The 68,158-nt window shown below is 51.7% G+C and overlaps 5 protein-coding genes across 9 annotated transcripts in view; 3 read left to right on the forward strand and 2 right to left on the reverse strand.

Annotated features, from left to right (window-relative positions):
• The first annotated feature begins 566 nt into the window (after positions 1-566).
• Positions 567-14,991, forward strand: Fbxo46 (F-box protein 46). 2 transcript variants are annotated; one of them, XM_076838476.2, is made up of 2 exons: positions 567-631; positions 12,072-14,991. In XM_076838476.2, the coding sequence occupies exon 2, from the start codon at positions 12,149-12,151 to the stop codon at positions 13,958-13,960; it is 1,812 nt and encodes a 603-aa protein (XP_076694591.1). In that variant the 5' UTR covers positions 567-631; positions 12,072-12,148; the 3' UTR covers positions 13,961-14,991. The 2 variants fall into 2 exon arrangements, with proteins under 2 accessions (XP_076694591.1, XP_076694592.1); XM_076838477.2 differs by lacking the exon at positions 567-631 and adding an exon at positions 9,806-9,824.
• Positions 14,992-15,679: 688 nt separating this feature from the next.
• Positions 15,680-26,091, reverse strand: Qpctl (glutaminyl-peptide cyclotransferase like). 4 transcript variants are annotated; one of them, XR_013089205.2, is made up of 8 exons: positions 25,831-26,091; positions 25,208-25,351; positions 24,019-24,300; positions 22,189-22,341; positions 21,986-22,085; positions 21,385-21,501; positions 18,808-19,646; positions 15,680-16,925 (listed from the first exon to the last, which is right to left on the reverse strand). XR_013089205.2 is itself a non-coding variant. In XM_076838890.2 (8 exons), exons 1-7 carry the CDS (start codon positions 26,038-26,040, stop codon positions 19,501-19,503), a joined length of 1,152 nt encoding a protein of 383 aa, XP_076695005.1. In that variant the 5' UTR covers positions 26,041-26,091; the 3' UTR covers positions 15,680-16,925; positions 19,493-19,500. The 4 variants fall into 4 exon arrangements, 3 of the variants coding, with proteins under 3 accessions (XP_076695005.1, XP_076695006.1, XP_076695004.1); XM_076838890.2 differs by having other exon boundaries at positions 19,493-19,646; XM_076838891.2 differs by lacking the exon at positions 18,808-19,646.
• Positions 26,092-26,747: 656 nt separating this feature from the next.
• Snrpd2 (small nuclear ribonucleoprotein D2 polypeptide) lies at positions 26,748-30,193 on the forward strand. Its single transcript, XM_076838478.1, has 3 exons — positions 26,748-26,852; positions 28,056-28,235; positions 29,915-30,193. Coding segments are annotated over exons 1-3 (357 nt in total). The 5' UTR covers positions 26,748-26,850; the 3' UTR covers positions 30,090-30,193.
• A 2,559-nt stretch (positions 30,194-32,752) lies between these two features.
• On the reverse strand, positions 32,753-42,519 carry Gipr (gastric inhibitory polypeptide receptor). The gene is made up of 14 exons (XM_076838767.2): positions 42,456-42,519; positions 41,337-41,451; positions 40,865-40,964; positions 40,329-40,436; positions 39,618-39,721; positions 38,707-38,810; positions 38,169-38,313; positions 37,185-37,344; positions 36,919-36,979; positions 36,563-36,632; positions 36,356-36,444; positions 36,144-36,282; positions 33,579-33,620; positions 32,753-33,502 (listed from the first exon to the last, which is right to left on the reverse strand). Exons 2-14 carry the CDS (start codon positions 41,406-41,408, stop codon positions 33,293-33,295), a joined length of 1,404 nt encoding a protein of 467 aa, XP_076694882.2. The 5' UTR covers positions 41,409-41,451; positions 42,456-42,519; the 3' UTR covers positions 32,753-33,292.
• Positions 42,520-49,522: 7,003 nt separating this feature from the next.
• The window catches only part of Eml2 (EMAP like 2), a 25,299-nt gene continuing 6,663 nt past the window's right edge, over positions 49,523-68,158 (forward strand). Inside the window, 16 exon segments of the mRNA XM_076837892.2 lie at positions 49,523-49,568; positions 49,571-49,693; positions 52,158-52,376; positions 52,471-52,594; positions 52,778-52,882; positions 54,956-54,984; positions 55,151-55,280; positions 58,137-58,286; positions 58,823-58,892; positions 58,978-59,088; positions 60,097-60,192; positions 61,056-61,190; positions 61,895-61,994; positions 64,449-64,603; positions 64,706-64,831; positions 66,590-66,721. Coding sequence (XP_076694007.2) covers positions 49,523-49,568; positions 49,571-49,693; positions 52,158-52,376; positions 52,471-52,594; positions 52,778-52,882; positions 54,956-54,984; positions 55,151-55,280; positions 58,137-58,286; positions 58,823-58,892; positions 58,978-59,088; positions 60,097-60,192; positions 61,056-61,190; positions 61,895-61,994; positions 64,449-64,603; positions 64,706-64,831; positions 66,590-66,721 — 1,851 coding nt within the window.

Below are 68,158 nucleotides of genomic sequence, written 5' to 3' on the forward strand. Positions count from 1 at the left end.
AGTTAACATGAAATATTTACTCAACCCTTATTTACAATGTTCTGTCTACCCGAACAGGTGCATAAACATTGCTGCCCTCATGGAATTTCTACTCTGTGATGAGAACTGCTCCTTGTGCGAGAGCTTTCCTCCATCCTAAGGATTTGTTTTCCCATTTGTAAATTAGGGGTGGTGATAAGAGCATGAAGAGCGGGAATGGAGGGAAAAGTGAGAAAGCATAAAAAGCACTGTTAATTACTCTGTTAATCAGCATAAGTATATCAATAAGCTTCCTCAACACTCCATCCCTCACCAATGCCCCTTTTCAATTGCCTCTATTCCCTTTCCAAAGACCAAAATGGTGGAGGCTGGACTTCATCTCCCAGCGGGCCTCGCGGGGGGGGCATTCTGCGCACGCGCCATCAAATGCCCCTTTGCCTCCTGGGAGTTAGAGTCGTTCTTTTACTCTGCCCGCCTAGTTTGTTTCTTACCCCACCTCCAAGCTGCCGTGCTACCTTCTGGGAGGTGTAGTTCGTGACCGCTCGGACTCCAATTCCCAGCGGGCTTCGGGGCAAGAACCCGGAAGGGGAGGCTGGAGAGGAGCGAGTGGGGGAAACCCGCGTAGCTGAGGGAGCTGCAGCGCCGGGAGATGGTGAGAGCCCCAGGCGGGGACCGGGTGCGCTTAAGAGTCTGAGCGAGGGTTCAGGACCATGGGCTACAAGGAACAGGCTGAGGTTAAAGAACGGGCTGGGCGCGGGGAGATCGCTTGGGGGAGGGGATTTGGGAGGAATTGGAGTCCTAGGGAGTAGAAGAATGGGGGCTAGGGAGGGGTCTTGGAGATGGGGAGGGAGTCGAGTTTGGGGATTGACTATAAAGGGGCTCCGAGCTGGGGAAAGGGGCTCCGAGTTGTAGACGGGGCTGAGTGTACAGGCAGAGACCCCGAGGGGGGCAATTTCGAAGGGAGTTAGCTTGCGGAACGTGGAAAAGCATTGGGGGTCAGAGGTGGATGGATTGAGGGAGTCCAGATGCTCCAAAGGATAGGCCAACCGAGGATGCGATGTTGTGTTCTCTGGATCAGATTAGGGGTAGGAAGGCAAGTTGAGAAGGTGGGAGGCAAAAATCAATGAGAGTTGAGGTTAGGCTCCAAGTGTAGCGGGTGGGGTGGGGAGCTTGAGATTAGGGTCCCGAACGCAGAGATCCTTTGCCTAATCCATCCGGAGACTCCCGATAAGCTGGACAGTCGTAGAACTCTAGGATAACATGGTCAGAAGAGACTGTAGAGAAAACGTTTTGCACCCACTCACATCCTCAGTGGGATTTAGAAGAGTGTAGTGGTTTATGTGTATGGACAGTCCAGTATTCAGATCCCTTTTTCTGCTCCTCCTTTGTGACCTGGGCAAGTCTCCTCTCTGTAAGCCTTCCATGCCCTTATCTGTATTATAAGAACAACAAGCATGCCTCTGAGAGAGGGCTAAAGGGAGGCTCCTTAAAATCGTTACTGTTGGTGGGAGAATAAGTCCCAGTCCCAGAGCTGTTGGTGGGAAGTTCCCCATGCTAGGAATGTGACTGGGTTACAGCTGCTAATGGATTCCCTCCTTTTCAGTCCAGTCCCGGAGTTTTCTCAAAACCTGGCACTGATGGGGGGCACACCCGAGCTCAGAAACATGCAAGGGTTCCCCACAGTCTATAACACTTAACTGTTTTATGAAACGCCTGGCCCTGGTTTTAGTTGTTTGCTTATATTATTTTTTTTAATATTTATTTTTTGATTAGACACAATACCTTTATTTTGTTTATTTATTTATATTTATGTGGTGTTGAGGATGGAGCCCAGGGCCTCACGCATGCTAGGCAAGCGCTCTACCGCTGAGCCACAACCCCAGCCCTATATTAACTTATTTAATTCTGTTGACACTTTGAAGGTGTAGTTGCTCCATTTTACAGAAAGGAAGCAGAGGCACAGACAAGTTAAGCAACTTTCCCAAGGTCAGCCAGAATTTAAAAATAGACTCAGGATTCCAACCCAGGTAGCCTGTCACAGAATCTGTTCTTTGACCATTATAATCTAGTCGCCTCTCCCCCTTTGAGGTACAATGTGGTGCCTGGAGACAGAGACCCAAACAACCTTGGGTTAAAGATTTAGTTCTGCTATATGTTTGCTGTGTGAACTTGGGCAAGTCTTTTTTGTCTTTCTTCTTCTATTAAATGGGGTCAGTAATGCTAGGAAGGTTATAGGGTACAGGTTGGTAATGCCTAAAAAGTGTTGTCTTTGGAATGGAAACAGACTTGACAGACAGACAGACCTGACAGAGAAGGCAGCAGGGAAGGACCAGTGAGGGAGGCATCAGCCCGGCTTCTCCCTTTATTTCTCTCTCATGTTGCTCCTATTTCCTGATCTTTCTACTTTCTAACCCCATTCCTAGGCTTCTAAGTCCAAGCATGATTCCCAGAGAGGGTGCTCAGAAACTCAATCTGTCCCCATTCCCATTCCTGTCCCCAGCCAAATATAAATAATTCATTTGCCAATTTGCCAATGCCTACTCTGGCCCAATTCCAGGTGTTTCAGTGAATAAGAAATATTTCTAACAACTGAGATGTTTCTGGTCCTCCCCCACCACCCCCCAACCTTTTGGTCATTGGGACCTCACTGGGCAGTTTGGTAACTTTGTAATTCATCTTTAAACAGTTTGGCTTATTTGCTATGAGCCTTCTGGATTTACAAGTTCAGTGACTGATGGTTAAAAGCCCTCATCTCAGAGAGGCCCAGGTTCATATCCCTACTTCCGTTACTGTGTGTCCTTGGCTAAACTGCATCCCTTCTCTGGGCCTCAGTTTTCTCATATGTAAAATGGGACCACATTCAACCCATGAGTTCTCATAAGGAGTTAATATACATAAAATATCTGGTGTGTATTAAGTTCTCAGTAAGTGTGAGGTCCTTCTGTATTTTTATCCTTTGAAGAAAAAAATTTTAATCATAAGCTCTGGAACCGGAGTGCTTGGGTTTGGATCCTGGCCCCATCCTCACCACCTATGTGATCTTAATCCCTTTGAACCTCAGTTTCCTCTTCTGGAAAATGGGAATTTATTCCTTAAGTAGTCCACAAGTGTTACTAGAGCACCTGCTACATGCCAGGGCCTGGCCTGGGTGCCCTCTGCCCTCGGGAGCTCCTAGTTGTCATCTTGCCAGAGCAATTTTGCAGTGCTAGTGGCCTCGTGTTGTTTGGGGTCTGGGTGTCTCTGTTCCTGGTTAATTTTCAGCCCCGTTCACCAGCCCTGCCTGCTTGTTACAGCTTTCATGGATTTTGAACATTCTGTCTCCAACAGCCATTGAATTATCTGAAAATCTATAGGTTTGAGAGAAAGTTGCCCAGCTCTCACTTGTCCCTGCTCCTGTGTGTCACGTCTCAGTGAACTGGCACTTCTTTCCCTTGCCTTCATTGGTTTATCTTAGGAAATGCATCAGCTTTCCAGGTTATTTTGCCTTTTCTCAAAGTCTTAAATTTGTTGTCGGTGTGTGCTTGTCTGAAGCCTACGCATGCAAATGATATTTTTACTTGTTTTCTTTTTTTTGTGTATTGGAGATTGAACCCAGGGGCAGTCTACCACCAAGCTATAACCCTAGCCTTTTTATTTATTTATTTATTTTGAGATAGGATCTCACTAAATTGCCTGAGCTGGCCTTGAACTTGCGATCTTCCTGCCTCAGCCTGTCAAGTAGCTGGGATTACAGGCATGTACCACCATGCCCGGCTGTTTTTACCTTTGTGTGTGTGTGTGTGTGTGTGTGTGTGTATACACATACCTACGTGTATACTAGGAATTCAGCCTGGGGCAGTTTACCACTGAGCTGTATCCTCAGCCGTTTTTATTTTTTATTTTGAGACAGGGTCTGGCTAAGTTTCTTAGGTCCTCACTAAGATGCTGAGGCTGGCTTTGAATTTTTGATGCTTCTGTCTCAGCCTCCTAAACTGCTGGGATTACAGGTGTGGGCCTCTGCACCTGCTATTTAAAAAATTTTTTTTTTTTGGGTTTTAAACCAGGGATTGAACCCAGGGGCACTTGACTACTGAACCACATCCCCAGCCCTTTTTATATTCTAATTTTGAGAATTTTGAGAAGTTGTTCAGGACCTCACTAAGTTGCTGAGGTTGGCTTTGAACTCATGATCCTCCTGTTGCAGCTCTGAGCTGCTGGGATTAGAGGTGTGCAGCACCATGCCTAGCTCTATATTTACCATTTTTAATGGCATGTTTCTAGCTACTGTGGTAAAGCTGTCTTATTCCTAAAAGGGTTTGCTGGTGGCATCTACTTGAGATGCCATCACTGACCCCTCTACTTAGAATCAACATCCCCCTTCAGCCCCCTCACCTACCATATTTGTTTTCCATAGCTCTTACCACCTTGAAACTTACTGCATATTTCTTTTTCCTCTCTCCAATTAGTATGCCATCCCGGTGAGGACAGGGATTTCTGTCTCCTGTTCCCTGTATATCCTCAATGCCTGGAACTGTGCCTGGCACTAAATAGGTGCTTGAAAATACCTGTTCAGTGTGGCCCAGAACCCAACAGTTACACAGAGATGGCCCTTCTTTCCCAGTAGCTCTGGAGGCTGAGGCAGGAGGATCACAAGTTCGAAGCCAGCCTCAGCAACTTAGCAAGGCCCTAAGCAACTCAGTGAGATCCTGCCTCTAAATAAAATATTAAAAAAGACTGGGGATGTGAATCAGTGGTTAAGTGCTACTGGGTTTAATCCGCAGTACTAAAAAGAAGAAGAAGAAAAGAAATGGCCCTTCTTTTTTTTTTTTTTTTTTGTAAATGACTCAGGATCAGGTCATCTCACAATGTGAAACAAAGAGGGAAGGAGTCCTTGGTACCACTCAGTGATCTTTGAGCCTCTCTTTGTGTGTATTATCCCAGCACCTAAACCTTCAGCCTCGGTTTGATGCCAGGTTGGCCTCAGGTGCTCTGACAGGTTGATTTCAATACATTGTCAGCCAGCCCAGGGGTGGGTGTTGTCACTACCTCTGCTTTACTGTGTTGGCAGTGCTGGGATGGAACCCAGAGCCGTGTGCTTGCTAGGTAAGTGCTGACTACTGAGCTGCACCCCGCACCCATTATCTCCATTTTATGGAGAAAAAGAAGAAACAGAGGCCCCCCGAGGTCACACCCCCTGAAGTGAGAAGGCTGGGATTCAGCAGGCCTTGCCTGGGTTCTCTCTGCTCCCAGGATCTAGATTCCTAGGGTTTGGACAATTCCTAACTGCAGGGAGCTAATAGTCAGAAAAGGGCAACTTCTGAGGGAAAGAGGCCAGCAGACCCTGAGGCCAACAAGTCAGGGGGAAGGTATGGATGGACTGTGGACTAAGGGGCAGTGGAGATGGGAGATGAAAGTAACAGACCCCGGGGCATAGCCCATGGCCATTTGCCACCAATTCCTGTGACTGGTCAAGTGTGTTCCCTGAGAACTTGCTCCATGCCCTACCCTGTGTGTGTGTGTGTGTGGGGGGGGGTTGCCCCGGGGCTAGGGGCCAGGGCTACCTGATGCTCCCTGGGTGTGTCAGAATCTATCTGCTGATAGATTTGATCATTTGATCATTTCTTTCCTTCTTTCTTTGGTTTATTCTCTTGTGTCTTTTTCCTCCAGTGTCTTCCATTGGATAGAAGTTAACATTCAGCTTTTCTCCATTCTTTGTGCATTTATGGAGACAGCTGTCCCCAGACCTGTAGCACAGCTGGCCTCCCCTTATTCACCTGGACGTTCTTTTTGCTTCTCTTCTGGACCAGATCTTCTTTTCTCGATGTGGTATCTCCTTTTTTATTTGTTTACTCCTTCATTTTGATGAAGCAAATGCTCCGGCTGCTTCTTGAGAGAGGGTACATGGGATGTGTATTTTTTTCTGAGAACTCCTGTGTCTTCATTGAAGGGTTTGAAGGGAGTGATGTGGTCCTGTTGTGTTTGGAAAGATCCCTGGGACTGCCATGAAAAGGATGAAGCAGAACAGCTAAACCAGCTGAGTGAGCCAAGCTGGGAGGCTGGAATTGTGCATGTGCAGGGAACACGGAGGTCCCAGCCTTCCTGAAGCTCACAGGCTGGAGGGAAGAGGGGCCCTCACTCACTCAGCTCATTGCTGTTCAGCAGTGACAGGTGACAGGTGTTGCAAGAGGAAGCCTGAGGCCAGGGAGATCACATGTAGCATGAGAAGGTATGAGGACAGCACTCTGGGGGCAGGGTAGGGGGCAGGGAGGGGGTGGGGTGGGGAGGCATTCTGCCTCGGTGCTAGGGCAGGATTTCCACAGAGGGTGCTGGCTGGAGCACCCAAGAATTGTGCCCAGGAGAAGACATGCAGAAGCTGGGCAGCATGACTGTGAGGAATTTATATGTTCACCATTCATTCATTCATTCATTGATGCAAACATTGTATATCACGCACCTATCATGAGCCAAGGCATTGCTTTGCAAACTTTAATGTACACATGAAGGCTCTGGAGGGCTTGCTGAAGTACACATTCAAAGTCCACAGCTCTGGGGCAGGGCCTGAGAGTCTACGTTTTTAACAAACTGCCAGGGGATGATGCGTAGCCACTGCTGCAGGAATCACCCTTAGGAGCAGCCAAGTACTCAGCATGGATCCAAAAGCTGGGGAAGCAGCAGACAGAAAAGCCAGCCCTCGGGGAACTTTCATTTTGGCAAGGGGAGATGGACACTAGGCTTTGTAAACGAAGTTTATAGCATATCAAATAATAACACGTGCTAGGAAGGGGAAGGAATCAGGGAAGGAGCCTGAGGGAGTGTGCCTTGGGTGCAGGGTTGTGGATTTGAATCAAAGAAGGTCTCAGAGTGAATTCTGAGCAAATCCCAAAGGAGGTAAGGGGTGAGCCCTGTAGATAATCTGGAGAGAGCATATTAGGCAGGGGGAAGAGTGAGTGGAAAGGCCTTGAGGATTGAACAAGATAATCCACACAGAGGGCTCAGTAAGTTCAGTGAATGAAACCTCCCTCCTCATCTTTATTTATCAGGATGGGCTTTGTGTTGTAGTAGAGAACTTGAGCTCTGGAGTCGGCCCAACTCCCCCCATTGATTCAAAGTTCTTCTACAAAACTGTTAACAAGGGCTTTTCCTTAGCCACTGTGCCTCAGTTACTTAGTCTTTGACATGACACTAAAAATAGTAAAGTGCTGAGAGCAAAGCCTGGCACATGGTGTCTGCTCAGGTATTAACTGCTTTTGTGATTAATACATTTATGTTGATTATGATTGCTCTTTTGGATGTCTCCCCCCTTGCCCATGAGCTGTTTCTGGTGAGCTCACTGTCACCTATGTGTCCAAGGCATCCAAGCCAGGGCCAGCACATGAGAGGTCCTCAGTGCATATCAGACAGGTTTTTGCAAATGCTTTTCATGTACACGAGGGATGTAAAAATGTACATGTTCTCATTGTTGGGGGCATTCCATCAGTTTGTAAATTGTGTGGTTCAGTTCCTTATTCTTTTTTTCTTTCTCTCAAGTGATCTCTTCTGTGAATAGGTTTCCCATTACAATTGTGGATTTGCCAAAGTCTTATTTCTGTGACTGTCATGTGCAGGGATGGTTGTTTTCTGCTTATATATCTGAGGCCCTCATCTTAGGGGCCAAGAAGTTTTGTGTGTACAATGGGTCAGTTTGTTTTATCACCATATTTGTCCCTAATACTATCTTTTGTTTCTGCCATTTTCTTCCTCTCCTTTTTTCCTTCCTTCCTTCCTTCTCTTGGTTCTGTTTTGCTAGATCAGTCTTTTTCCATCTTTTTATTTTTCATCTTTCTGAGTCATGAGGTCTTATGAGTGGGTCTTCATGGAGTAGTCTCTGATGCTGACCTAGTATAGAGCTTTGTGCTGGGCTCAGTGTGTTGGGAGTTAGAAAATCTGGTTCCAGACCCTACCTCCCCCTCTGCACAATCCAGTGAGGAAGATACAGCCATCCTCAGACAGAAGGCTCACAGTGCAGGGCTGGGAGGAGGGAACCAAGTCCTCCCTGGGGCAAATGAGTAGTTTCCAGGAAGGGAAGAGTCTCTCTGTATAAAATTACACTTGAGCCAAGATCTGAACCTAAGGGATTGAGCCATGTGTGACCTACGGGAGTGCATGTGGTCAGCAGGAATAACAAATACAGACAGGGAAGGGAAGAGCTTTGCAGCTTTGAAAAATAAGTAGCAAGGAGGCTGGTGTGGGTTCCAGCCTGAGTCAGTATGGGGGACAACACCCTGAAGGAAAGGATGCTGAACTGAGATCCCACAGACTATAAGGGAAGCAGTAGGGCACAGTGACTCTGCAGTCAGATCCCTGGCTTCGTATCTCTGCTCCAACTCACAGTAGTTCTCTGTGACCTTGGGCTGGTCAGGCATGCTGCCTTGCCTCATTTTCTTCATCCATATAGTGAAGAGAATAGCAACACCTACTGAGGATCACACCTGGCCTGCGTATTCTTGAGAACTTGCTTAGAGGTTCTAGCAGGGAGCACAGTTGCTCCATACCCATAGTCCTCCTTTATAGGGGAACGTCATCTTCTTGACCAGTGTGATAGGTCCACAACAGAGCAGGGACAGTGTGGAAGGAAGGGGACACCTACCTAGGCAGAGAGATTAGCTAAATCAACCCTGGCAATCAGTAGGGTGACAGATGTCACAGCCAGATCTCCCTCACATCCAGAGCCTGGGCATTCTAACTACTCTGTATGTCAGGTCAGACGTCCCAGAGTCCACTCCGGGAGAGTCGGGGATGCGTGGAGTGCCAGAGTGGAGGAGTGGGCAGGGATGAGGCTGGACAAGTGGGGTACCTGGGCTTTTCCCCACGTGCCAGAAGGGAGCCAATGGCATATTCTAAGCCTGGTGGGGCAGGAGCACGTTTATAGGTTTGTGCCTTAACAAGACCCATCTGGTTGTGCTTCCTGCTGTCCTTTGGGTATAGGTGGAACAGGCAAGGCTGGGGGTTGGAGGACAGGGGCCTCCTGAGAGCTGTTTTTGAGTTTCTCTTGAATGGCTTGGATTAGGATCTGGACCAGAACTCATGACAAGCTGTGTGTGCAATTTTAAGTTAACATATAATCGATGCTTAAAAAACATTTTCGTGTTTTTTCCTATTGTTTTCCTGCAGTGAGTGTGAGTCAGGTTTGGAGCACCTGGTTGGAAAGAATGAATGGACAGGTAGGACCATTATGTCCACCCGGCCTGAGCATTGAATGCCAGGCCTGAAGGCTTCAGCTCAGTGTTGTAGGGACTGTCACAGGGCTCTTCCTGATTGTTTTTAAAGGTAAAGTGATTCCCTGCCCATTTTCCCAGGCGGGAAATCGCGACCTCCACTGCTTGCAACAAAAGCCTAGCATTCTATGATTTCTCTGCACTTCCTTTCGCCCCAGAGTTTTCAATTCCTGAGGCCACCTGGCCCTTTAAACCTCTGTTGTCAATCAAGGCTCCGGTTCTGAGGGAACGGCAAGTAATAAGCTTCCCTTTGCGTGCTGGAGTGTGGCTTCCATCCGGGTCTAGTTCCTCCGTTTAGCAGGACGTTGGGAATTCTCTAACACTCCCTTACATGTGGCTGTTTCCATCCCTCCACCCCCTCGCGTCACCTCTCGCCTACTCCTCCCTATTTCCAAGTCGGGCCCTTTCGCCAAGGCCTTCCTTATATGGGCACGACCCCGAACGGCGACCACTCATTGGCTGAGGGCGTCACGCGCGCGTCTGTCAACAAAGGGGCGGAGGGAAATTAGCTGCGCTCGAGGGCGGGAGAGAAGGCGCGAGGGGGCGGGTCCTTTTAGCTCTCCCGCGCATGCGTGTGGGCGCCACTCCTGCTACCTGCGGGAGGCGCTGCGGGTGAGGGCCCCTTGGGGGCGTGTCTAGATTTGGAGGGTCACCTGAGGGGTGCGGGAGCTTTCCTTGAGGGGGAGGCTGCGATATCAGAGGGTTCCCTTTGTGTTTAGGTGATATTTTCGGGTGGGGAAGTTGCGAGGGTGTTAGAACTATTCCGGGGTTTCCTTGAGCGTAAGGCGCTTTGGGGTTTGGGTTCTTTTGTCATGTGGGAGGTTCGGCTGTGTTCTAGGAGTTTCCTGTGTGTTGGGGTATTTGGTGGGCATAGGATTTGGGGAGCTCCTGGAGAGACTTAGAAGCAAGGAGCCCAAGAGTACCCATTCCGATTCCGGAGCCAGAATGCCTGGACTTGTCTATCCTCACGGCTACCTGTCTGACCCTGGGCAAGGGATTTACTTTCTGTGACTCACCTGGAAACAGGAACTGCTAACACTGCCTGCTTCCTAGGGGCCCCGCGCATCAGCAGTTTTAAAACAGTGCCCAGTGAGCGTGCTGTAGCACGTGTCTGCTATAGTAACATTTGTGAGGATTTTTTTGGCTTTGAGAGATATTTATTTGGTTTGGGATTTGCCTTAAATGTTAGGGAAGTTTTGGGTTTTAGTGAATTCTTTTGCCCGGGAGGGGGGTCCTGTGGAATTAAGGGACTTGTAGGAGGGATGTTTGGGTTGAGTATAGGATGTTAGGAAATTGAAACATCTGTGAGGTTACGAGGTGGCTGTGTACCTTGGAATCCATGAAAAGTTCTTTGAGACCGGGCCCTTCTGTGCTGGAGGTGTATTTTTACATTTGGGGGTTTAAAATGAATTTGAAAGAATCTGGATATTTGGCAAGAGGAGTATAGAGTTTCTGGAGATAAGGATAGGAACTGATTAGGGGATTATGAGGGGAGGTAAAAATGATTAGGATTGATTTTTTTTGTTGTTGTTGTTGTTGTTGTTTTTGGTTTTTTTTTTTTTTTTTTTTTTTGTTATTGATGCTTGTGTTTGGAAGTCATACAGAACTATAGAGTGAATGAGGAATCTGGAATTGCCTGGTTTTAGAGGGACAGTCTATACTGCCAGAGTTGGCAGACCTTTTCCACAAAGGGCCAGATAATGAATATTTCAGGCTTTACAGTCTTTGCTGCAGCCCTGCAGCTCTGCTATTGTAGCATGAAAGAAGCCATAATATGCATTTTAATAAAACTTCATTCACAGAGACAGGCAAAGAGCCCTTTGTCCATAGTTTGGAGACCTCTCTGGTCTGGAGGCATATGGAAGGTTTGAAGTTTGGAGGGTTACTTCCATTTTAGGATGTGATGCCAGGGACTTTGAGAGTGAGGCGTCTGCTGCTTACTGGTAAGAAGAAAGTGCAGTGGAGATTAGTCATATCGGATTCATTACCAAAATCACCTTCACATTGGGTCATGTACATAAAGTTGTTGCAAAATAAAGTAGTCTTTATTGAGAGCACTGAGCTGAGGGGTCCAGAAACCAAGTTTGAGAGGATGGTTTTGCTCCAGACCTACTGTCCCATTAGCTGTGTGACCTTTCCCCACTCTGCGCCTCAGTTTATTTGTGTGCGATTTCAAGAGGGGGCTAGATGTAGGTGCTTTTATCCTAGGAGCCTGTGACTGTACTTCAGGGAAGCACCTGCAGAGCCTTTGCAAGGGTGTGCTCTCTTCTAGGTGAGGATACCCAGCTTTAAGAGATTCTCAAAGAGCCCCATGAACCCCCAAAAGTGAGTTTCTTAAAGGCCTGTCTGGCTCTGACCTCAGATTTTCTTCCCCACCCAATCCACCTTGTTCTTCCCTCTGTGGAATCAAGCAGCTATAGTTGTGGGCAGGGCTGGGAATTCCTATTTTTTCCATAACTGGCTCCTGGGAGAGCAAAGAGAACAAGGTGGATCTTTTCTGTTGACTGGCACTTTCACTCAAGTTTAAAGGTCATGTCAACCGGAGGCCTCTGGACTATGAGCAAAGATAGTCTGGCGGAGGTGTAGGATTTATGGGAGTGGAGCAAGCTGCCAGTTAGGGCCACATTCTGTGTGTTCAAAGAGATGTCATCCCCTCTTCATTCCTGTTTGCTCACCTGATATATGGGGTGGGAATTTGGGTTTTGTTTTGTTTTCCCCAGTGGTGCTGGGGATGGAACTTAAGGCCTCTAGCACCTGATGGTCTAATTTGATCGGTTTGTTCTGGAGAGGTTGAGATCTGGTGCTCCTGGGAGGGAAGACTGTTCCCCCAGTTCCTAACCTGCTCTTCCCTGTCTCCAGGTGGCATGTGGAGCCCCCCACCACCATCCTGGTCCTGAGATCCGGTGACTCTTGCCTGTTTGTCATCATCCCCCAAAATGGACCGTGGCGGCCTCCTGCCCTTCCAGCTCTGGTGTCCCCGGCCCTTTGGTACCTACTCCCAGAACCAGCCGCGCCCGCCTTCCACATCCCTCAAGTCATCAGCCTGCTCCGAGCCAGGCAGTGGGGCTGAGCCTGACCATGGGCCTGCGCACTCGGAGAATACCCCGCCCGCCTTGGCCACAGAGGCCCCTGCTGCTCAGCCTGCTCCGCTCCTCTCAGCAGCAGGTGCTGGTGATGAGGGCCGAGTCCTGCTGGACACATGGTATGTTATCAAGCCTGGGAATACAAAGGAGAAGGTGGCCTTCTTCGTGGCCCACCAGTGTGGTGGAGGCAGCCGGGCCAGCTCCATGAAGGTCAAGGGGCACTGGGGCAGTGACAGCTCCAAGGCCAAGCGGAGGCGGCGCTGTCTGGAATCCACCAAAGCTCCTCCGGACCCAGGGGGCCGGGAGGGACCCCCTGCTGCCGAGGGGGGCCCCACTTCAGCAGGGGAGGATGTGGACTTGCTCTCTGTAGCAGAGATGGTGGCCCTGGTAGAACAGAGGGCCGCCCTGGCCCTGCAGAGCTATCCCCGCCCCACCACCCCAGCGCCTGTGGTCTTTGTGTCGGCTGAGCAAGGTGGACCACCTAAGGGGCTGGGGTCTGAACGGAGGTCTGGCAGTGGTGACTGCAGTCGTGTGGCTGAAGCAGTAGCCCATTTTGAGGCTCAGCGGGACAACCCTCCGACCAAGGGCCTCCGCAAGGAGGAGCGGCCAGGGCCAGGTCCTGGTGAGGTACGCATTGCCTTCCGCATTTCCAATGGCAGGGAGCCCCGCACACCAGACGGCAGCCTACCCAATGGAGGCGGGGGCCGGTCTGGTTGTGCCTTCCCTGGCAGCCCAGGTCCTGGGGCTCGAACCAAGGACAAGATCACCTGTGACTTATACCAGCTCATCAGCCCTTCCAGGGATGCCCTGCCCAGCAATGTGGAGTTCCTGCTGGCTAGGGCAGATGAAGCCAGCGAGGCTGAGACCCCAACCCCTGCCAGGCCTGAGGACACTCCCCCAGCCCCACCCCCACCCCCCGCCCGGGACTGTGGAGCATCAGGCTTTCACGTGGATGTGGTGGTGACAGGTGTGGTGGATGAGTGCATCTTCTTTGGTAAGGATGGCACCAAGAATGTAAAAGAAGAGACAGTGTGCCTGACTGTCAGTCCCGAGGAGCCACCCCCACCCGGCCAGCTCTTCTTCCTCCAGTCTCGGGGGCCAGATGGGCCCCCTGAGCCACCCCCAGCTGATGCGCCAACCACGCTGCCAGGCCCAGATGATGCAGAGGGGACAGCAGACACCTCCCTATGCCGCCTTTACCGTCACGTGTCACACGACTTCCTGGAGATCCGCTTCAAGATCCAGAGGCTGCTGGAGCCACGACAGTACATGCTGCTGCTGCCCGAGCACGTGCTGGTCAAGATCTTTAGCTTCCTGCCCACAAGGGCCCTGGCAGCCCTCAAGTGCACCTGCCACCACTTCAAGGGCATCATCGAGGCATTCGGCGTCCGGGCCACAGACTCACGCTGGAGCCGAGACCCGCTGTACCGCGATGACCCTTGCAAGCAGTGCCGCAAGAGATACGAGAAGGGTGATGTGTCACTCTGCCGATGGCACCCCAAGCCCTACCACCACGACCTGCCTTACGGACGTTCCTACTGGATGTGTTGTCGCCGAGCTGATCGTGAGACACCAGGCTGTCGCCTGGGCCTGCACGATAACAACTGGGTGCTGCCCTGCAATGGGCTGGGTGGGGGCCGCACTGGCAGGGAGGAGGGGAGGTGAAGCCGGGGGAGGGGGAGGGAGCTTATCATGCCTACCCCTCCCCCATCCCCTGGGAGCCAGGGACCAGGACTGGGCCACCAGCCCACACCCCAGTCCAGGCAGTGTTGATCACCCACCAGAACTGAGACCAGGGTCAGGGTGACCCACGAGAATACTCTGGTTGACCCCTGTTGGTTTTGTACTCCTCAGACCCAGGTCCGTGGACCCTCAAGAAGGGTGTTTTTTTTATCAGCATCTCAGTTTCTTCTCCATTCAGCCCCAACACCCTCCCTGCCACACTCTACACCCCAGGGACCTACCAGCAGGGAGCTGACGGCAGCTAATTTTGGTACCACCTAAGGCTTCCCCATGCTGGCCCGCTTCTGCACCTTCTCTCAGTTCTTCATCTCTGGAGCTGTTTTCTCCAAGAGGCTACAGCATCCAAGGTTATACCTTTCTTAACTTACCAACTAGGGCTCACCTCCTTTTTTGGAATTGGGGGCCGTCAGATCACAAGGTAGATCTGGCACTTTATCATAGCAGCCTGCCATTTCTATGTTTTCCTTATGAAAGAAATAAAAATCAATGTTTTCTCCTTAATCTCAAGCTACCAGACTGTTCCCTTCCCCTACAGGGGAAGAGAAAAAAAAAAAAAAAACCTTGAATTATAGAAACTTTCCTTCTTCCCATTATTTAAGCTATTGCCTTCACTCCTCCCCCAGTAAAGCTGTGAAGCCCTTTGCCTCGCTCTTGACAGCGTGGGGGGCCAGAGGGCAAAGGACTGTGGGTTTGAATTTCTAGATGGTTTTTCCTTCAACTGTGGGTACTTGTTAAGGCATTGGGGTCTCTTCATCCCCAGCCACGTTTCTTTAGAATCTTTTGGTCATTTGGGACCTTGATTTTCAGGCAGTTTGGTCTGGGGTGTTTTTTTTATTTGTTCTTTTTGGGGGTTTTTGTTTTTTCATAATTGTGGTTCTGGAAGCTTCTAGTGTGTGGCATCTGACCAATTTTGAATTGGTCCTTTCTATAAAATCAATATTTATAAGGCTGGGCCCAGACTGGTCTGTGTGTTATTAAGGGAGGGGAATTGGGAAGAGAAGAGCGTCTCAGGCCTGTGCACAGGAGGATGGAAAAAAATAGAGATGAGTCCCTTAGCCAAGTCCTGAGCCTGAGATTATTTTCAGCTCATCTCATCTGTGTCAGTGTGAATTTGAAAATCTCAAAATAGTAGTTGCTTGAACAAAACCATTTTTCTTTCTTTAAAAATCCAGTGTTGAGCAAAAATGGTGGTCCTCGAGTCATCAGGAAGCCAGGCCCCTTAGCTCAGTATCCCATCATTCCTTGTCTTTGCACTTAGCCTTGTGGCCTAAGGGGACTGCTAGCAGAACTCCTGCCTGACTGTGTTGCAGTGGGGGTACCCCTTCCTCTCATGAGTCCTGCACTGCACCTCTGCATCTCAGTGCTCAGCATGTGGCCACATGGAAGGGCTGCGAAGGAGACTGGGAGTGCAGTCTTGTAGCTGGGTTCAGTATGCCCAACCAAAAACCTGTTTAAGATCCCAGTAATTAAAGTTTTAAAATTGTCAGTTATTTTAAAAGCTAAAAGTGGAATTAAGACATCTTTTTTAAAATTTATTTTAGTTGTTGATAGACCTTTATTTTATTTACTTATATGTGGTGCTGAGAAACGAACCCAGTGCCTCACACATGCCAGGCAAGTGTGCTGCTGCTCAGCCCCAGCCCCAGCCTAAGACATCTTTTTAATTAAGTATAAAAGAGAAAAATGAATACTGAGCAGGAAGTAGCAGTTGCTGACGTTCTTATCAGGGAATCAATATCCAGAGAAACTAGGGAATATCATAGTAGTAACTCAATGCTTAGATTTTAGAACCAAAGAGACCTGAGTTTGAATCTTAGGTTTGATTTTGTGGGGCTTCAGTTTCTCCTCAAGTGTGAGTTTGGTTCCTTCTGCTGAAAACAACTGAAATAACAAATTTCCTACAGAGCTCAGATGGTCAGTAAAATACCGTAGGACCCACGAGACAAAAAGGGAAAAGTATGTGGGCCCTGAAGCCACTTTTGCCCTTAGGACATTTGCTGAAGTGGATAAACTTGGGTTTCCTATGTGACATCCTTACTGGGACAGACAGGCTGAAGTCCTGCACAGTGTAATAAGAGTCAAAGGAGTGGGGATCCCAGAGCACTACACACTCAGGTTAGCATGATCCAGAAGATCCTGGAGATGTTTGGAAAGCAGGGGGAGCACAAGACCAAAGGAAAGGAAAAACTGACCCTGAGAATTGGGGGTCATAGACTGCACAGGTTTGCAGCCAGGTTCACATCACCTGAATGATCCAGGGTACATTTGCTGAGAGGTTGAGCAGAAACAGTGGAAGGACTGTCATCTAAAATTCCACAAATAATCCTTTCAGACAATGAATAGTAAACAACCACACATGGAAATAAAGCAATAAAAGTAGGAACCAGCAGAAACAACTCTCTGGACAGGTCCACAGAGTTTTCAGATGGAACTCAGTCACATATTAAGTAAAATATCATAAATTTTTTTTGGTAAAAAAATTTAAGAGCTTGGAAATATCAGCAGGGAATCTCAAACTAAAAACTCTCCTAGCAGATTGGGGAAGGGGGCAGGCAGCCCACAGACAGAACTTGTAGAAATGAAAACTATAGTAACCATATATATTGAATTAAACCTAATGAGAGAAATGCAACACAGAAACACAAAACAAACCTGAGAAAATAGGAAAGAAAGGTTATGGAGGACAGTGAGAAGGTCTAACACACATTCCAGAATCAAGAGAGATGGTGCAAAGATAATATTTAAAGATGTGATGGTTGAGAATCGCATACTAATGAGACACCAATAAACCCAGTGAATCATAAGCAGGGAAAATTTTTTTAAATGCAGTGATGGCACCCAGCTGTGTGATCTTGGGCAGTTGGTTCCTCTGAAGCTGTTTCTTAATCTGGAAAATAAGAATACGGGTTGAGCGTTCCTTATCCAGAATTCGTGGCATCACATGTGTTTTTAAGATTTAGGATTTTGGAGTGGGGAGTGCTTGGTATTTTTATATATACATATCTCAAGTTAAAAACAAAATTCGGGCCTGGGGATGTAGTTTGGTGGAATACTTGCATAGCATGTAGGAGACCCTGGTTCCATCCTTTGTGCCTCAAACAAAAAGCCCACAAAACTTATTTGCTTTATTTATACCTTATACACAGAATCTGAAGGTGATTTTATACATTTTTAGTTCACCAGCACTTTAACTGCAACCCGTCACCTGAAGTCAGGGGTGGAATTTTCCACGTGTGGTGTCAGTACTCAAAAAGTTTTGAACTTCAGAGCATTTCAGATTTTTGGATTAGGGATGCTCAGCCTGTCCCAACAATTCCTCAGGAGACTGGTAAGTGCTCAAAACTTGTACACCTATGGTTCCTTCATAGAGTGAAGCTGAGGGAGCCCAAGTATGAGTGTGCGTGGGAGCTGCAGGGCTTACTGGCCTGGAAACCTGGGGAAACACCAGTTTGCCAAGCATCAGCAGCCTGATCTGTAAAATGGGTCTCATAGTCCTTACCCTAGATTCAAGCCAAAAATGTTCATAGAGTCATTTAAAAGCCACATGCTACTTTTTTCCAGCAAACTAGTCATCCAGCACACCCAGCACAGGTGACATGGACAAAGGAGGACACAGGGGTCCTTGGAATCACAGCTGCATGTGAAACGGGTCTCTCCAAACAACTGGTTCACAATTCTCTCAGCCACCTCACCTGCAAAATGAGGACTGAAATTGTACCTACTTCAGGGTTTGGGGGCAGACATTGAGTTGATGTAAGTAAATTGCTTGTGCCCAGCACATAGTAGGTACCCAATAAATGTCAGTGACTAGAAGAATCTAAGTTGAGGACTTCTGGTTTCCTCCCTATTTTGATATCTTGAATTTCAGCCCTGGTGTTCCCTGGAGTCTTCTGCATCACTGAGTTGACTTGGAAGGCCCATGTTCACCTTCCTCATTTAATAACCTTCCATCTTTTTTTTTTTTTTTTTTTTTGGTACCAGGGATTGAGCCCAGGGGCACTTAACCAGAGATCTACATTCCCAGCCTTTTTTATTTTTTAGTTTGAGACAGGGCCTTGCTAAGTTGCTGAGGCTGCCTTTGAACTTTTGATCAGCCTCCTGAGCCGCTGGGATTATAGGTGTCTGGCATAACCTTCCATCTTGTCTTCTGGGGATGGAGCCCAGGGCCTCACACACTAGACAAGTGCTCTGCCAGCGAGCTGCACCCCCATGTGGCTCCCTGCATCTAGGGCTTTTTTTTTTTTTTTTTTTTTAATATTTATTTTTTAGTTGTAGTTGGACACAATATCTTTATTTTATTTATTTTTATGTGATGCTAATGATCAAACCCAGGGCCTCGCACATGCTAGGCAAGCGCTCTACCGCTGAGCCACAATTCCAGCCCTTGCATTTAGAGTTTTCTTTTGAGTAGGTTTACTAAGTTGCTATGCATGCACTAAGCAGCATCCTTAAAGACAGGGTGCCCCAAACTCTGCTGAGAGACTCCCTTAGGTTGTTAGAATCCCACCCCCTCCCTTGAGTCTGGCTCAATAGGTCTGGGGTGGGGCTTGCAAGTCTGCCTTTTTAACAAGGTCCATAGCTGAACATGAAGATTAGGTGGGGCTGGAGATTCTTCCTCACTGCACTCAGTAATACCCACCATCCTGCTTGTGGGTGACAATGGGTTGGTATAACTAGTGGAGCAATTCTAGGTGTGTCTGATCCATTCCTGCCGTAAGTCCTCTCAAACATTCCAATCCCTGTGTTTCCCAAAATATCTTATGAAGTACCTAGTTCTGTGTGGTGCTTCCTAATTATGGGGCTCCATGATGAGATACTTTGGGAACCACTGCATTCTTTGTCCTACTGTGGAGAATTCAAGTTGTGCAGTGAAGAAATGCATATAATGTCCACCCCACTAGCTTGATTTCTGATCCACTTAAAACTCTGGTTTGTTGCCCATTGGGTCAGGCAGATCTGGAGCACCAAGGCCTTGGCTTCCATCTCTGTTCTGTCTGAGCCCAGCCTCTGTGGGCCTCCCTGGGGAGATAGAGGTCTCAGGAGCAAGACTGCCATTCCGGAGAATGAAATGACACACAAACGCAAGCCTCAGAGACTTCGTTTGGTTGGATGCTGCTGTTCCAGATGCCAGTCCTTGGTTTGCTGACTAAAAAACAGCGTTTGGTCCCTGCAGACCTTCCAGACCAAGTGTTTGCCTCAGGGCAGGGCCCAAGCTCTTGTTCTTTTGGCTCTCGAGAACCCCCACGGTGGTCCCTTCCATGTCCTTGAAGCGTGGGTAGCTTCAGACAAAAGAAAATGGACTTTCCAATTGTAGCACAGATAGGAGCCGAAGGTGTCAGAAAGGACAAGCTAGCATGCTGGAGGTTGACCCAGCTGAGCTCCGCTGGCACTGGGTGCCTTGGCATATGCCCTGGTGGACACTTCTTCCTTAGAGTAAGGTCCTCAAGCACTGACCCAGCAGGCTAGAGCCCCAGGTACTCGGCCAGGAACACAGCGAGGATGCGGCTCAGGTTGTAGACTGTGGGTGGGTGGAGATTGGCCTCGGAGTCAGAAGGTGTGTGCCACACGGTGGGGAAGGGCGTGGAGATGAGATGGAGCACGGGGACCCCTGAAGGTGAAAGAGGAGACTTGGTCAGGCCTGCTTTGGCCCACAGCTGATCCAGAGACCAGGACCAGGCCCAGGCTCTGAATAAAGAGTTTAAATGTGTGAGTATACATGCTAGTTTTTTAAAAAATCTCTATACCTTTTGTTTTCATAACAAATTAGAGAAACAATGGATTATGGAGAAAATAGAAGATGAGAAAGATGTCCTTGATTCTCCTTACCAGATATACGTTTTCTCTTTAATAATAACATTTATATTGTACTTGCTGGATTCCAGGCCCTAGCCTAATATCTATCTATCTAGCGCTCTCTCTCTCTCTCTCTCTCTCTCTCTCTCTCTCTCTCTCTCTCACACACACACACACACACACACACACACACATTTTATCCTTACAGTAAATCCTTTAAGGTAGATAGTTACTGTCACTACCTTCATATTATTTTTAATTTTTTTGAGACAAGGAACTTGCTATATAGCCTCAGGCTGATCTCAAACTCACAGGCTCCCAAGTAGCTGAGACTATAAGTGTACATCACCATGCCCAGCTTTTAACTTCATTTTTATTGATGTGGAGACTGAGGCAGAAGGAATCAGGGAAAATGACTGATTGCCTAAGTTCCCATATCTAGTAAACAGGCAGAATTTGACCCACACCACCAGGATTGGGTCTGTGCTGCTAACACCTGTACTTTTATTGGTTCCTGTCCTCAGAGTGCTTGGCTGTGTTTGCTCAGATGGAGCAGGTGGATTCTGCCCATCACTCCATCCCTGACACCTAGTTCAGCACCTACCTAGGGAAGCACTGAGCATTCGCTGAATGAACCAATAAAGAAGCCATTGTTATAAAGGGTGTAGCTCTGTGGAGGAGCACTTGCCTGGCATGTGCAAGGCCCTGGGTTCATCCCCAGCACCACAAAAAAATAAATACAATAAAACAAAGAAGGCATGGTAAGGATGCCTATTTGTTGACTAAGTAAATTATACAGTAAAAATGTTAAAACCAGTTTTTAGCATTTACTATACGTCAAGCACTGTGTAATAGGCATTTATATACCTGGTCTCATCTAATCATGAGCTCTTGTGTGTGTGTCAGTCTGTCTCTTCGTTTTTCAGAAGAAATTGACTTAGGCTAAGTAATTATCTTTAGTTCAACCAATGGTAAGTTGCAGATCCTAGAACCTAGATCTGACTATTCTAATATCTATGTTCTTAACTCCTATACCAGATGTGTTCAACCCTGACTGGGCATTAAATTATGTGGGAGCTTTGTGAAGATCATGTAGAGCCCAAGATTGTGAGTACATTTTTTCCCCCTGTGGTACTAATCGAATCCAGGGCCTTGGGCATGCAAGGCAAGCACTCTACCAACTGAGCTATATCCCCAGCCCTCCAGAGCACAAGATTGTGAATCAGTAGGGCTGAAATGTGATTGGGCAGTTTTTTAACTCCTTTGGCAATTCTGCTGGGCCACCAAGGCCTTGAAAGACTTTAAAAGGAATCACTGTGGCACAAATAATTAACATTTCTTATGTGCTGTGCGCTGGTCCAGATAAGGCCTTTACATTAGCACAATGCTCTCAACAACTTCTGAGCTATCCTTATTTTACAGATGAGGAAACTGAGGCACCAAGAAGTTAAGCAATATGCCACCGGCCCCCACCTGAGAAGGGGCCATTGCCAGGGCTGAGTTGTGGCTTCCTTGAGCCCCCATCCCCATTATTCCCTGCTTAGGGCAAGTACCTCTATGGAGGAAGGGGAGGTGGTCATCTTCCACAGAGCCAGGAGGCTCCCCGGGCTGGAAGTACATCACCTCCTGGGGATGAGACTGTAGCAGGTTCAGACGGTGCAGACGCTTTTCTGGAAGTGGTGGGGATTAAAGGCAGGGGTTAGTCCTTGCCAATCAGAGAAGCCCCAGTTCACAAATTTGAGAGGATCAGTTTCCAGAGACAGAACACTAGTCGTCCCAACATGAATGAATGTTTTTCCTTACTGTGGGCTCCCCACGCTCCTCGTCTAACCTAACCCTGAGTCTAGGAGTAGACGCCCCTCTTATTGTCATGATCATGCCCTTTTCACAGATAGGAAATTGAAGCTCAGAGAGGTGAAGCTCATCCCCAAGTTCACAGACTCAGGCTATGAGACCAGCTGTCTCTCCCTGGAGCCTGTTTTTTATCTCTACACTTGACCTCTGTGGGATCAGCTTGTTTCATCCCTAGTCCTCAGAGACCAGGGAGGTGGAAGGAGCCCTGGGTGAGCCCTTAAACAACAGGTGCCTGGCCCACCAGCTCAGCTCTCCGTCCTGCATCCCAGCTGCACCTGCCTCTGCCATGTTCACTCTTACCAATGCTCCTCAGCCGGTGGAACCAGCGGAGAGTGCGGGGGAAGTGACTGTAGAAGGTTGGGTTGGGTGCTCCCAGAAGATCAAGAAGCACAAAGAGCTCCTAGGGAGAGAGTCCAGGGGTGGGGTGGGGCCAAGCAGGATCCTGCCAGACCCACTCCACCTTCTCCCTCCCTTTGCTAGAACCCAATGGGCCCTGGTCTTACAATAGCCTGGATCCTCGTGGGGCCAGGACTGTGGGGTATGGACTCCATGAGCTGCGCTAGGTGCCGGGAGCCATAAAGAGAATCCTTGGGTCCCCACTCCTTCAGCGCCTCTTCACCATCCAAGAAGAGCAGCTGTAGTGTCACCGAGGCTGCCTGTGGGAGCAAGTACCCAAAGCCAGCTCACTGCCAACTCTCAGCGTCAGTCCACCCACATGCCCTTCCACCTGCACAGTTGGGTAGGACCAAGCCAGAGTGCCTGGGTTCAAATTCATACCCTGCTGCTCATGGCTGAGCAAATATGGGTAAGTTAATAACTTCCTGAGGCCTTAGCTTCCTCATCTGTAAATGGGGTTAATTATAGTTGTATTCATAAGGTAGAATTCGGACAGAACAGTGCCTGGCATATGATAACTAAACAATGTTAGCTCTGGTTATTATTCATCAGAATCAGTTTAGTGGGAGAGACCCACAGTTGAATTTATAAACAATGAAATGCAGTTAAGACAGATGTTTCCAGGAACTGGTGTTCTGAAAGAGCGCAGCAGAGGGATGCGCTGGCCTAGAGAAGACCTGGGGTCTGCTGGGAAGGATGTTCACACTGAGGTGAGGGGTTACGAGCTGGCTGCCAGGTGTGGAGCAGAGGGAAGAGTATTTCCAGGCTAGGGAATAACATGGACTAAGCCTGGGGCCATGGAATGGGCCAGAGCAGTTTGAGAGGAGACCAGAGGGATGAGCAAGGTCCAAGAGAGTTTGGGCTTTGTTATAAGGTCATTCGGGAGCTGGAAAGGGGTTTGAGCAGGGGACAAGCATGTTTTCATTTACTTATTCATTCATTCAATCATTCATTCATTCCACAAACTTCTATTGATGCCCTAGTTTATGTCAGGCAATATTCTGATCCAAGAGATACAGCAAGAAACAAAAGCAGCCAAGTCCCTGCCTTCCTAGAGTTTATTCTAGTTGGGAGATAGGCAAACAAAACAGAAAACACCACAAAGGGCAGGGGGAGGGAAGAATCAAAGTTTATTGGATTAGACAAAAAGGAATGAATGGAAGGGAGCAGGGATGGAAATAGGAAAGACAGTAGAATGAATTGGACGTAACTTTCCTATGTTCATATATGATTTATATGACCAGTATAACTCCACATCATGTTCAACCACAAAAATGTGATCCTAATTAGAATAAGTTATACTCCATGCATATGTCAAAATACATTCTACTGTTTTGTGTATCTATAAAGAATAAATTTAAAAATAGTTAACAAAATAATATAAAGCATGAGATGATGACAGGGAGTTACTTTAGGGTGGTTGGGAAAGCCTCTTAGAAGAAATGTGATTGGAGTGGATACCTGAATGGAAAGGAGGAAGGAGATGCCATTGGAGTGGATACCTGAATGGAAGGGAGGAAGGAGGAAAGGCTGATCTGAAAAAAGCACATTCTATACAGAACAAACAGCAAGTGCAAATGTCCGGAGGTAGAAGAGGACCCTGTGGGTGTGAGGGACCTGGAGGAGGTAGGTGTGGCTAGAGCAAAGTGAGGGGTGTAGGGTATGAGATGAGACTAGAGGGCTGGCAGGCACACACAGCCAGTAAGAATTCTGGTTTATGCTTGGAATAAACCAGAGTTTTAAACCAGAAACCTTATTGGAGCCATGGGAAGGTTTGGACAGAAATGGGACAGGATCTGACATTCAAGGCACGTGGCTCAGTGCATGGAGTGTAGGTTGGGCAAATGACCAAGGCAAGAGTTGGTGGGGGTTTGGACCAAGGTAGGAGAGGCCCGCCCACCCCTCCTCCCACTCCTCCTTCCACCCCTGTTCCTCACCTGCTCCTTGGCCCTGCTCAATAACAGATCAAGGGCCTGGGCCAGCTCCAGTAGCAGGGCACAGGGCACAGCCGAATCCGTGGCCCCTACAAAGGGGCCTGACCCAGGAGGGAAGAGCTTCGAGTCATAATGGCAGGCAAGGGTGAGGTGATGGGCAGCCCCTGGGTCCAACGTGGCCACTATGTTGCCAAAGTCCAGTGGCCCCAGGGGCGTCAACGCTGTAAAGGGATCCAGTTCTACATGCCAGCCTGCTGTCAGGGTCCGCAGCGTGGCCTCCAGGAACTAGTAGCAAGAAAGAGATGGGAGGGTGGACAGGGACTGGGGAGGAGGTGGGGAGAAGAGCCATGTGACCTGAGCCCTGCAGAATGGTCAGGCTGACTCAGAAGTCCTATTTTGGTTTAAATCATTCCTTTTCCACACTTCTACTGAGTACCAACTGAGTGCCACATACTGGGGTGACCCCACCTCTCTCTCAATGTCAACAAGACTAATCATAGCTTATTCTTTTTTTTTTTTTTTTTTTAGTACCAGAGATTGAACCTGGGGCATTCAACCACTGAGCCATATCACAAGCCCTTATATACTTTTTTTAGAGACAGGGTCTTACTGAGTTGCTTAGGGCCGTGCTAAGTCGCTGAGGATGACTTTGAACTCCCGATCCTCCTGCCTCAACCTCTCAAACTGCTGGGATTACAGGCATGCACTGCCACAACTGGCACAGCTTACTCTTAAACATCACTATGTGCAAGCCCTGTTCTAGGAACTCTGTGGGTAACAACCATCAACAAATGGCCCCATGAGGGGAACAAAGTCCCAGAGAGGTTTAGAAACTAATACTGGGTGAGGTGGATTGGAAACATGGTATCTGGAAGGCAATGTAGAGATGTTACACCACGAGTTCTGAAGTCTACCCACTTCAAACCCCAGGTCTACCATTTATTAGCTGTGGGATTCTGGGCCTCAGTTTCCTCATCTGCATAGTGATTATCATACTGGTTCTCACCTCATAGGGCTATTTTCTGGGTGTGCCTAGCACACAGTAAACCTTCAGCGGGGACAGTGCAAACTGGTAGTGTGTGCATGTTTGGGACTCCAGACTCAGATTAACTCCAGGGGATCTTGGACAGGTTGCCTATTTCCCAATTACTGGGAGGCTAGAGATTCAGGGATTAGAGATAGGACCCTTTACCTTTCTGACTTGGAGATTGCCTGGGCTGCCAGGGGTTCGCACAATCAACAGAGGACGCAGGTAAGTACTCCAGAGACGCTGTGGGTCTAGCTGCCCCACCACCCATCGCAGCCTGTCTTCTGGGAGGCTTCCAATCGGCGGGGCCTTGAAGGGAGAAGGGATACGGAAAAGAAGAATGAAAGCAACCCCCATTTCGATCCTATCCCGGCGCCATTGCCCCCAAGGAGCTCCTGTTTCTTTTGGCAGAGCCTCCAGGATCGGAGAGTTCTAGGATAAATCCTAGGCTCAGGAAAAGTCCCTCCAAATCCATCGGGTCCAGCCTACCGCAATCCTGACCGGGAAATGGAACTCCGGTGAGAGGAAGAGAGACTTCCAAATAATTAACTTGAGGCATAAAGCCCAGATCTCCCAACCTTACTACTTCAGACGCTACCTCTTAAAGGAGAGCTACTATTACAGGATAAGAAAGAAGATTTATTCCGTTGGAAAAGGCATGCGCTCAAATGACGGACAAGGTGGCACCTGCGGCTAGGGCCATACGATACAGCTACGTCAACCGAAACTGGGGAAGGGGAAGTGGGGAACACGTACTCCTGCGGTGCCCTTCCCCTGCCCGTCCTCACCCGCAGCTGCGGGCGCCGCGACAGCTCCTCAGTCCCGCGGTGCCAGCTGCTCCAGATGATGTAGAACGCGGAGCCCACGGCCAGCGCCAGCAGCAGCACGGGCAACAGCTGCACCCGCGGTAGCAGGCGGCGCTTGGGCAACGAGGGTGGCTCCGTGAGGCCACGTTCCCCGAGCCGTAACCGGGGCCGACCGCGGCCACCGGAAGGCATGGCAGCTTTGCCCTGAAACCGGTCGGGGACCGCGGATTGAGTTTAGGCCCAGCCAAGTTCCGCCCCATGGAATCACAAACCCAATGAGCAACAAGAGCGGCTAGACCATCCCACCCGAGCGGGCAGTGAAACCAATGGTAATTCGTGTGTTGAGGACACGCCTCCCTGACTCCCTGGGGCATTGGGGTTGGTTCCCCTGAGGGTTGCACAACCCTAAAGGAAGCACGAAAGGAATAGGGACCGCCTCCGCGGAGGAGGAAAAGCCAATGAGCAGCGTTTGATCAGGGAAAACACCGGGCCACACAGGTCCACGCCCCTCCCGGATGTAGGCTTGGGATTGGTTGTGCAGGGTCGGAAAGATCAATAGATACGTCGAGGAACGGTCCCTGAAGAAGAAGGAGCTGTGACTATCCCTGAAGAGAGGAGTGGATTGGCTTCGCGGGGCCGCGCCCCCGAAGACAGGGCCGGCGGGCATTTGGAAATGGCGTGTCGTTTCCCTCCTTCGATCTATACTATTCTACAACGAAATTATTTGAGTCCGGACCCCGTTTCTCCTCTCCATTGTCGTGAGCATCTGTCCCGTATGATCCTGAGTGGCCTCGAGCCACTACTGGAGGCTTTTACCCCATCCCTGCACAGCCGGCGGGGATCGCTATGGCAACAGGCCACGCCCCCTGTCCAATGGTTGGTTTGCGCAGGCGCCCACGGAAGTGGGCCACAGGAAGCGGAAGTCCCGCCTCTCCTCTCTCCTCTCCAGAGGCCGAAGCAACGCGGAGGAGACGGTAGCTACTTGAGGACGCAGCTGCCACCATGTGAGGCTGGGCTGGGATTAGGCGGCTGGTGCCAGTTTGAGGGTGTAAATTTCGCCGATTTACGGTGGAAGGGGTTGAGCAGAGCCTGGGCGGAGGGAGAGGTCTTAGCGGATGAAGTGGCGTACTTTTCTCCTGAAGAGTTTGAGAACCGGCGTGGGGTCTTTGGCGGATCTTGCGTTCGGGAAAAGGGACTGCTTTATTACATAACGGACTAGAGCTTTCCTAGTTAGTCTTGTTCAAGTGAATTTTAAGGGGAAGCTATGTAGATTAAAGAACCTCGGGGAGGGAAGTGGGGACTATTAGGAGTAACGATTCGCGACAAGGGACATAGCCACATCATTTAAGCTGCAGATGGGTGGCTTTTACAATAACAAGTCACTGAAGTGATTTTGCTTATTTATTCAGCAGATATTACATTGAATGCTCATGTGTCGGGCACTGTTTTGGGATACATCAGTGAATAAAAGGTCCTCACCCCCAAGAAAAAGTTCCCACAAAGGTTTATTAGGAGACGGGAGTAGGCAGGCCACAGTTAGAGTAATAAACGAGTTTAGGGTATGTTAGGTGATCAGAGCTGCGAATAAAGAAATAATCAAGTAGGGTAAAGACAATGAGGAATGCCAGTACCTTAATAATTATCACAGAAGGAACATTTGAGCAAAGACCTGAAGAAAATGAGATAGTGAATTACATAGTTATTTGGGGGTTCCAGGCAGAGGGAAAAACAAATGTACAGACCTTGAAGTGAAAGTTTGCCTCCTGTATTCAAAGACCACCCAGGAGGCCAGTGTGGCAGAAATAGAGTGAGAGGGGGCAGAGGTAGGGTATTGGAAAAAGTAGATTTTCCTTTTATCACAAGATGGGACATGGAGGTTTAGGCCTTGGAAAGAAATGGTCAGATTGTGGATGTAGATTTGATGTAGGAGGTGATGAATTAAGTAGACATCAGAGTTCTTGCCCCGAGAACTGGAAAGATGGAGTTGCCAACAGAGATGGGGAGTACTGAGAATAGACTAGAAGTAGGTTGAGGTAGTCGGACAGTTGGGAACTAAGCCTGGGACAGGCGAAGTTAGAAACGTCTGTCAGGCATCCAGGTGGTGATGCCAAAACAGATGAGAATGGGTGATGTAGGGCAAGGCCTTGATCACTCATGCTCCCAGCCTAAGCCCTTCTCAATTCTGGGTTCTATACTTGCTTATTCAGGAGCCTCCTCAACAAGCCCAAGAGTGAGATGACCCCAGAGGAGCTTCAGAAGCGGGAGGAGGAGGAATTTAACACAGGTCCACTCTCTGTGCTCACACAGTCAGTCAAGAACAACACCCAAGTGCTCATCAACTGCCGTAACAATAAGAAACTCTTGGGCCGTGTGAAGGCCTTTGACAGGTAAGCAAAGGGTGTAGATGTAGAAAAGCTGCCTCAGCTCTGGTCTGAAGAGCCTGAATAAAAGACTTCTCGGAAGCCATAGAACAGCAGAGGGGAGGGGCATCTTAACACCACAAGGTATGGCTGTCTCTCCTTGCCCTCCAGCTACACAGTGCAGTGGTAATGGACATGGACCTAGGAGCCAGCTGCCTGGGTTCATGTTCCAGCTCTACCTCATAGCAGTCAGGTGCCCTTTTGTAAGTGACTTTCTTATAGGTACAATAATGGTAATTGTGGGGTGTAGAGATTCAGTGACTTAATACATGTAAAGTGCCTAGTACAGCATTTGGCACACAGTGCTCTTAATCAGTTTGCAGTTAATTACATAATTAGAGCATCCACCCCCACTGGGTACTATTTTAGGCTCTGGAGACACAACATGACTAACACAAACATGGTTCCTGATTTCAGGGAATTTATGCTCTCAGTAAGGAAACCAATGCAGTGCACATAAATGTGTGTCATATGTGATGATGGGTTTTCTGAAGAAAAATAAAACAAGAGTGTAGACTGTTGGGAAAGAGTCACTTCATCCCACTGTGCCTTGCATTCCTGCTCTAGAGGCTAGGGATAACAATGTTTATATAATAGTGGTTTACATGATATTATTTTTTCTTATGAAGGTGAGTCTCCGCTTTTCTCCATCTCCATTAGCCTTCCAGCCCACTGCCACCCTTTCCTGCCATTTTGACTCCCATGCACTCACATATAGGTGTTCAGGGGTTCCTTTGTGGAGTTAAGAGGTGTCTGTGTGTTATAGCAATGGGATTTTTGTTGTTGTGGGCTTTTTTTTAATGGGCATGTGCCACTGTGTCCAACTTTCCCTGCCAATCAATTTCACCTCACAGTACCTCTCATACAAAGCTCCCTCACCCTCCTCCTCTTTTTTTTTTTTTTTTTTTTTTTTTTTGGTGGTGCTGGGGATTGAATTCAGGGTGCTAGGCAGATGCTCCACCACTGAGCTATACCCCTGCTGATTCTCTTCATATCACCACCTGACGGTATATTCTAGATCCCTGTTCCCTTGTTTCTTGCTCTTCTCTTGGCTGCGGTGCACACCACAAGGACAGGCATCTTTTACTCACTGCCCTGGTGGTTGTGTTTCAAAAGATGTGTGTCGGCTGCATTTAGAAAGCATTTGTTGAATGAGCCAGTCCCTTGCTGTCATCACACATGTCCACCCAGCACTGTGAGGACAGGGACAACAGGACTGGAGCACAAATATCAGGTGCCACCTCAGGTCCCAGCACCCCAGGAGCCTCTAGGTCTCCAGAAGAAGGTGCTTTTCTGTTGCTCCTCCTAAATACTTAACCACACATGAGGAGCTGTGTTTGCCTTTACTCTGTGCCAGGCTGTGCTCTGAGTGCTTTTCAGAAATGCTGTATTTATTCATCTGATCTTCACAGCAGTCCTATGAGAAAGGAACCATGATTTTTTCCATTTTAGAAAAGCGGAAACTGAGGCACAGGGGGATGAAGTCCTTTGTTCAGGCCTCTCTAAAAACATGGAGATGAAGCCCAGTTGTCCTTGGCCCAGGACCTGCACCTTCTTTATACCATGCTGCTGGGCAGAGGAAGGGTATTTAGAAGATTCCCCACCAACAACAACTACTCTTGCTTCCCTACTCCCTGCCCCACCAGGCACTGCAACATGGTGCTGGAGAATGTGAAGGAGATGTGGACCGAGGTCCCCAAGAGTGGCAAGGGCAAGAAGAAGTCCAAGCCAGTCAACAAGGACCGCTACATCTCCAAGATGTTTCTGCGTGGAGACTCCGTCATTGTGGTCCTGCGGAACCCCCTCATCGCTGGCAAGTAGGGGCTCCTTCCCACTGTCAGAACTTGCTTCCCTGTCCTGTGAAGACCTGCCCTTTGTGATCGGAATAATAAAGTCCTGTTTTGTTTTTGTTTTTGTTTTTTAAATCCTAGTGGTATCTGTCTATTCCCAGGGCTTTGTGAGTGGTGCAGCCTTGGGACAGAGGGAGAGAAACACCTGTATGTGGGGGTAAATGCTGATTCCAGAGCCCCTGAGCATGTGATGAGTCGCTTTCTCTGCCCTATCCAGGCCTCACTTCTGGAACTATCCATGAAGTGGATAGGTTAGACACAAATGACCTCACTAAGAGCCCAACTCAATTTTCTTTTGGTCTTTTTTCCCACTTGTCCTGTGAGCAGACATCCCCCAGGTGTCTAGCTGTATGTCATAATACTAGGGACACAGTGGTGTCTGGGAATCCCACCCTGCCCTTGCAGGTGGAGGAGTGGGTGTGCACTTGGGGCAGGCAGCACTCTGATACTGTTAGGATGCCAGGCTCAGTGCTCCAAGGTGTCCTCCATTTTCTAGAAGAGGGAGCTGAGGCACAGCAGAGTGATGTGACTTCCCAGGGACATCCAGCTGGGAAGTGATGGTATGATTCAAACCTGCCTGCTCCTGGTCCTGTGACTTCTGGTCCTGAGCTCTGCTGCCCCTCAAATTACAGCATACTTAAAACTTGAGAGGAATTCTCTACAAACTCAAGGAGGCCTTACTTATTGGGAGGATTAAGGACAATCTTCATCTTGCTGTGGTGTGTGCGGATGTATTCTGTCTTCCATCCTTGGATCTCTGTCTTCCAGATAGGGCCAAACTAGAGAAGCAGCCCTCAAAAATGATGCACATGTGCAGGGCACAGTGACGCACACCTGTAATCCCAATGGCTCCAGAGGCTGAGGCAAGAGGATTGCAAGTTCAATGCCAGCCTCAGCAACAGTGAGGTGCTAAGCAACCCAGTGAGACTCTGTCCCTAATTAAAGCACAAAATAGGGCTGGGGATGTAGCTCAGTGGTCAAGTGCCCCTGAATTCAATCCCTGGTACTCTTCCCCCCCCTCCCCCACAAAAAAAAAAAAATTAAAAAGATGCGCATGGGGCTGGGCTTGCGGCTCAGGGGTAGAGTGCTCACCTAGCCGTGCGAGGCCCTAGTTTGATTCTCAGCACCACATAAAAATAAGTTAAATAAAGACATTGTGTCCAACTACAACTAAAAACTAAATAATAAATAAATAAATTTAAAATAAGTTATGGTGTACATCTGCAATTAAAAAATATTAACATAAAAGATGTATATGTGTGCACACATGTGCTTATAATTTTAATTTGTATATATGGCCAGGCACAGTGGCACATGCCTGTAATCCCAGCAGCTTGTGAGGCTGAGGCAGGAGGATGGGAAGTTTGAGGCCAGCCTCAGCAAGTTAGCAAAACTGTCTCAAAAATAAAAGGGGGGCTAGGGTTGTGGCTCAAGCAGTAGCGCACTCGCCTGGAATGCGTGCGGCCCGGGTTCGATCCTCAGCACGACAGACAAAGATGTGTCCGCCAAATACTAAAAAATAAATATTAAAATTCTCTCTCCCTCTCTCTCACTCTTTCTTTAAAAAATAAAAAAAATAAAAGGGGGCTAGGGATATAGCTCAGTGGTAGAGTGCTTGTCTTGCTGGTTCAAACCGCAGCACCAAAAATAAATTAGTGGTTGAGTGCCCTGGGTTCAATCCCTAATACCAAAACAAAAAAAAACTTTAGTTTGTATGTGTCTTAAACAGTTAAGTATTAGGAGATTACATGTAATATCCCCAACTGGGGATTTTCTTAGGCAGGGGGGACAGTGGCAGCATGTGGCCGACGTTGAGCAAGACCCCCACAGACCCTCTCCAAGCCATGCAGCTCATCTCGGTTGTTGCCCTTTGTATCCTGGCCAAGAAGATTCTCCCACCCAGAAAGAGAAAAGGCAATGGTTTCTCATGTTTTATTTACCAGGGCCTTACCCTGTGGCCCCCACCCCACCAGAACCCAGAGGGCTAGGGGTGGGGGTCCAGCAGGGCCGTAAGCTTAGAAAGACTCGAAGTTCAGCTATGGGACACATCTGTCCAGGGAAACACAGCACTCAGGTACTAACTAAATCTATGGGTAGGGATGGTTGAGAGGTGAGGGCACTGCATGTATACGAGTGGTCCAAACACAGGATGAGGCCGTCATCTTCCCCCCAGTCCTTGCAGTTCCAAGGCCACCCATTGCAGAAGGGTGGGGTGCGCATACTCTCCCAGCTGTTCTGGATAGGAGGTTTCCGTTCAGGCCTGCCTTGAACTGCCTGTGTCTGTATCTCTGTCTGTCCTCTCATTCTGTTTCCAGCTCTCAGCTCTCCCACGAGGTCCAGGCCTTCTGACCCAACCCATGGCTTATGTCACCAGTGTAACATGTCCAAAGAGCATTCTTGGTTCTCCCCTCCCTGAACCCCATTTCCCCACCTTTCCTCACTCTCCCACCCCAGACCCAGGGGCCCTCCTTGACCCTTTGCCACCACACTTCCTCATGACATCCAAAGCAGGTCCTCTCTATCTTTGCAATAGCTTCAGAATCCACCTGCTTCTCACCTCTCTGTGGGCTCAGTATTTGTCCACCCCACCCCACCCCCACCCACTGGGCTCCTGGCTTCCACTCCTGCCCGGTAATCCATTTCCTGTAGAGCAGGAGATTGATCCATTTGAAACAGCCCAGGAAACACTCCTGCTAAAATCTTCATTGCACCTGGAATAAAATCCAATTCCTGTGCTCCTCATCTGTGGGCCTCTACCCCACTCCAACCCCCTCAGCCTCCTGTTCTACAGCCACGGACAGCTCCCTCCTGCCCCAAGGCTTTTGCACATGCTTTCTTCTACTCAAAATCTTGTCCTCCAATTCTTTCTGAAGTTGTCACCTTAAACTCTTTCAGGTATTCAGAAGTGATTTGATGTCACATCTTCAGAGATGGCCTCCCAGACAGCCCTGGGCCCCTTCTAAATTCTCTTCATGAGCCATTCCACAGCCTATGTGTAGCTTCACATTTTGTGTTCACGATCAGCATCCCCCACCCAGTTGGGATCTCCAGGAGAGCAGGGACCTTGTCTTCTGTTCCCTTCTTCCCCATTTCCCCAGCGTCCCCCGCACCGGGTCTGATACACAGTAGGCACTCAATAAATACGTGCTCACCACAGACACAGGATTCCCATACTCAGCAGTAACTTTCCAAAACCCGGCTGCCCTCATCCCTAGGCCCTGGCAGCGCCCCCAAGGACAAGGCACGACCGACGCGGATCTCGCCCGGGCCAGAGCCCGAGGGCAGGGCCCGGGAAGGGGGCTCCGGGAGCTTGGGCCGCTGCTCCTTGCCGAGGCTGCAGCGCAGGCGGCAGTAGTGCCAGCCGCGGCGGATCTCCGACTGCACCTGCAATGGCAGAGCGCTCAGGGGCGGCGCCGTTCCTCGAGCCGCCGCCAGAGGGCGTGGGAGGTCCTCTCCCTACCTCCTTGTTGACGAAGCAGTAGAGGACGCTGACCAGGAAACCCTGCGCAAGGAGGAACTGGGGTCAGATCGCAGGTAGCCATGGCATTGGAACCACCCCCTTAATGAAGCTAGAACTCTTGTCCCGCCCCAAAGCACTTTGGCTGCTGCCACCCTGGTCCTAGACTATGGCCATCACCTGCTCCCTGGCTCCCAGCTCCTCTCATTGTCCTAACCTGTTTGCTGAGCAATAGGGGTTGATAACAGGGGACTTGGACATAGGTAGCCTGGAGATGAAAACTCTTTTCCTACTTCCACACTTAGAAATGCTCAGTTTCTTCATCTGGAAAGTGGAGCATCCAATGGTGATTAACATTGCAAGAAACTAGTTCCTAATACATACATACAGTTAACCTTTGTTTTCCTTGCTTAATCTTATTAGAATTTGTTATTATATAGCATTCATTATAAATAAATTATAAGTAGTTTATATTTTTATAAGTCTGTATATGTTCTACATCTGAATTTATTTATTTATTTTGCAGTACTGGGGATTGAACCCAGGTGCTATACAGCTGAGCCACATCCCCAGCCCTTTTTATTTTTATGTTGAGGCAGGATCTAAGTTGCTGAGGACAGCCTTGAACTTGGGATCCTCCTGTCTCAACCTCCTGAGTCTCTGGAATCCATGATGTGCATACCCCACCTAGCTCTACATCTGAATTTAAAGAATTTAAATAAAGGCAAAATGGGACTGGGTGAAGCTCATGAGTAGAGCTTGTGCTTAGCTTGTGTGAGGCCCCCAGTACCAAAAATAGTTTAACTAAAAATGTGATTCTGAGGTTGGTGGCACAGACCTGTTGTAATCCCAGTGGGAGGCTGAGGCAGGAAGATTGCAAGTTCAATAGCCAGCCTCAGAAACTTAGTGAGACCCTCTTTCAGAAAAGAAAGCGGGGGAGGTAGTTGAAGATGTGGCTAAGTGGTGGAAAATGCCTGGGTTTAATCCCTAGTAACAAAAATATATTTTTTATTTTATAGTCAAAAACTTAATTGAGGGATGGGGTTGTGGCTCAGTGGTACAGTACTTGCTTAGCATGTATGGGGCTCTGGGTTTGATTCTTAGCACCACAGATAAGTAAATGAATAAAAAATAAAGGTCCATTAACATCAAAAAATATTAAATTTTTAAAAAGTTAATTGATAAATTTAAAAATCAAGGCCGGGTGCAGTGGCGCATAGTTGTGCACACCTGTGATCCCAGCAACTCAGAAGACTGATCAGGAGTGCATGTCCGAGACAAGCCTCAGCAACTTAGTGAGACTCTTTCTCAAAAAAAAAAAAAAAAAAAAAAAAAAAAAAAATTAAAAAGTTGGTAGTTGCAAATCATCCCTGGTAGTGGCAAAGCATCCCTGGGTCCAATCTCTAGTACCAAAAAAATTTAATATCAATTATGGATATGAGCTATTATTAAGACATTACTTATTATTTCCCACAATCCTATTTAAATCTAACTCAGATCACATTCCTCCTCTTTTAGCAGAAAAAAAAAAAAAAGAAAGAAAAAAAAAAAGCCAACTAAAGTTTGGCTCAGGAATTTGGTCTCTGAGGCCCCTCACTTCTCTGTCCTCACACCCACTTCCTGCTTCTGACTCCTGAGCTCCAGGCACCCTGTCCTCCCTGCCTTATAATCTGGCCCCTGGCATTTCTCTTCCTGGAACATTTGCTCAAATATCTACCTGGCTGTTCCTTTGCCTTTCTTGGGTCTCTGCCCCAATGTCTCCTTCTTAGGAAGGCCCTCCTTGATCCCCTGTCTAAAATATCAACCTCATCTTTCCATGGATACTCTTCATTTTTCTCTTCTTGTCCTCTCTCTTTTCCACCTCCTAATATTCTGTTTATTAGTGTGTGTGTGTGTACATATATGATACACACACCATCTAATATTCTGTATATTCTATTTATATAGCATCTTTAGTATCTGTCTTTCCTACTAGAGGATAGAGACCATTTGGCTCTTGGCTGTATTTCCACCATAAGCCTGGAAGAGAGCTTAGATATACATATAAACGTTCAACAATTTTTTGCTGAATATAATGAATAAACAGCCTTGTGAGGTGAGACCAGTATTGTCCCCGTTTTAGACATGAGAAGACTGAGGCCTAATGAGGTAAGGCTGGGGTTAGGCAATCAAGTGCAGCCTTAAACTTGGAACGGACACCTCCTTAACCTCTCCACCTCACGCATCTCACTTGCCTCACTCCAGCCCCCACCCAGAGGCCAGAACTGCACAGCTGCCAAGCAGCGCTGAGGGGCAACCGGAATGTGCTTCCAGCTCTGTCCTTGCTCCTCACCTGGAAGCAGTCCTGCTGTGGTCACCCAGGTTCCTGCCTTGGTCCCTGTGGCTCCCCCAAACCCGAGGTAGCCCAGCCTAGCTCAGCACGGCGTGTCACATGCATAAATGAAGGCACAAAATCCCATCTTCACGCCCCATGGAAGGCCTACTCAGAGACGATCATAGACCTGGCGCCACTAGGTTGGGAAAGAGGGAGCTAGAAGGAAGTGTGCAGCCCCGCATCTGCCTGAGCACCTGGAAGGAGCTTAGGAAGATCTCAAAGCCGAGCTTGGCAAAGCGGAGAGCGCCGCGGGCCTGTTCCTCCGTCACGGGAGCAAACACCACTTCGTGGACACCCAGCAGCGGCACCAGCGTCAGCGTGGAGCGAGCCAGCCTGGGCAGAGAGGGGGGCAGTGTCCTCAGGCCTCTGCACCCCGTTAGCGGCCGGCCCCTCCCGCGGGCCTCACCTCAGGCGGTAGTCTGGGCAGCGCATCTGGTGCGTCCTCAGCTTGGACACAAGAATGCCAAGAATGCGGATAAAGATGAGGAAATTAATCTGTGAGAAGAGAGAAGCTGAGCCAGACGCGACCCCACTCGAGGGCAGGAGTGGCGCCCCGTTTCCCAAAATGGGAAATCACAGAGGATGGCCTGGAGGATTGCAGGAGCGGCCATACCAAGATGGTTATGAGGATGGGGGTGCGTATGATCCACCAAATAGCCTTGACCTCGTTCCGCTCCCAGCACCTGGGGGATGCAGGGTCGCACTGAGACACAGAAAAACCCTAGACTCACCGGATCTCTGGCAGGTACACTCTGCAGGCCCCGTCCACCATCCTTAAGTCCCACCCACTTCCCTTAAGGCCCCGCCCATGACTATTAAGGCCCCACCCCATCCCCTTTCCAGGAATCCTTGAACCTTTCCAAGATCCCCTTTACTTTGCAACCGGTTTCCCATGTTTCCATCCCTCCCCGCCCACATCCCTCAAAGTTCCCCCCACCTCCCAGGTCTTGCCCCAGACCCGCAACTCACTGCGTGTTCTCGTACAGGTACCTGACGATCACCCAGGGAATGACGAAAAGCGCGGGGGCCCCTGTGCAGACCCCGACCCCCACCCCCCACCCGGCCGCAGCTGTCAGCGCGCTCACAGGCCCTGCCAGGCCCAAGACCCGCGGAATCTTCTGCCCTGATGGGGAGGCAGAAGCCTAAAGAGGGGAGGAGACCCCTGAGGTAGACCAGCTGGGCAGTGGGGGAGCCGAGGCGCGCTAGGCTGGGTGGGGGAGAGAGTCGGGGCTCACCCCAGCCGAGGAGCAGGTAGCAGCAGAAGTGGCCCTCCTCAGAGCCTCCCACCAGCACTAGGAGCCGGTGCAGGTAGACACCCTCCACCAGCAACCACGTGTAGTTGGCACCCACGCAGTACTGGGTCAACGTCTGGGCCGTGCGGCAGGCCGCTAAGGCCTAGGGAGCCGTCAGACAGGGGTAGAGGGCAGTCAGGGTGGCCAGGTGGCCCCAGGTCTTCCACCTGGTAACCATTCCTCCTCATCTCTTGTCATCAAATGATTCCCACTCTGTCCTCAGTGGATGGTATCTGGCTGGTTTCTCACACCCTAGTCTCTTCCAATATGGACTCTCTCACTCTGTGCCCTTAACAGTTGCCATCTTCCATTTGTCACCAGAGCCCCACCTCCATCACTCCACAATGTGGCCTCTGACACCCTAGCTCTGTCTGAAAACTGGATTCTCCTGCCAGCTTACGGAACCCCCATCTCATCGTTTTTTTAAACCCGGATTGAACCAGGGGCATGTGGCCACTGAGCCACATCCTCAGCCCTTTTCCCTTTTTATTTTGAAACAGGGTCCTGCTAAGTTGCTTAGGGCCTCACTAAGTGCTGAGGCTATCTTGGAACTTGTGAGTCTCCTGCCTGTACCTCCCACAGCAGATGTGCCCTCTACCCATCTCTCAGTTACAAACTGGCGGCTTCCCACCCTCCCCCCCCCCCAGTTAGTTTCTCCCACCCTGTCCATCTGGCCTCCAGGAGGGAGGCTTCCCTATCTGGTGAAAAGTCCACTGATGGGTGCAATCATGAGAGAGAGGGAATGAGAAATTCCAGTAAATGGGAATGATGGGGGAGGCTGAGCTGGAAGTGTCCCTTTCCAGATGTGTCTGGAGGGGTCAAGGGGGAAACCGTTGTTGCTGGAACAGGTAGCAAATGGGTAGAGGACTTCCTGATCCCACCAGTAGGGGCAGTTTCCCATTTGAAGATCAGGAGGAGGATGCACACCTGATTCCACATTGTGGGGCCACGGTCGCCAGGGTAGGGACCAGGTGGAGGTAGCAGCCGGTCTCGGGTGAGAATGGCTGCAGCTCGCAGCATGAAGGACGTGAACAGGTTGATGTGGATGTAGTTACGGGTGCAGCGCAGCCGCCTGGGGGATTTGAGAGGCCCTCTGAGAACCCCTGGAGAGCAGTCCTCAATCCCACAGCGTCCCTTTAACCACTCATGAGTCCTTTTCATAGAACCATCAGTGAGGGCTTGAAGGTAGTGGCATCAGGAACCTGGCCTCCACGCCCTCCACTTTTTTTTTCTCCTGGTACCATGGATTAAATCCATGGGCCCTTAACTACAGAGCCACATCCCCAGACCCCCAGCCCTTTTATTTTGTATTTTATTTAGAGACAGGGTCTCACTGAGTTGCTAGGGCCTTCCTAAATGGCTGAGGCTGGCTTTGAACTCACAATCCTCATGTCTCAGCCTCCCAAGCTGCTGGGATTACCGTACCCATATCTCTGCCACTGCCACTCAGGGCTGGGGATCCCACCTGAAGAAACTCAAGATGAGCAGGGCAAGCAGCAGTGTGGCAAGGGATAAGGAGTAGCCGATGGTGTACACCACCTGCAGCCGCTCCAAGATCAGCCTCTGGTCCTGGCGAGGGCAAGGAGGACAAGAGAACAAGACTTGGCTCTTCCCTCAGGCCTAGGCAGGGCTGCACAATCCCCCTAAATTTCCCAGCATATCAGTTTTCTCTTGAGGCACCTCCTACCCTGTTTCTGTGGGGCTGACTCCACCCCAGCTCCAGGGCTGGGTTCATTACCAATTGTCTGACCCTCCACACACACACCCCCCCCACACACACACACACTGTGGTAAATTCAGGGAAGCTACAGTACTCAAACCAGGACAACAAGAGTCAATCCCGGAACACTTATGGAGAAGGAAGCTCAGTCTTCCCACAGTGTGGCTTGGTTGATAGGATGTGAGCCTGGTGCCAGTGCAGGCCACCCTTTTTCCACCCACAGAAAAGATGAGACAAACAGGCATGATATGGTGACAGACAGGACCCACCATATAATTTGAGCACTTGATCTTGCTGTACCTGAAGCTATTTCTGTATACTGTGATTGAAAAGCACAAAAAGAAGTCAATGTGTCTCTTTTTTCTCCTTTAAGCCAGGATTGAGTTGGGTCTCTATTACTTTCAACCTCAAATCCTGAACAGCACAAGGGCCTTCAGGCTCAGCCTGAGGCTACTGCCTTTTCACCTCTCCCTAGACTTCCTACCCTGAATCCCTTGCCTTTTCTTTTTTTCTTTTAATATTTATTTTTTAGGTGTAGATGGACACAACACAATAGTTTTATTTTTATGTGGTGCTGAGGGTCAATCCAGGTCCCGCCTGGGCCAGGCCTACCCTCACTGAGCCACTATCCCAGCCCCTCCCTTGCCTTTTCTTACCTGAAAGGAGCCATTCTTCTCTGGATCCTCACACTGGGTGTGGTCTCTCCAAGGTCCCCACTGGCCATCACTACCACACTGTCGAAGAACAAAGCCTGTGGCCACTGTGAGAAAATAGAGGGGATCAAGGGACAGACAAAGAGAAAAGCAAACTGTAGGGCTGGGCTGGGGCTCAGTGGTGGAATGCTTGCCTAACACGTGTGAGGCACTGAGTTCGATCCTCAGCACATAAAAATAAATAAATAAAGACATCAAAAAATATATATTAAAAAAACTGTAAACAGAGCACTGTGAAATCATGGTGGTGGTGATAAACCCTTTTATAACGTTTTATATGTATCAATCAGCTTAATATTCATACAAGCTTATGAAAGTGATACTTTCATTAATACCATTTTACAGATGGGGAAGCTGAAATACAAAGCAGTTAAGTAAACCACACGAAGCTACATAGCTAGTTAGGCCAGGAAGACCACAGGTGCCCAAAGACAAAGACAGGCTCGAAAAGAGGAAAGACAATAAGAACCCCAGTGATCCTTAGATGAGGTGCAGGGAAGGGGCACTGTGCAAGAGAAAGCCAGGGTTAGACAGGAGACACCAAGCCTGATAGAGAGGGAAGGAGGACAGAGGGGCAGGGGACAGAAAGAAGCAGAAAGGGGTGCAGATGAGTTGCAGGGTAGTCTGAGCATAAAGGACCAGAGAGCACCTCACCGTGGCGGTGCCAGGGCAGGTACCAGGGGCAGGACGCACGCGCAGTGACGTTGGGTGCAGCATAGTCCCAGCAAACGTACATATCGAAGGACCCATTACAGGCGAGGCCTGGGGGCGGACGTGGAGGCCAAATGCTGAATGGACCTACTGGGCGGCCAGCTCAGTGTTCCAGCTCCGCCCATCCGCCTAACCCCACCTGGATCTCCTCTCACTAAGCAATTTGGGTCTCTAGATTCTTCCCACCTAGACAGAACCTTCCCAGACCCCACCCAAACCCCGCCCCCTGCAGTGCCATTTCAAGCTTCTCGGGCCTCTCTGACAAATCGCATCCCACTAAAGTGAGGATGTCAGGTTTAAGCCCCTCCCACCAAGGCCAAGCCCCACCCACGTGTCTCTGACACAGCCCACACCAATCCCGGGTTTCTCCCCTTTCAGACCCCGCCCCAGGCCCCGCCCGTCAGTCCTAGGCCCGCCCCAAGCCCACCCATCTCAGCCCCAGCCAGTTCTCCATCCCCTCCCATCGGTCCTGGTCGTACCTGGGGGCGGCTCCGCGGCCTCCAAGGTCTCCTGGCACTCCCTGCGGTACCGTTCCCAGCGCTGGTACAGCTCCCCCGACGTCTGCCCCTCAGAGCCTGTCTACGAGAAGACAGAAGGGAGGACCCCCCAAACCAATCCTCTCCCCCGCCAGAGATCCCCTAGAGAGACTTGGAGGGGCTGTTCAATTTGGCCCTGGAGTCTCGGGTGGCCTAGAAACCTCTTTGAAGTTTTGGGGGTTGCCTAGAAGCCGCCGAGGGATTTGTTGAGGGAGATTGCAAACCTTTAGGAAAATTGAAGAGGGAGTGTACTTCACCAGGAGGATTTGTAGGGGGAAGGGGACTGGAAACCACCATCAATACTTGAACGTGAGCGAGAGAAGCAGTCTTAAAACTCTCATTGAGGTGGATGGAGACATAACACAGTCCCCAGACCTCCCTCCAAGCTTTGAACCGGGTCCCCTCCGGTCCTCACCTCCGCCCTCCGGAGCGGCAGTCCCCAGAGCCAGAGGAGCAGCAGCAGGCGCAGGGGCGGAGAGTTTGGCATCCTGAGGGCGACAATGGGTCTGGCCACCCAGAGGCAGTCGAGCCTGGAGAAGTAGAGTCAGCACCTCTGACCCCCGCCCTCGGACCCCCAACTCCAGGGCCCACCTGCCTTAGGGATTGCTACAGGGGGACTGAGAAGCAGCAGCCTCCTCTGCTGCCTCCACGCGTGAGATTGGGGCGGGGCAGAGGCGTGTGGGTGGGCGGGGCCCCAGGTGGTAGTGGGTGGGGCCGAGATCCCAGGCGTGATTCCTCTGCCGCCCCCAACTGTTGCTGGGGCAGCCGGGGTGGAAGGGAGGGGTGTTTGCAGAGGGGGCGGTTGCCCTAGAGCTGGGCTGGGCAGAAGCCTCAGTATCACCCAGGGTGTACATCTAGAGACTGACGGAGCCTGGGGACAGGCTTGGAGAAGAGGGAGTAGAAACCCTCATCCAAGCCTGGGGGGAGCTCAAAACAGCCATTTGAGCTCCCATTCGCCCAGCCAAAAGGGTTTTCAAACTGCAAATAGGAACCCAACCTTATACAAAAATATCCCATGCCAGGTGGATAAGGGCCAGAGTCAGTGGGACAGCCCTCTCCCAGCATCCAAATATTGGGGACCAGAGAGGCCTTAGACCCTGGGTTTGGGTCTTCAGGGTCCCAGATACCTGAAAATTCTTTGTTCTAACCCCCAACACCCATCCCTACCACCCTGCACACCCACAGTGTAGGGGAAGGGGACAGCAAGGGGGATCTCAGTCAGAGACCCAGAAAGACAAACGCGGAGTCAGAAATACAGAGACCCAGAGACTGAGAGACAGTGAGACACACAGCCAGAGATCAGTTACCAAAAGATCAGAGAAAGAGATAAAATTGTGGGCTAGGAGACAAAGGGGGGGGGACATGGAAAGAGACACAGAAGTGTGGACAGAAAATGACCCACAGGCCAAACAGCCTGAGACAGAGACTCCGGCACTGGGAGAGTGACAAAGGCATAGACTGAGAGAGGGGAGGGGGGCGGGGGGAGCTGGAGGGTCGAGGGCAAGGGGAGTGGATTGGGACGGGGACTCCTCACCTGTCCCCAGTCCTGTACCCGATCACTTGCTCCTGCAGCGCTTGTGTTGCCTCCACTGCCTCCCCTGTGCTCTGGAAGAGGTGACAGGCGCTGGCAGCCTGGGGTGGTGGGTGGGGGCGGGGCCATGGCGGAACTGAGAACAGGATGGGGAGCTCTGGGGCAGGGAGGAGGGGCGGCCACGTGCATCATGGTCATGCTGGAGAGCAGTCACAGTTATCATCTCAAGGGCCACCCCCGACACCATTGTGCACAATTTCTCACACTCCCATTCACAGAACACAGTGTCCCACCCAGCACTGGTAGAGCCTCAGTCACATACACCGTCACACACAGTCCTATATGCTGAGCCACAAGAGAGACAGTCACAGAACCTCGCAAGCTGTCACCGGGAGTCTCACATTCATTCACAGTTGTACAGCCCCAGACATACCCAGAGAGCCACAGCCTCTCACCCACAGGTTGACAGTCATCCAGAGTGGCACTTGCCCAGGTGCCCGGGCTGTGGACTGCTACACACACACAGTGATACCATCACAGTTTCCCACAATCCCAACAACACTGTCAATGAGACATTCACACATTCACTGGGTCATGGCACAAATATTGTCCATCTCCCCAGCTGGCCTGTGTGTCCCAGGAGGACAGGTCCAGGCACCTCAGTTATCACCCCATCACAGCATGCCCACAGCGGGAGCTCCAGGGGAGGTGTTAGTGGCATGAACACGCCCTTACGTGCCTCCCATGGCCATACAATCCACCTGTGACACGAGCCAAAGTCACACATGGTGTTAGGCAGCCTCACCCACAAAGTCTCACACTCTTCACATGGTTTCCCAGAGTCCACAGCCACACCCCAATGCACACATGCCCAACGTCACTGAGACACACTCAAGCTCTGAGGGTCACACTGTCATATGTGGTCACCTCACTGACAACCACACCCAGTGACATACACAGTCATCCAGACACAACTCTTCCTGAGAGTCCTGCCCTACTCACAAGTCACAGGCATTCCTACATGTGTCACGCATGTAGTCCCCCCACCCAGTCACACCGTCCTGTGCCACATACTGTGACCTCACAATCACACACTAACCCACTACCTCACACTGTCTCTTGGTGACAGTAAGCACTGTCACACACATTCTTACAACCTCTGCTTCCGGTCTTGTCCCGACTCTCGGCTTCCCCGTCCCCCTGGATCCACACTCAGTTCAGGCACATTAATCATGCTGTGAACATTCGGGAGCACACACTCCCCGGGGACCTAGAAGATAAGTGGGACAGAGGTGAGTCTGCCCATTTTGCAGAGGAGAAACTGAGGCCCAGGAGGGGCAGGGCATCAGGGGCAGTGGGAATCTGCACCAGAAGCTGAAAGGAGCTGAGTGGTGGGGGGACGGGGGTCCTCGCCGCGGGCCTCTGGCGGCCCTCCCTGCTCTCTGCCCCACATTCCTGGCGCCCTCAGGGTCCTGGGAAAGTCAGTCCCTGGAGTGGAGAGGAAAGGGGTCTGAGATTGCCCGGCACCTCGAGGAGAAGCTGGGGCTGGGAAGGAGTCTCCTTGGCCCCAAGAGGACCTCAGGGTCACTCACTGAGGAAGGAGGGAGGGGGAGGAGGGACGGGGGAGGGAGACGTGGAGAGGAACCGAGGTGGTGAGACCCAGGAAAGGAACCAAGACCCAGAAAGATGGAGAAGGGGAGAAAAAGACAGGAAGAGAGAGAGGGAGAGAAAGAGGGAGAGAGAGGGAGGGGGAGAGAGAGGGAGGGGGAGAGAGAGGGAGGGGGAGAGAGAGGGAGGCAGACCCACAGGAGAGAAACCAGGGCCCAAGACACTGGCAGAGACAGAAATACAGACGCGGACTGAGACAGGGAGACTGACAGATGGCAATGGCCGCTTGGAGAGGGGCCTGGAGGACCGGCCCTGGGGGAGACATGAGGGGCACTCTGCACGCCTCCAGGAGAACAGGGCGGGCAGGGAGGGTCAGGCGTCGAGGTCCAGCTATTCTGGGTCCTCTCCAGTCTCCCGGGGTCTGAGAGGAGGGCAGCAGGACCACAGGTGGCCACACGGTCCCTGTCCAGCTCCCATGCCCAGGGGTTCTGGAAACTTCAAGCAAAAAAGAAGCCAAACGCCTTCCTGGCCACCTAGGTCCTCCCAGGCAGGCACATGCCACAGACCCCTGGTCCCAGGGACCCAGGAGCCCACACCCCTCAACACTCTCCTGTTGGGTCTCCATGGTCCTTCACTAATGCTGTCTCCACATTTAGCCTGCTCTCTCCCCAGTGGAGGCCTTTCTCCTACTCCTCTGCCCGCCTCCCTTTCTCCCCTGCACCTGCCCCTCCCCCCCTCTCTCAAGAATTGAACCCAGGGGCGCTTAACCACTGAGCCATATTCCCAGCCCCTTTTTATATTTTATTTAGAGACAGGGTCTCCCTGAGTTGCTGAGGCTGGCTTTGAACTTGGGATCCTCCTGCCTCAGCCTCCCCAAGCATGTGACACTGCGCCCAGCACTTTCTTTCTTTGGTCCAAATCCCTCTTTTCCTTTGCTCTAACCCCTCCCTCAGCTCTTTCCCTCTTCCTTCCCTTCAGTCTCTGCCTCTCTGCGCTTCTCTGACTGCCTCTCTGCCTCTCTGTTCCTCGGGGTCACTGCCTCTGACCTCTCTCCTTCCTCTCCCTCCCTTTTCATCTCTCTAGGTGTCTATCTGGCTGTTTTTCTCCTCTGTCCCTGGTCCTGGGTTTCCTGGCTCTTGTCTCGTGCTCTCCGCCCTCAGCAATGACCAGGCAAGGTCCCTTGCCCCTGGCCAGCATCCCATCCTGGGGGGGAAGCTGGAATGCCTGTGCCTCCCGCCATGGGGCTGCCTGGCCAAGCAGAGCCTGCAGGGAGCAGGCAGGGGCCTGGGGCGGCAGATGGTGCAGGAGAAATGAGGCAGAGAGATATGGGGAGATGGGGCGCCCCATGGGGACAGAGGCCAGAAATGGGAGGCAGAGATGGCTCCCTGAGATGCAAAGCAGGAGAGAAGAGGCCTGAGAGATGAGCCATGAAGACACACAGAGACAGAGACAGAGATATAGAGGGAGCCGCCACCAACGTGGGGGCCAGAGAGGCGAGACCCAGAGAGAGAAGGCCTAGAGGCAGCATCAGAGAGACTGTGATTGGGGACACAGGACCCAGAGGACAGGAACCCAGAGACAAAGAAAAACATATCAGAGACAGAGAAATGGAAAGACAAACACAAAGACTATGGGGATCCAAAGACAGAGATAAAGAGACGCGGAAGCCAGAGACAGGCCCGAGAGAGGGAAACATGGACATGAGGACGGCCCCCAGATAGAGGGCCAAGGACACAGAAAGAGACCCAGAGAGATGAGCCTGGGAAGCACAGCTCTGGATACCCAGAGAGAAGAGCAGGACAAAGATGGAGATAAAGAGATGGCAGAAACAGAGAGAGAGAGAGGCCTGGAGCACAGCGCAGCGGGAATGGAGTCACTCTCCAAAGACACAATGAGGAGAGGCAGACATGGCTCCCCTTAGTCTCTCGGGGCCTGGAGGGGGTGCATGTCGCCATAGCAACCTCCCCAGATCCTGAGGGCAAACACTGTCCTGGTCAGAAGCAGCAGAACTCTGTTGACATAATCTCATGCTGGGAGGGGTGGGGGGGCTCCAGGGGCCCAAAGGCCAGGCTGGGGGCAGGAGAGCAGAGGGGCTCTCAGCGGGGACTTTATAGACTGCTCCAGCCTTCTCCCCACCTCCAATCCCAAGCAAACATCCCCCCTGGAAGGAGCCACTGTGGGGGTCCCTGCCCTCTCCCTGGTGGCAGCTGTGGACAATCCCTGAATCCTCTTGCCAAGTACCAGAGAAAACAGGCTGACCTAAGAATTTCCTTTATTTTCCTTCAGGGTTCTTGAACCTGGTCCCATCTGCCACCACCACTCCCAGAAGGGCAGCCAGGCAGCCAGAGGGATCATGCTAAAGCAAAAAGCCAATCCTGCTCCTCCCCTGCTAAGAACCTGCCATGGCTCCCCAGGGCCCTCAGGAGAAACTTCAAGATCTCTGCCAAGCTCTCCAGCGTGGTCTCCAGGCTTTCCTAACTCTTCCGACTCTGCCGCGTGCCCTCAACCTTTGTTCCAGCAGCTTTCTCTGCCTGAACTTTGTCCTGTCTTCCAAACCCTAAGTTAGTTTACTAGTCATTCAACAAACAGTTCTTTTCCATTTTAGAGCATGAACCCTATGAAGGTAGGGTCGTGGTAGGACTGGGGTGGGGCTGCGAAGGTCATTGCTTTGTTCCCAACATGGCCCAACGCAAGTTCAGCAAAGAGCAGGTTGAATTCACTTTCTTCAAAACTTACGTACCAGGTTCTGAGCTTGGCCATGCTGGAGACTGGGACAACCCGTGCCATGACTTCACAGAGCAAGTGTTCCAAGCCTAGACCCAAATAGGGAGACAGACTTACAGAAGGAGAGGGAGAAAGAGTCAGAAACACAGAGGAAAAGGTGAGCCTGAGAAAGACAGCCAGGCATCAGTAATGATGATGGTGATGATGGTGATGGTGATGATGGTGATGGTGATGATGATAATGATAATAGTATAATGGGTATCCTATACTGAGCATTTTGCATATGTCTCAGTCCTCATAATAGGATAGAGCTATTATATTATTCTGATTTTCCAGATGAGGAGGCTGGGGTTCAGAGAGGGGAAGTAACTTGCCCAAGGCAACACAGCTCATAAATAAATGATGAAAGGAGTGCCCTGCTCATCCAACCTCAAAACCCAGTTTCCAGACAGAGATATAAAGCCATACAGAGACAGCGATGAGAAAGAAAAATGGCATAGAGAAGAAAACCTAGAGGCAGGGAGAAAAGGCTGTGAACCCTGCCTACCCCTTCCACTCTCCAGCACAGCCACCCCCCAGCAGGGCCGCCCCTCCTACTCCTGTCTTCCGGGCCCTTGACATCTCCCTGTGAAAACCACTTGTGATAAATCCAGCTCCATTAACTGTACCAAAAACCACCGTGCACAACACTTAACAAGCATGAGCTCGCTCAGCCAGCTCTTCTCCCCTGGAGAGTGGGCACGGGATGACGCCCATTTTGCAGAGAACAAGACAAGCCACTAAGCCAAGGTCACTTTGCTCACATGGGTCCTGACAGTGTCTGGTCCCCGCACTGGGGCTGGGAGCCCCTTGAGGACAAGGACTGAGTATGATTCATCTCTGTGTGTCCTCTCCCTCCACTCTCCGCAACCGCCCAGGCTAAATCCCTCTGCCTGCTGTTCCTCCTCCAAACTCTTCCCCACCCCAGCACAGGGAGCCCCAGGACCAGAACTCCCCTGGGCTCCCAGGGTCCTCTGGGCACACCCTAGAGCCGCCCCTAGCCCCGCACAGCCTGGCTTCTGGGTTTTCTATGTAGGAAACTGACTTCTGGCATCTGAGCCAGGTGTGAGCTAGGCCAGAGTCTGGGAGGCAAGGAAAGCTGTTTCCCTGCTCGGTTTCTATCAGCCACAGGATTGGCTGGGTCGTAGAATGAGACTGGTCTGAGAGCCTCACGTCATAAGTGTTCACTAAGAAATGATTCTATGTTGCTGTCATTTGTGTGGGCCTACTGTGAGCCAGGAACTGTGCTCACCCTTCCATCCTTCTTATCATTTTTGTAGTATCTACCAGGACAATAAATGATATTACCGGATCTGTTTCTGTTTCTTGATCTGTAAAATCATGATGAAAATGAGTGCTCGGTAAATGTTAGCTATTATTTCTTTGGCATACAGTGAGTTACCTTCTCCATGAAACATCGAGATCCAAGAGAGCAAATCTGAGGCTGACTTGGTCACCCCTGAAACTCCAGCACCAAAACAGAGGTTGGCGCATAGTAGGTTCTCAGTAAACATTTTTGAATGACTGAAAGAGGTAGGCAGGATCAGGAGCCCCCACCTTCCAGGGGCTCAGGGTCACACAATCAGAAAGTGGGTGGAGTCAGGATTCAGCCCAGGTCAGTCTGGTTCTAGAGCTCTCACGGTGTCCAGAGGCAAATCTGTGCTTGGCCTCACTCCCCCTGTCTGTGGAACATGGTCTAGGTCATCTCTAGGTGTTGACTCCTCAGCCGAGACTTGGGGAAGGAGGTCTAATATTCTTTAAATCCATTGTCAGGTTCCCTCTCCTCTTACTTCCCCCCCAACTTCCGAGCCAGCTCCGACTGACACGGCCAGCTGGTCCAGGCTTCACAACTGGGCCTCTGTCAAAACCCGGACTGGATAATCTTGTTGTAGGAGGCCAGGGCTCTAGGGGTGGGCCTAAGGGCCTGGACGCCCGGGAGACTGTGGAAGAAAGGTTAGAGAGGGGCCAATAGACTTGGAGGGAGGGGCCAATAGACTTGGAGGGAGGGGCTTAAATTCAGGGGGTGGAGCTAATCCAATTAGAAGGTCCGGTCCAGGGCTCTGGGCCAAGTGTTAGAGTCCTTCAGCAGTTCAGGGGGCGGTGCTAATAGCTCGGGGGGCGGGAATAGAACTTTGGCTCCCACACGACTTGGGGGGCGGAGCTAAAAGGCCCGTGGGTGGGTTTAGAGCTAATAAACAAGGGCTAAGGACTGGGCTAGAATCAGTTCAGGGAGGAGCTAGTGGACACCTGAGAGGGTTTGAAGCTCTTCTGTCGGGTCCTGGTCTTGCGAGAGGGCTTCTGGGAGATTCAGTAAAAAATTGAGGAGATGGAATGGGGGCTAGAGGAGTGTCTTCCTCCTCCCCATTCTCCGCTCAAAGCTGGGGGCATCGCTTCGGGCGGGGAAGCAGAGAAAGCCCTGCCCCTTTCAGTCGTCTGCATTCCTATTGGCGGAGGAGCCTGCGCGACAGACTCTCATTGGTTCCTAACAGGCGAGGAGGGGGTCCAGAGAGAAAGCACTCAGGTTGTGGGCTGGACCAGACAGTACCTAGGGGGACCCCGGCGCAGCCAATCCTGGCCTAAAGATTCTGTTGCGGGGGACTGGCAGACGGTGTCCCGAGCCCCTTTCTGGACATCCTGGGGGATGACCCCGGTGCCAGGCCCGGCGCCGGCCGCCTGATGCCCGGCGGGCCGAGCTGGGGATGCTGGAACGAAAGGCGTTGCTATGGCAACGGGAGGCAGGGCCTGGGGGGGGGACCGGGCCCGGGCTGGGGCCGGGGGGGCCGGCGGAGGCTGTGGCGGGGCGATGGCGGAACGCGGCCCGGCCTTCTGCGGCCTCTACGACACGTCCTCGCTGCTGCAATACTGCAACGGTGAGACCCCTCCTTAGTTCCGACCCTGGCCTTGACTAGCGATGGACCCATCTCCTCCTGCCCCAATCTCCTTCTTCCAAGTCTCTGTCCCCTCCCTTGCTGATGATCTCCTTTCTTTCCTTCAGCACGACCCTGACCCTAGAGCAAGGTCCCCATTCCCAAAGCCAGGATCTCCCACCCACTCACCCACTTGGATCTTCCCTTGCTCTGGAGGTGGCTAGAAGAGGGAGGGGGCAGGTCCCAAATGAGTCTGTGGTTTGGAAGGAGGGAAGGCTTGGGGGACCTCTGGGCCTGGAAATATACCCTCTGCCTCCCCGCCTCAAGCCTCTGGTACCCTCCCCTCTTTCCCTTATGGAGAAACAAACAGATTAGATTAGGGGTGAGGGTGGGATTTGTTGTTGAGTTGAAGACAGGAGTGTGGGACTGTAGGATGCCAGAGAACTTCTCCATATAGCCCCCAAATCCTAAGGCCAGCCCTCCCACTCCTTAAGACCCCACCCTTCTCCCTAGAAGAAGAGTATGATACCAGAAGGACCACTGTGGGTGTCAGGTCCAGATGAGGGGAGCTGGGGGCAGAGGGGAGGGGAGACATGAGGAGAAGTGGGAAGTGGGGGCTGGTCTTAGCAAAAGAGCTGAGGCCAGGGAAATGGTCAGAAGGGCCAGACGGCTTGAGTCATGGGGGTTGGGATGGGCAGGCCAAGCCTTCAAAATGATGCTGGCTTTTCTGGGTGGGGGCTGAACTGTCAAGGTAAAATTGCTTCTGTTTCACTCAGGGGTCCCTGAGAAGGGACCATCTTCCAGTTTAGAGGTCACTCCTCTGGGAACACTCCCAGATATGGCCAATGACCATTGGAGTTCAGAGAATCCTGAATGCTCCATTTGTCCTCCTCTGCCCCTCTAAGAGGCAGGATGACAGGGTGTCCAAGCCTGGGCCAACTATGGTTTCTGCCACGGAAAGACTGTGTGTCCATGCACAAGGAACTGCAGCCTTCTGGACTGTAGTCTTCTTCTTCCTTCTCTCCTCCTAAAAGGGGTAGACTACAACTACAGGAGTTACCAAGAGCATTATATACCATAAAATAAGTTAATCCTATTTTGGATTTATTGAGCACCTATCATGAGCCAGGAAACATGTTAGGTGTTTTGCATGAGAAGTGCCTAACACATATAAGCTTGCAATAACAGATACCATTTTCTGTAGTAGTATTAATGATAGATAAGAAGGGGCTCAGCATAGGAATTGATTGGGACTCCCTCTCCCCTGCCGCCTGACCCTTTGCCCATGCCCTTGGTTTTCTAAACCCTTCCCTTGTGGGTTCCAGGCCCTGACAGCTCTCTCCCTCTGACCTCTGGAGGCCCCCACCTTTCTCTGCAGGTTCAGAAACGGATCTGCCAAGTACTGGATGGGGGGCAGGGCAGGCGAGGCTGGGCAGGCGATTGGGCTGCAGAGGGAGGGAGGGAAGGGAGGGACTGAGGGCTGCACTGCAGAGACCAGCGGGCAGGCTGGGCGGCCTAGGGACACAGGATGGCAGATGCGACCTCCATGCCTTGTTCCTGTTTATGCTACGATCTTGACTTCCAACGGACTGGGAGCCAGGGTCTCCTCGATTGTGGCCAGCAATGAGTCTGGGTATGAGTGGTCTGGGAAGGGGGGCTACTTAGAATCCCCCACTTCGGGAAAATGGGTGAGGTGGGGGGAGATGGAGGAGTCATTTGGCTGCATCCTTGGTTTGAAGAGGAGGGGGAGATCCAAATCAGGTGTGTGAAGTACATAGGCAAAATAAAGAAAGGGCGCAGAGGAGGAGTGCTCCAGCTGGGGAAGAGAGGTTGAGGTCATCTGTGCTCATCTCCCTTCCTCTGGTCTCCTGGGTGCCCTGTGTGCTACCTGCAACCCCCAAGTCTGCCACCAGGGCCCGCAGAAGCTCTATCCTTGCAGCTGGAGAACCCCTTGGTGAGGAAGACTGAGGGGGACAAAGCATGACTTTTGGCTTGGAAAGTCTTAGAAACTGTGAGGGAATGTTAGTACCCATAATGGAATATTAATGTCCGTCAGAGAATGTTGAGGATCCGTTCTAGAACGTTGGTGTCACTAGGAGAAGGCTAGTGTCATCCTTGAAATGTTGATATCACTCAGACATTTAGCATCTTAGTCATAGAATCTTTAAACCAGAGTGAGAGGTTCCCGGATTGGTAGAATCTTCGTAGAGAGGAAGGGACTTCCCCAGGGTCACACTTGCAGGGCGCTGTGTTAAAGAGAGGAGGTGAGGAAGGGCGGGAGAGCGGTGGGGATTTCCTTCCCCCTGCGGAGCCCTGTTCCTGGGCCCATCTCCAGGCATCCCCGCTCCAGGTTGCGGGAGAGGTAGGGAGCGTGGCTGGCCCCCGTTTAGACCTGAAAGCCAGGAGAGACGCCTCGGGCGTTGGAGCTCCTGGGTGGCCCGGCAGCCGGCGCTCCCCCTCCTTCCAGATGACAATTTGTCGGGCACGAGCGGCATGGAGGTGGACGACCGCGTGTCGGCGCTGGAGCAGCGGCTGCAGCTGCAGGAAGACGAGCTGGCAGTCCTAAAGGCGGCGCTGGCGGACGCGCTGCGTCGCCTGCGGGCATGCGAAGAACAAGGCGCGGCGCTGCGTGCGAGGGGCACACCTAAGGGTCGGGCGCCCCCGCGCCTAGGCACCACCGCCTCCGGTATCCTGGTTAGGCTGGAGGGTTGAGACGGGGAGGGCCCGGCGCCTGGACCTCACACTCACTCTCTTCTGTCCTTCCAACCCCATCGATCCAGTGTGTCAGCTCTTGAAAGGCCTTCCCACCAGAGCACCCCTCAATGGCTCGGGACCCCCGCGGCGCGTGGGCGGCTATGCAACTTCCCCATCTTCCCCCAAGAAGGAGGCGAACTCCGGGCGCAGGTGAGGCATAGCAACCCGAATCCCCAGCCTTTGCACCACTTTGTGAGATGGAAGATGTTCGTGTGGAGGAGAGATCCAAGTACCCAATTTCCAGTAGAGGGGTGCAGAGAGGCTCAGACCTGCATGAGACATTCTCCTGCTGGTCTTACAGGTTCTGACCCCAGCACTGTGCTCTTTCCGCAGTGGCCGCCGCTACTTGTCACCAGAGCGCCTCGCTTCCGTGCGTCGCGAGGACCCCCGCAGCCGCACCACATCTTCCAGCAGCAATTGCAGCGCCAAAAAGGAAGGGTAAGTATTGGGGCGGGGTCATGTCACCGAGGGTGGGGCCAGAACCCCAGACAGACAGGAGAATGGATGGAGAATTTAGAGTCAAGCTTCCGGTCACGGCCACGAGATCATAATCTAAAGTGGGGTGAGCTAGTTCAGAACATTGCTTGAGCTGGTTTAGTCAAAATGGAAGGCCTGGAGGGGTGGAGCCAATGTCGAGGGGCGTGGTCCGAGCCTTGGGGACCGAACTGGAACACAGAATGCCGGCTGTCAGGGTCTTCTGGGTGAGCCGGAGAGGAAGTTGGGGAGGAGCCAGGCTCATGGGTGTGACCACTAAGGTAAAAGAGAGTCCCCTTAGAGTCTTGGGAAGGAGTCACGGCTGACACTCTAGAATTTATGCAGGGAATCGGGGAATCAGAGGGTGGAGTGTGGTTGGAATTTGAGGATGTGGCCAGAGTGATAGCCTGGACGGAATCAGAACCTCGGGTGAGAGAGTCAGAGGGGCTGGGACCAGGTGGGCACCTGCCAGATTTCGGGAGCCCGGCACCTAGTGAAATCAGGGGGAACTGTCAGGTGGAAATAGGCGTGACATGAAAGTTCAGCAGAGCCGTAGGGGGCGTGGTCCAACCTCAAGGGGTGGAGCCAACTTGGAGGACTTGAGAGGACTGATCACTGGGACTGGACCCCGTGAAAGTGAACGTGGCCAGACTTCCTGGTGGGCCTAGAGGAGAGTGGCTTAGGGGTTGGGGGAAGCTGTCCGTTATCTAGAGATTGAATCAACCCATGGGTAGGGTTGGGAGGAGACGGGTAAGGTCGCAACATTGGGCGAGATCAATTCTTGAGAGGCGGGGCTATGCTGAAGATTTGGGCGGAATCAAAATCTAAGGGGCGGCGTCACGACGTAGTGGGTGTGGTCAGAGTTTAGAGGCTGGGCTTAGGCAGGACCAGAATTAAAACCCTGAGTTCAATTCCACTGAAATAACTGCAACCGCATTATGTGTTAACTTGGCCTAGTGGCGCACGCCTGTAATTCCAGCTAGGATTACAAGTTCGAGGCCAGCCTCAGCAAACCCTATTTCAAAATCAAAAATAAAAAGGTCTGGGGATGTAGCTCAGTGGTTAAACTCCCCTTGGGCTCAATCCCCAGTAGTCTCCCCAAATTGTACTAAACACCACTCCACGTGCTTGCATGAATTAATTAATTTCATTTTCGCATCTGCTCGGGGAGGTGTAAGAACACTGACAACCCCCTCTTTAAACGAGGAACCCGTGCAGATGAGCAATAGGCAACCCATTCACACCAATAAAAATAGTCAGAACTGGGGTCTGAGTTCAGGCAGGCGCGCTCCAGCGTTCGAGTTCTCAACCACTCTCCCTCACCCTCAAAAAAGAGGCTGGTATCGGGACTCCACAGGTCGGGATGTGGGACCCGGCGGCACCCGCGGGCTCCAGGGGTCGGCCGCAGAGGGCGGGGCAGGGTGCGGCGGCGCGGGCGCCTCCTAGGGCCGGAAGCGGCGGAGCCCGACCCGGCTCCACCCCCGGCCCCGAAGCTCCGCCAGCCGCCGCCATGAGTAGCTTTGGAGCCGGGTGAGACCCTCTCGCAGACCCCCCTCCTCCCCGCGCTCCCGGGGCTTGGATCCCAGGCCGACCCTATCCCTGGGCCGCAGGTCCGAGCGCCTCACCCCTTTCGCCCGCCCACAGAGCGAGTGTGGAGACACGCCCCTTCCCTGCTTCCCTCGCTGCTTGAAGTTTGGGGAGCTGGAGGGCTGGGGGTGGGGAGAGCTGGGGAGCACCGTGCTGTTTTAAAGGGAGGGGTCCCTGGTGACTCCCCTCTTCCAGGATCGCGTCCCTGCCACTTCGTGCTGTGTGATCTTTGGCGATCACTGCCTCTCTGGGCCTGTGTCTTAGGCTCTGCAAGATCAACCGAGCAAAGCACACGGCCTGCAGAGAGGCAGCGCTCCGCTCCTTACTCGCCCCCCGTTACTCGTCAGAGACCAACAGCAAGCCGTGGGGGGGGGGGGGAGTAGCTCCTGATCTTTTCTGACCTGCCTACAAAAACAATTTTTTCTTCTTTTCTGCGTCCTTTCCTGACAGCAAAACCAAAGAAGTCATCTTCAGCGTGGGTGAGTGGCCAGAGCAGGAGGGGATTGCAGGGTGGCAGGCCAGAGCTGGAGGTCATGGGGCCTGGCTCCTGGGTCTTTGCTTCTCTGGCCTCAGTTTCTCCACCAAAGGGGGTGGGAGTTAGACTGGGGATGCTGTCCACCCTGACCTCTGGGGGTGCCTTGGCAGAGGATGGCTCCGTCAAAATGTTCCTGAGGGGCCGCCCTGTGCCCATGCTAATCCCGGACGACCTGGCACCCACCTACAGCCTGGACACCCGCTCGGAGCTGCCACCCTGCCGGTTCAAGCTGGACTGGGTGTATCCTTTGGCTTTAACCCCTCTCTGGGTGCTAGGCGCCATCAGGGGGAGACAGAAGTCTCCGTTGGTGAAGGACTTCGGCACTTCAGTGGGACAGAGGGACAACAGTAGCTGAGGGTGAGGAAGACCATGGCACTCAAGAGCAGAAGAAAGCAGGTCAGCCCAAAAGGACCTTTTCCGGTTCCTTAGGACGGCAAATGTTTGCTAAGTGCTTTCCAGATGTTGGATCCTCTTCTACCTGTGGGGCAGGGCTTCTAAGTGCGGAGACAGATGAGAACTCAGAAATCATGGGTTAAATAAACAAGATCATTTCACTTAGGAATAAAAGTTGGGGACACCATAACCTGGGGTCCTGTGAGGGGAGCACTGGGGACTTCTCCGTGGCGGAAAGTACATTTGAGCTGAGAGCTGTACACAGGTCCAGGCAGAGGGCTCAGTAGGTGAAGGACTCTGGCCATCAGGACCTTGATGTGTTTGAGAAATATAAAACGCTGGGAATGGACAGGAGCCTGGCTTTGGAGCCTGGTAGGAAATGGTTCAAATCCCAGCCCTGCCCTGGCTGGCTGTGAGACTCTGGATAAGTCATCTTACCTCTCAGTGCTTCAGTTGCCTCTTCTGGGAAATAGGTTTCACCATCTCAGATTTATAGGACTGAAGTAATGTGGAAAAGTGCTGAGCTCATAGTTTGTGCCCTGTACACAGCGGTTGGTAAAGTAATAGCTAGTCTTTATCAATCCCTTGTTGCATGACAGGCAAGGTTCTAAGTTCTCCCATGTATAAACACACTGAAGAAGATTTTTACAACTGGTGGCCCCAAGAGGGGACCACAGGCCTGTCCTGGGAAGTCAGAGCAGGTCTGAAGCAAGCACTCTGACTCTGGGCCTGGAGCTCTTTCCAAAGAGCCCAGGGGCTTAGAATCCATGCTCCAGGAACCCAGTTCCTGCCTCCTTCTCCCTGGGCCTCGGTTTCCTTTCCAGAGGCCTCTGGGTGCCCACAGACTTCTGCAGACAGCTGGAAATACCCACAGGAATGCGGCCAAACCGTCCTGTCAGGAGGACTTGACAGACTTGAAAGTTGACTAAGACTACAGGAGTCACTGTGGACCTCAGCTTGCCCGACTCTGTGATGACTGCAGGCAGAGCGGCTTCTATGGGGCCAGGATGTGTGTTCATTTTGAACATCTAGGACAGAAGGTTGGGGACACAGCAGTGACCACTAACAGTGGCCACCTGCCCTGCTGAAATTCACAGTCCAGTGGGGAATGAACTTATTGACAGTGACAACCCAGAGTGCCCGAGGCCCTGAGAGGGTAAGGACAGAGAGAGTCCAGCCTGGAGCCAGGGAGGGCTTCCCGGAGGAGGAAGTACAGATGTGAACAGAAGAGCACTGTCTCAGTGCCATGGGCCTCCCTGGACAGTTATGACATAAACCAGATTGTCACCAAGTATGGTGAGTCGAGCGAGGACCTGAGCCAGAGAGCAGCTCCGAGGAGGTGATAGCCACGAAGGCTGCGGGAAGAGTGGACCAGGCAAGGGAAAGGTTAATGCCCGGGCCTGGAGGGCAGGAGATCATGACTTTGGCATTTTAAGGAACTCCAAGGTCAGAACAAGGAAGGCAGCAGCCCTGAGGAGACCGGGAGGGGCCCTGGGAGACCACAGTCATCAACAGGGGGAGACAGTGAACTCATGGTGTCCACAGGGTGCCAGGTCCTGACATGGGCACAGCGGACACTCAGTGAGCAACACGGACAGATCTCAGCCTTCCTGGAGAGTCACTCTAGATGATGACGTGGAGTGCAGAGTGCATTGGAGATGGGAAGAGAATGGGCAGGAAGACCCTCTGCAGGAGTTGACAGTTGAGCTGAGACTGAGGGGACAGAGAATTGAAGGAGAAGGGTACCCAGGTTGTGGGATCAGCAAGTGGAAAGGCCCTGAGGTGAGAACAGGGAGGAAGCTAGTGTGAGTGGAACTGGGCATGTGGGAGGGGAGCAAGGAATTGGGGCCCAACTGGGCCAGGCCTGGGCCTTTTTTTTTTTTTTTTTGTACTGGGGATTGACCCCAGGGGTGCTTGACTACTGAACCACATGGCCAGCCCTTTGTATTTGAGATAGAGCCTTGCTAGGTTGCTTAGGGTCTTGCTAAGTTGCTGATACTGGCCCCAAACTTGTGATCCTCTTACCTCAGTCTCCCAAACCACTGGGATTACAGGTGTGTGCCACCATGCCTGGCTGTTATGGATTTTCATAGGATTCCCATTGTGGATTCAGGGGGGTGTGGATTCAGGGGGGTGTGGATTCAGGGGGGTGGGTCTTCGTTTTCCATGCACCAATTGCTATAAACTTGGTGACTTAAAATAACAGAAGAAAAAAAAAGTTTTTTTTGTTTTTTTTTTTTTTTTTCCTGACAGTTCTAGAGCCCAGAGTCCAAAATCAAGGTGTTGGCAGGGGGCCCACACACCTTCCAGAAGGTTTGGGAAAAATCTGTCCCTTGTCACCTCTTGGCTTCAGGTGACTGCCAGCCATCCTTGGGCTACTTGGCTTGTAGCCTCCTCACCCCATCCTACCCCTCCCCCATATCTCTGTTTTACCCTCTGTGCCTTACAAGGACACTTGTTGGATTTAAGGTCCACCTAACACCCAGATGATCTCATCCAGAAATACCTAATTACATCTGCAAAGACCCATTTTCCCATATAAGGTCATAATCACAGGTTCCAGGGGCTAAACACCGGGCCTATTTTTTTGGGGGGAGACCATCATTGAGCTCATTCCAGGGGTGGGAGTGGTGGCAGGAGAACCAGATCCCGCTGACCCTGGGTCGGGGCCAGCACGCGGCGCACGCTCCTTAACAGGCTAAGCTATGGCTACCGTGGCCGCGACTGCAGGGCCAACCTTCACCTGCTGCCCACGGGGGAGATCGTGTACTTCGTGGCCTCCGTGGCCGTGCTGTACAGCGTGGAGGAGCAGAGGCAGCGGCACTACCTGGGACACAATGACGACATCAAATGGTGAGCGGCTGGGGCGGAGGTCAGCCCCACCCCCTCCTGGGCCTCTTTCCACACCGCTGCCTCCTGCCTCCTGCCTCCGCGGTGTGGGGCCGGGCAGAGCCATTCTGCAAGCTGCCAGCGGCCCTGAGGCAGGTTTCAGTGGAGAAATGTAGATGGATGATTTATATTTCAAGGGTGGGTGACTTCATTCAGTGTCTGGATTTTTTTTTCTCTTCTTTTGAATAGCCCAAACTGAGACAGCGGTGGGAGGTTTGGAGCCCGGAGGCGGCCCCCTTAAATCTTTGTGTTTTCCTGGCCACTATTTTTAGTCCGGACCTGAGCCCCCTGGGGCATTGGAGTTACAGACTCAGGCCTGAGTCTCCCTTCTAATATCCCTTTATTGCTTTTGAAGGACTAAATCAATGTTTTATCGACTAAATAACTCAATTAACTAGTTTGCGGAATGCATAGCCAGGCATGGTGACTGTGGCCTGCTGCAGGAGGGTCCTGGTCCCTGGGAGCCCTTATGTCTGTCCATTTGTCCCCTCTCCCCTCAGCCTGGCTGTCCACCCGGATATGGTCACCATCGCCACAGGACAAGTGGCAGGCACTACCAAGGAGGGGAAGGTAATGGAGCCGAGGGAGCCAGGGGGAGAGAGGGTGGGACACAGCCAGGGCCCCCAGGTAACAGGCCTCTCTCTCTACCCTGCAGCTGCTGCCACCCCATGTGCGCATCTGGGACTCGGTATCCCTGTCCACCTTACACGTGCTGGGCCTGGGGGTGTTTGACCGAGCTGTGTGCTGCGTGGGCTTCTCCAAATCTGTAAGTCCTTGGCTCACCCTGAGCCACCCCAAGGGCAGGTCAAGGGCCTGTACCTTCCTGCCTGCTCCCTGCCCCATGGACGCCAAGCCCCCAGTATGATGTCCCCAAGGTGGGCTGCGAATGCCAGTCTCTGGGACCCAGAGGCTGCCCAGTTCCCCATCTTTAGGCAAGCACGCAGCCTGGTTCGCTGCAGACCCTCGGCGTCTCCTCAGTCTTGTTTTCTGGAGGATCTGACCTCTTGGCCATTTTGGGCCTAGTGTGGCTCCTTGGTGCCCAGATAAGCCCAGAAAGCAAGAGTAAGCCCTGAGGAATTTGTAGAGCAACTGGACATTCCCATAATTCCCAAACATGTGAGGGAGGGGCTTTTTTAAAGTCATATTTTACATTTTTATCATAACTTTCAGAAGCATTGGTCTGCGATGGACTGGGGAGTGAAAAACAAGCCGTCCCCCGACAGATAGGTTAAGGAGCTCGGGATCACAGCTACAGATTTCTTGAGGCCCAAGGACACATTTCAGAGTTTCAGAACAGAAAAGCTCTACTGAGGCCAAAGCATGGCTGGGGGGTGGAGGGAAGACCCCAAAACTCTAAGCAACTCTGTCAGTGCAAAATTAACAAGAGGTACAGAAAAAACCGACCTTATACCAACCGTCCTAATGGTTGGACTTCACACATGTAAAGTCCTGCCGTTTGCAAACACACTTTAGATGGTATCAGCCAGGAGTCCCTGCTCTGCATGCGGGCTGCAGGGAAATCCAATCTAGGGACCAGTTATAAAAACCTTTCAAAAGGCCAATTATAAAAACCCTTTGAGGGACTGAGTGGCAGAGCAGTTGCCCAGTGTGCAGGAGGCCCTGGGTTCAATCCGCAACACTACAAAGATGCTTTTCGGGTCCCTAATGGGGGAGTATTTTAGTGTGTCTCATGCATGGGCCGGGGCCTTTGAGAGTCTAAAACAGGCCTGCAAATGCCCCAGGGTCACCCTGACCTGCCTGTCCCCCTCTGTAGAATGGAGGCAGCCTGCTGTGTGCTGTGGACGAGTCCAACGATCACATGCTCTCCGTGTGGGACTGGGCCAAGGAGGCCAAGCTGGTGGATAGCAAGGTGGGGAGACCATTATCCCCTCCCCTGGGGTGCCCCTAGGGGACATGTCCATCCTGGGAGTTGGGTGTTTGGCATCAGGTAAATTTATGTCTAAGGCCTGACTTTGCCATTTGCTGGTCATGTGACTTTGAGCAAGGGACTTACCCTCTTTGAGCCTCAGTGACCTCATCTGTAGACTGGAGATAAAGGTAGCATCCTCCTCCCAGGGCCCTAGTGAGGAAGTTGGGACACTGTGTGGGTGGAGCAGGCCCCCATAGAGGGCAGTATGAGATGGTCCCTGACTAGGAGAGGTCCTGTCATGCCCAAGATAGACCTTGATTGGCATCTGTGGGCAATACCTATTTTGTAGGTGACTCATGACAGGGAGAGAGATACTTGCCCATGGTTACCTGCCCAGGCTGGGGGGCAGGAAAACTGGGTTCAAGATTGGGCTTGCTGTCTGGGGAAGGCGATATGGTCAAGAGGCTAAGCTTTGGAGTCAGCCTGAGTGAGTTGGATTCCAGAACTTCTCTAGCTGTGCGGCTTTAGGCAAGCAGCTTGCCCTCTCTGAGCCTCATGTCTTCATCTGTAATGGGCGTTGAGGTGCTAGTAGATCTTGTCCCCCAGAGTGCTCTGAGGATTGAATGAGTTCGTGGATGGAGCTTAGCAAAGTGCTTAGTTCAGGGCAGAGGCTCTCAAAGTGTCAGCCAGGAAGATGAGAATACTTCTCGGCCTGGTCCTGCCTCCTGCACTTGAGTTTGCCATACAGGGAAGGTATGGGCACCGCACAGCCCTCACAGCTGTGTGGGGAGCTCCTGTGGGGGTGGGATGGTTCCCCTGGAGGCTGCGAGATGTTCATTCGGAATCTTCCCCACTCCACAAAGTGCTCCAACGAGGCTGTGCTGGTGGCCACCTTCCACCCCACCGACCCCAGCCTGCTTATCACCTGCGGGAAATCCCACATCTACTTCTGGACCCTGGAGGGCGGCAGCCTGAGCAAGCGGCAGGGCCTCTTTGAGGTGAGTGCCAGGGGTGCAGGGACCAGCTGGCCCTGAGAGGGGCAGGCAGGGTACCCAGGCAGGCACCCCGACAGCCCCGAGGGTCCCAGAGGCTCGAAAGTTCAGGGGTGCTGAGCTCTTGCAGGAGGGGCCTCCAGACCATGGCGGGGTGGGGTGGGGGCTGCTTAACGCCGGAGCCATGAGGATTCAATGGGACGGGGAAATAATGGCTCCTAGGGGACAGTAAATCCCTATAAACGGGTCCTATGCTCGTCTCTATGGATGGAGCGGTCGGAGGCTGAGCGACACAAGCTGAGACTGAGCAGGAAGCAGAAGGCCCGGGAGGGAGGATGGGGGGGGCCTTTCCGTGCCCAGAAGGAGCGCTCTGAGGGCACCAGGCACAGCTGGAGATGTGGAGAGGGTGGGCAGAGGCAGGAGGGGACCCAGAGGAGGCAGGACAGGCAGGAGGCCCGACAGATTGCAGACAGAGATGGGGAGATCCGTCAGGGAGCAGAATGGGAGGCAGGAAGGGGCCCAGGTGCACAAGGGAGTCCGTGGGGTCATTACTCCAGAGACCTGAGCGCTTCCAGGTGGGCGATGGGATACCCCGCCCAGGATCGCACACCCAGAAGCAGAGTGGGGACCCCGGGGACTGCAGTTCTGGATGTAGGTGACCTCCCTGCCTCAGCCACGCTCTGACACCTACCCCTCTTTCTCCCCCTTAGAAACACGAGAAACCAAAGTACGTGTTGTGCGTGACCTTTTTGGAGGGTGGTGACGTGATCACTGGAGACTCCGGGGGGAACCTCTATGTCTGGGGCAAAGGTCAGTATCACCCCATCTGTGTGGTCCCCAACCTGGTTCCTGTCACCCCGTGCTCCGCCTCCTTTCTTTAACCCTGCTCATGGGGAATGAGTGACATGGCGGGGTAAGCCTTTCCGTCCAGTCCAGCGCCCTCCGAGGCTAGCCCTGATAGCCTACCTCCAGGAAATCTCACAGATTCCCCCGGCCTCGTCCTCCGAAAATCCCATATGAGGGGCCAAGTCTGAACCTTGAATTCAGTTGTAGATGGAGGTGAGAATGGATGCACCGGTGGGTGTGTGGATGGGTGGGTGCACAGAGGCTTTGTCCCAGTCTTCGGATCAGTGGATGAATGAAGGGGTCATCCCAGGGAACGAGTGGAAGGATGAGTAGGTGCGTCTGTGGACCTACTCGACAGGCGGGTGCTTGGGAGTCCACGGCCATATCACCCCGAATGCGCCTGATCCTGTCTGAACATTCAGATAAATGAGTGGCCCTCGCGCTATTAATGAGTGACTTGGCCTCCTCCCGGACGGTGTGTCTGTAAAATGGTGCAGGAATGTGTGGGTGCCTGGATGGCCGTTCAGCCGTTGGACGAGGGTGTTGAAGCAGAGATTGTTCCAGGGCAGGGGATGTGGCACAGTGGGACGGCGCTTGCCTGAACTCTCAAGGCCTCGGTTCCACCCCAGAACCACAAAAACAAGAACAAAATAAGAGCGTAGATGTTCCAGGTGGGCAAGGTGCTATCCGCCTGTAATCTCAGCCAACCGGGAGGCTGAGATGGGAGGATTTTTTGGGGGGGTGAGGTGGGGGTTGAACTCAGGGCCTCTTAACCACTGAGCCACACCCCAGCCCTTTTTAGGTTTATTTTGGGCAGGTTGTCCAGGCTGGCTTGGAACTCACGATCCTCCAGCCTCAGCCTCCCAAGTAGCTGGCATTACAGGTATGCATCACTGTGCCCGGCCAAAAAAAATTTAAATTAATCAATGAGTTGTCCTGGTCAGGGTTCAAGGGGTGAATAAAAGTTTGTCTGGCTAAATGGGTGAATAAAAGAATGAATGGGTTATCACTGTCAGTGGAAAACATGAAAGAAGCAAGTTTTTGGCCTGGGTACATTTGCTTTTCCATACATTATACTTTTCATTTAGGAGTGTGCTGAAAACTATTCACATTTCACAAATGAAAACAATAGGCTCAGAGAAGAACAGCGACCAGCAGATGACCTAGCTGGGCAGCCAGGGCACTTGGTCTCTAAGGTTCCTCCCTTTTCTATTCCATCTGTCACTCTGCTCTGCTCTTGGCCTATAGGAAATGGGCCTGAACCAGGCATTGCTCTGTGACCTCTGGTAAAGTCTTTCCCTCTCTGAGCTTCAGATTGCCTATCTGTAAGCCAACTGAGAGACAAGGATTATCTTCAAGTGCCACTTCTGCTGACTTGGTCCCTGGTGCAGTTACCCCACCAGGGCTGTGCAACCAGAGGGAAGGTGGTTTAGGAGCTGGGACAGCCTGGGTTCAGGTCCCAGAGGAGTAGTGTGCACTCTGTGTGGCCTTGGGAGAGTCATATCCTCCTAGGACTCAGTTGCCACCTCTATAAAATGGGCACAATACCACTACCTCCCTATAGCGTTATTCTGAACTTTCCATTGGGGTCTGGTACATCCGCACACCCCCAGGCCCATCACTAGGCTGTCCTGCAGAGCTTCCAAGTTGATGGATGGGTGGAAGAGGAGTCACCCCTGAGGCTTGGGGGACAGGGAAGAGCTGGGTGTCCTTCCTTCCCCCCCACAGCCTCCTCCCTGGTCTCAAGCCTTACCCCCTGCAGTTCAGATTGTTCCAGAAGCAAATGCAAAATGTGATCTGCCTCCCCTCCAGGGTTCCCTCACGCTCTGGCCCTGCCTCCTCCTGTACCCGTGCTCTGGCTTTTGTGTGTATGCGCAGTCACTGCCAGACTTCTCCCAGGTCCCTAGATAGTGCCTGCTCTCGCTGCTCTCTGCCTTCATAACACAAGGCTGCGCTTCCTTTTGTCCCAGCAACTTCCACTCAGCCTTGAGGTCTTTGCTCAGCCAGCACTAACCAGTCCACTGATTGGCAGTGGGTCCGTTTCTGCTACTGAACTGTGATGGGAACTGGGTGGGTGAGGGGTGGATGGGTAGCTCAGTAGGCAGACCCGCGGCTGGATGGATGAGAATGAAGGATAGAGGGAGGGTAGAAGGAAGGGTGTGGATGGACCGGTTGACGGATCAGAGATGAAGAGGTGGGAGGTGGTCAATGCATGGATGGTGGCTAGGTGTTTGGATGGACAGACGGGCAGATAGGCCAGTGGATGACAGCGGGTAGGCATCGGAGTCCACTGGCGGCAGGTGGGTTGTAGGTGGTGGAGGGGGGGGATGGAAAGCTGGAGAACTGGCGGGAGTTTTTCAAGTCTCTCTCGGGTCAGCCCAGGGCAGCTTCCCCGCTGCGTCTGCGTCGCCCCTGCAGGTGGAAACCGCATCGCACAGGCAGTGCTGGGTGCGCACGATGGAGGCGTGTTCGGGCTCTGCGCCCTGCGGCATGGGACGCTGGTGTCCGGAGGGGGCCGCGATCGTCGGCTGGTCCTCTGGGGCTCTGACTACAGCAAGCTGCAGGAGGTGGAGGTGAGAAGGGGGGCGCACAGGGGCGGCGCGGAGGCCACACCGAGCAGGGCTCCTGGCGCAGCATGCCTCCCCCCATGCGTCCTGTGCCATCTGCCCACCCAGGTCCCTGAGGACTTCGGCCCTGTGCGCACTGTGGCAGAAGGCCGGGGGGACACGCTGTACGTGGGAACCACCCGCAACTCCATCCTGCAGGGTTCCCTGCACACCGGCTTCTCGCTGCTCGTGCAGGTGAGCGCCTCCCTCCACGGCTGCGGCTCTGGTCCTCCCGCCAGTGTCCCCTCATCTGACCGCCCGTCCCTTCTCCTATAGCCTGACAAACTTCACCTACCGTCCTTTGACCTGTCCCCCCTCACAAACTCACCCCGCCCTGGCCCTGACCCAGGACTCCCCAGAACCACCTGCGATACAGCTGCCAAAGGTACCCAGCACCCCGACGCAACCGCTGCCACCTGCCCTTTTGATTGGGGGTGGCATCTTCCTGTCTGGTTAGTAAATTCCCTGGCAGTTGTCACACTGTCACAAAGGCCACACACCTGCTATGGTTCCAGGATGCGGCCCTCCTGGGATCTGATTTCTTCTTGCAGCTCAAATGGCCATTCCTTCCTTTCAGGGGTGCCACACCCCTGCCCCACCCAACTGAAAACCCTCCTCCCAGGAGGCAGTATAGTAGAGTGGTTAGGAGCATGAATTCTGGGGGCGGGGGGAAACTGCCTGGGTGTGAATCACAGCCCCATTCATTAGCTGTGTGATATTGGACAAGTGAGTAACCTCTCTGTGTGTCTGTAAAATGAGGAGAAGAGCAGAACCAAATGCATAGGGTTTGGGAGGATTCTGTGAGTCTCTTCATATGCAGCATTTAGAATGGTGCCTGACACACAGTAAGTGCTCCCAGGGTCTTGACCAACTTTCCTCCTTGTTTAGGGGTCCCCCCATCCTTCACCTGTTCCTTGAATTTTCCCACAGATAGTCTAGCTGAAGTCTGTGCTGCTGCATTTAGGTCCCCCTCTGGCCATGGTTTCCATATGAAGAAAATGAAGGAAAGCAAGGGCTGCAAGGATTTTTCTAGATGTCCCAAGGCCAGAAGGACTCTAGAGACCTCTAATAATACTACTTATGTTAGCTATTATAATTATTAATATGTGTGACTATAACTAATTGTGTGATTATCAATTATCAACCATGTCAATTATTACCATTATGATTATTGTCATCATTAATAACACTTATGTTTTATGTGATTAATAATAATATAGCTACTCCCATTTCATGGGCTGGGCACAGCTCTGAGCTAGACTTAGTTTTTTGTTTTTGTTTTTTTTTTTAAGTTGTTTGGTTTTTTTAGTTGGACACAATACCTTTATTTTATCCATTCATTTTTATGCGGTGCTGAGAATCAAACCCAGTGCCTTGCACATGCTGGGCAAGCGCTCTGCCACTGAGCCCCAGCCCAGTCCCATCCATGACCTGAGTGAACTCAGTAACGCCCGCTGTGAGGCACACAGAGATTGGCCCCATTTTACAGAAGATAAAACTGAGACTCAAGGAGAAGTTTCCCCCTCGATGACTGGCTACCAGTTAGTAGGATAGGGCTGAGGTCCCCAGGCTGGGACCCTCCATGAGGCCTGGGCTCTGGGTGGCTCCAGGAGGACTTCAGGAGGCCCTTCCCAGGCCCATGGAGCTGGAGCCCCAGGTGTGTGTCCAGGGTGGGTACAGCTGGAGGTGCCAGGCTCTGAGCTCCACTCTCTCCTGCCTCCTGTTGGGCAAAGAGAAAGGTAGAGGCCTGGGAGAAGGGGGCAGGATTCACCCCAAGTCACACTGGGGCAGGAGTCATCTGGTCATGGGGAGAGGTCATGCTGGGGAAAGGTCTCCCTGAGTCACCTGGACAGGGTGAGCTGCTGGGCTGGTCCAACACTCCTTCCTGGCACCAGGTGTGGGTATGGAAGGCCAGGATCGCAGTCTCCACTGTGCTCTCTTTCTTTCCTGCAGGGCCATGCGGAAGAGCTGTGGGGCCTGGCCACACACCCCACCCGTGCACAGTTTGTGACCTGCGGGCAGGATAAGCTGGTGCATCTGTGGAGCTCAGAGTCTCATCAGCCACTATGGAGCAGGCTCATAGAGGTGAGGGTACAGGGGACCGGATAGACCCTTCTACCAGAACCCCCCATTTCACGCCTCATGGCTCAGTGCATCGGGGAGAGACCACACAGGTCTCTTTAAGCAGAGGGTATTTAATATAGGGATTGGGTGCTTACAGACTCCCTCTGGTGGGGCTGGAGAAGCCAGTTCTGCATGGAATGAAGCCCAGAGCTGACGAAGGGAAACTGGCAACAGTCAGAACAGTGGGGAGTCAGCAATCACTGAGCTCAAGATCATGTTGGGGGGCTGGGGATGTGGCTCAAGCGGTAGCGCGCTCGCCTGGCATGCGTGTGGCCCGGGTTCGATCCTCAGCACCACATACAAACAAAGATATTGTGTCCACCGAAAAAAAACTAAAAATAAATATTTAAAAAAAAAAAAAAAAAAAAAGATCATGTTGGGGGCCGGGCCTGGTGGCGCACACTTATAATCCGAGCAACTCAGAAGACCTAGGCAGCCAGCCTCAGCAATTTAGCAAGGCTGTAACATCCTAGTGAGACCCTGTTTCAAGTTTTTAAAAAGGGTTGGGGATGTGGCTCAGTGGTTAGCACTCTTGGGTTCAATCCCTGGTACCAAAAAAAAGGAACTGTCGAGACAGGAGGTGCGGCTCACTGGTAGAACTCTCGCCTCACCTTCAGTAATCCCTGGGTTCAGTCCCCAGGACTGCAGAACCACACCAGACCAAACCAGGAACATTCTGTCATCACTCCAAGAGCTGGGAAGCTGCCACCAGCCCACTGCAGCTGGTGACTCCAGAGCTAACCTGTCCTTGATAACCACTGGCCACCCATAGCTATTCCAACTTAAACTAATTAAAAGTGCAAATAAAATTAAACTTAATTCCTTAGTTGCATTAGTCACATTTCAAGAGCTTGGTCACCTCATATGGTTAGTGGCTACCATATTGGAAAGAGCAAGAAAGAACATCTCTGGGGCTGGGATTGTGGCTCAGTGGTAGAGCACTCGTCTAGCACATGCAAGGCCCTGGGTTCGATCCTCAGTACCACATAAAAATAAATAAATAAAATAACGATATTGTGTCCAATGACAATTAAGAAATAAATATTAAAAAAAAAAAAGAACATCTCTGCTGTCACAAGGTCCTTTTGGACTGTATCATGTTAGATCTACTCAGTGCAGGCTAGATTAGCCAAAAACAGATATGCTATGTTCCTGCCTTTCAGTGTGCTCAAGGCAAGTGACTGCACCTGGGGTATGAGTACAGCAAATCCCATTGCTTTCATGACCCAACTAGTCAGCAGCATGGCAGAAGAAGAACTCTGCCTTCTGCCTTTCAGAACCTGCAAAAATGCAATGGATTAGCTGGACATGGTGGTTCATGCCTGTAATCCAGGGACTCAGGAGGCTGAGGCAGGAGGATCACAAGTTCAAGGCTAGCATCAGCAATTTAGGGAGAAC

Source organism: Callospermophilus lateralis, chromosome 18 (genome assembly GCF_048772815.1).
Source record: "Callospermophilus lateralis isolate mCalLat2 chromosome 18, mCalLat2.hap1, whole genome shotgun sequence".
Lineage (NCBI taxonomy): Eukaryota > Metazoa > Chordata > Mammalia > Rodentia > Sciuridae > Callospermophilus > Callospermophilus lateralis.

Bases quoted from the DNA above. Each gene is read 5' to 3' on its own strand.
- Fbxo46 (XM_076838476.2), top strand. From the start codon at position 12,149: ATGGACCGTGGCGGCCTCCTGCCCTTCCAGCTCTGGTGTCCCCGGCCC.
- Gipr (XM_076838767.2), bottom strand. From the start codon at position 41,408: ATGCCAAACTCTCCGCCCCTGCGCCTGCTGCTGCTCCTCTGGCTCTGG. The intron at 38,811-39,617 runs GTAAGAAAAGGC...TGCCCTCGCCAG, and splicing joins AGAAGAATGGCTCCTTTCAG to GACCAGAGGCTGATCTTGGA. The intron at 37,345-38,168 runs GTGTGCATCCTC...ACGGCTCCCTAG, and splicing joins GCCCCACAATGTGGAATCAG to GCCTTAGCGGCCTGCCGCAC.
- Qpctl (XM_076838890.2), bottom strand. From the start codon at position 26,040: ATGCCTTCCGGTGGCCGCGGTCGGCCCCGGTTACGGCTCGGGGAACGT. The intron at 21,502-21,985 runs GTAAGAGTGAAC...CACCACTTCCAG, and splicing joins CCACCGGCTGAGGAGCATTG to AAAAGCGTCTGCACCGTCTG. The intron at 19,647-21,384 runs GTACTTGCCCTA...TTTCACCTTCAG, and splicing joins CCTCCCCTTCCTCCATAGAG to GGGTCCCCGTGCTCCATCTC.
- Snrpd2 (XM_076838478.1), top strand. The intron at 28,236-29,914 runs GTAAGCAAAGGG...CTGCCCCACCAG, and splicing joins CGTGTGAAGGCCTTTGACAG to GCACTGCAACATGGTGCTGG.